The sequence below is a fragment of the Arachis duranensis genome, chromosome 3, assembly GCF_000817695.3.
Source record: "Arachis duranensis cultivar V14167 chromosome 3, aradu.V14167.gnm2.J7QH, whole genome shotgun sequence".
In the NCBI taxonomy this organism is placed as follows: domain Eukaryota; kingdom Viridiplantae; phylum Streptophyta; class Magnoliopsida; order Fabales; family Fabaceae; genus Arachis; species Arachis duranensis.
This window is the reverse complement of record NC_029774.3, coordinates 3,162,639-3,223,243: the sequence shown is the minus strand read 5'-3', so window position 1 is coordinate 3,223,243 and position 60,605 is coordinate 3,162,639. Positions and strand designations below refer to the sequence as shown.

At 32.8% G+C, this 60,605-nt stretch overlaps 6 protein-coding genes across 9 annotated transcripts; 1 reads left to right on the top strand and 5 right to left on the bottom strand.

Annotated features, from left to right (window-relative positions):
• Nucleotides 1–1,098: 1,098 nt before the first annotated feature.
• On the bottom strand, nucleotides 1,099–7,213 carry LOC107477138 (uncharacterized). 2 transcript variants are annotated; one of them, XM_021137326.2, is made up of 18 exons: nucleotides 7,089–7,213; nucleotides 6,906–7,011; nucleotides 6,758–6,811; nucleotides 6,623–6,672; nucleotides 6,303–6,336; nucleotides 5,856–5,943; nucleotides 5,536–5,627; nucleotides 5,152–5,226; nucleotides 4,913–5,001; nucleotides 4,155–4,284; nucleotides 3,746–3,835; nucleotides 3,347–3,412; nucleotides 2,698–2,789; nucleotides 2,513–2,578; nucleotides 2,332–2,389; nucleotides 2,166–2,254; nucleotides 1,344–1,473; nucleotides 1,099–1,251 (listed from the first exon to the last, which is right to left on the bottom strand). In XM_021137326.2, the coding sequence occupies exons 1-18, from the start codon at nucleotides 7,145–7,147 to the stop codon at nucleotides 1,195–1,197; spliced, it is 1,425 nt and encodes a 474-aa protein (XP_020992985.1). In that variant the 5' UTR covers nucleotides 7,148–7,213; the 3' UTR covers nucleotides 1,099–1,194. The 2 variants fall into 2 exon arrangements, with proteins under 2 accessions (XP_020992985.1, XP_015952585.1); XM_016097099.3 differs by having other exon boundaries at nucleotides 6,906–7,002.
• A 183-nt stretch (nucleotides 7,214–7,396) lies between these two features.
• On the top strand, nucleotides 7,397–13,508 carry LOC107476786 (mRNA cap guanine-N7 methyltransferase 1). The gene is made up of 14 exons (XM_016096686.3): nucleotides 7,397–7,559; nucleotides 8,126–8,609; nucleotides 9,071–9,210; nucleotides 9,303–9,371; nucleotides 9,460–9,531; nucleotides 9,964–10,065; nucleotides 10,374–10,430; nucleotides 11,773–11,911; nucleotides 12,184–12,248; nucleotides 12,354–12,404; nucleotides 12,582–12,644; nucleotides 12,799–12,922; nucleotides 13,002–13,063; nucleotides 13,192–13,508. The coding sequence occupies exons 2-14, from the start codon at nucleotides 8,537–8,539 to the stop codon at nucleotides 13,285–13,287; spliced, it is 1,113 nt and encodes a 370-aa protein (XP_015952172.1). The 5' UTR covers nucleotides 7,397–7,559; nucleotides 8,126–8,536; the 3' UTR covers nucleotides 13,288–13,508.
• Nucleotides 13,509–14,529: 1,021 nt separating this feature from the next.
• On the bottom strand, nucleotides 14,530–15,166 carry LOC107476787 (histone H3.2). The gene has a single exon (XM_016096687.3). It carries the CDS (start codon nucleotides 15,082–15,084, stop codon nucleotides 14,674–14,676), a length of 411 nt encoding a protein of 136 aa, XP_015952173.1. The 5' UTR covers nucleotides 15,085–15,166; the 3' UTR covers nucleotides 14,530–14,673.
• Nucleotides 15,167–17,330: 2,164 nt separating this feature from the next.
• Nucleotides 17,331–20,205, bottom strand: LOC107476788 (uncharacterized). Its single transcript, XM_016096688.3, has 4 exons — nucleotides 19,667–20,205; nucleotides 18,424–18,707; nucleotides 18,120–18,347; nucleotides 17,331–17,940 (listed from the first exon to the last, which is right to left on the bottom strand). Exons 1-4 carry the CDS (start codon nucleotides 20,196–20,198, stop codon nucleotides 17,497–17,499), a joined length of 1,488 nt encoding a protein of 495 aa, XP_015952174.1. The 5' UTR covers nucleotides 20,199–20,205; the 3' UTR covers nucleotides 17,331–17,496.
• A 13,439-nt stretch (nucleotides 20,206–33,644) lies between these two features.
• On the bottom strand, nucleotides 33,645–35,447 carry LOC107477070 (uncharacterized). Its single transcript, XM_016097035.1, has one exon. The coding sequence runs from the start codon at nucleotides 35,445–35,447 to the stop codon at nucleotides 33,645–33,647; it is 1,803 nt and encodes a 600-aa protein (XP_015952521.1).
• Nucleotides 35,448–40,813: 5,366 nt separating this feature from the next.
• LOC107476789 (transcription factor bHLH122) lies at nucleotides 40,814–44,929 on the bottom strand. Of its 3 annotated transcripts, XM_021137325.2 has the most exons (8): nucleotides 44,696–44,929; nucleotides 44,287–44,536; nucleotides 43,354–44,136; nucleotides 42,468–42,820; nucleotides 42,104–42,274; nucleotides 41,926–41,991; nucleotides 41,776–41,844; nucleotides 40,814–41,580 (listed from the first exon to the last, which is right to left on the bottom strand). In XM_021137325.2, exons 3-8 carry the CDS (start codon nucleotides 44,036–44,038, stop codon nucleotides 41,527–41,529), a joined length of 1,398 nt encoding a protein of 465 aa, XP_020992984.1. In that variant the 5' UTR covers nucleotides 44,039–44,136; nucleotides 44,287–44,536; nucleotides 44,696–44,929; the 3' UTR covers nucleotides 40,814–41,526. The 3 variants fall into 3 exon arrangements, with proteins under 3 accessions (XP_020992984.1, XP_015952175.1, XP_052115269.1); XM_016096689.3 differs by lacking the exon at nucleotides 44,287–44,536; XM_052259309.1 differs by lacking the exon at nucleotides 44,696–44,929 and having other exon boundaries at nucleotides 44,287–44,647.
• Between the last annotated feature and the right edge of the window lie 15,676 nt (nucleotides 44,930–60,605).

Here is a 60,605-nt window from a genome sequence, read left to right as displayed (position 1 = left end):
TATTATCAACTTTATATAAAAACAACGGCATTAAATAGTCAAACTGTTATTTTTCATTTTAAATTATACCATGTTCAATTAGTATAATGTTACACATCCAAATATTTATGTTAACTAAGTCTAACCAAGTTAGTCTAACATCAATAAAAATTAATTATAGATAACATTATTTCAAGTCTTATTGTTTAACTTAGTTGGACTTGGTTCATAAAATGATTTGGATGTGTAATATTACTCAGTTCAATTAACACTTTTAGATGTTCGTATAGTATTACTTTAGAAAAATACTTTGCATAAAAATCTAGCAAATTCATTTTTGTTGTTTTGCACACTCTTTTTGGAACAGAACATGGGGTGTACCTTGGTTGTAACATTGTGTATTCTCTATCATTTTCTCTCGAAATCACAGCTTAGCTTGAAAGAAGCAAGTGAAAAGAATTCGGTGTCTCTTTCTGGGTACCCTTAAGGAACAAAACCAAGTACAAGGAACATCACAGCAATAAGTGTGGTTCACTTCGTCTAGCATAAAATGACAAGACCAACATATCATCTTCGATGCATGGGATATAATATAATATACTGTACATTTCTTGGTTGTCTTTATCAATAATTTTGACTGTTATTTTTCATGCTCTCTTTCTTATAGATTGATTCTGTATTTCTGTCATTCGGGAGAAGTAATTAATTTTGTTTTTGGTGAATGATCTAATTTAATAAAATGGGATTAAGAAAAGGAAAATAAGCTTGGTTTGATTGATGCAAAGTTTACACTATTCCTTTTATGATTTTCCTCTTAATATTCATCAGGATTGGTTTTCTTTTTAGTGAAGTTAATCCCACATCCAAGAAAACAAAAAAGAATGAAGAGTTTATAAGATGAGAGACCCATTAACTTATTACCTTAAAGTTTTGAATTAGATATGGTGTCATCTCATAATGAAAATAAATGTAGATTTGTTTGATATTACAAATATTGTTTATTTTAATTAATTTTATATAATTTTAAAATAAAATCTTTGTATTTCATGAGTAAAAGTCTTATAAATTTAAGTTTAAAAAGAAAAACGAAATAAAAATCAAAGTCATACAACGGAAATCTGTCAATAATTAAATAAGAAATACTTTATTATATCTTAAATCAACAATCGTGATTCAATTTGTACAACTAACTTCCAACAATAAATCAAGTTTGGACTAATCTTCTTCACTGTTTGACCTTCGTCTTTGTGAAATCACGAGCAAAGATGTCTTCTGAAATCAAATATCAATCAATGATATCAGTAATAATGATCTTGTAAGTCTGATTCTAAAAACAAAAAGACAAAGAAATTTTACCCACAAACCTTTGTTCCTACTACGATGGCATTATATAAAGGATGTGCAGCACATGAAATAATTCCTTCAGATAAAGGAATAAATCTGTTTTGATGATTTTTACTCCTATTCATCTTGGAAACATTATCAGTATCCTCTCTACAATGAAAATTACTAAAACTTTAAGAAAAAATATTGATAGGTAAACTTAACCAAATGAATGTTTTGTTATATACATATGTTGTAAATTTAAGCACTAATATAAGGTCATCTCTACTTGTTAGCATTTAAATCAAACTTATCAAGTTTGAAGCCATCACCGGCTCTAAGCATTCGAGTTGATCAAGCCTCGGGCTCCTCATCCAAGTTGTCGCCAATGATAATCAAAAGTTGCTACTGGGAATTATCTTGAAGATTAAGATCTTCGACTAGTCATAGATATATCTTAGTTATTAAGACAAACCTACAAACTACTATTTGCTTCTCACGCCGCACATAAGTTTTCTTAGACATTAAGAAAACAGTTGTTTGTTAGTAATATCATCCTTAGTTATTAAGATACCTGGAAAAGCTTTGCCTGTAAAAGATATGAAGTATGAACCCATGTACGCTTGATATGTGTGTGCAATGAAAGAAAAAGTTCCTCTGTTCTTTTTATTGTCTCCAAGAGAGTATAAAAGAAAAGTCATGTTGGATCATGTTGAGTTGTTTACGTGAGTAAGTGATCTTTGGGCCAAATTATTTTTGGGTTTAAACTTACACCACTTATATGTGTACTCTTAACTAAGTGGTTTAGTGAAATAAAAACCAGGGAACTTTGGTGTCCATATGCATCAATGTTAGTGCCTTACTTGAAATGCACATGGCTCGGCGAGCTGGTACTAGGGTAGAAATCTAAGAGATGAATGCCACTATCAGATGATGAACCAACCAAATAGATCTGCACCAAGAGAAAAATGTTATTGCAAAGATAGAATTCCATTTATTACTTACACAATAGGGAAAACAAAATCTTACCGAACATGTAGATAACCATGAAGGTTTTCTTATATATGACAGATCATAGGAATCATTTCTAACAAATAACAGGAAAAAAATTGGTTAGATGTAGTTGTAAAGTTCATGACAAAAAAAAAATGTAGTTATAAAGTGATATTGTAAATAATCAACAAAGAAACTATAAGTTAAATGAACTTACAACCAAGCTGGGGGAGGGCAATGAATGTGTGTAACTTGTAAAGTATTAATATCTAAAACACCCGACCTACATAACATAATATTAGCTAGTCATGTGTTAAGTAACAATTACAAAGAGAGAGAATTTCAAAGGAGGAGTCACGGAAATGATGAAGTGGAAGAAGGCCTGTACACTTGGCAACCTACCAGCCATCATCAAGATGGAATGCTAGCTGATATGGGCAACATGGATTGATTTGAATAGAATGAATCTCTTTGCAAACAATATTAGCTTGTGCCTACATAGCAACAAGAATGAAGGAGCATAAACCACAAACTTATAAAATTTAATTGTCACGTGTTGCAATCTCATAATATGGCCTTTCACAAATATTCAATAAATCAATAATCTTACATGAACAAGAATGAGCGTTAAAACCATCCATAACTAAGATAGATTTCGCAATTATTGTTGAATAATTAATGATACATTACAGATGCAATGATTTGAAGGTTAATAGGTCATAGTAGAAATAGAAATAGAAATATAAACCAAAACGCTAGTACGATATCCTCGGTGGCAGATTGTATAATTCATGTCAAACTAGAAATTAAAATTTTATTAAGTTTCGTCAAAATAATTTAAGGAAAAGTCCATCTTAAACAAATTCTAAAATGTAATGACAGATTTTACTAAACCTATTTAAGTGAAGTCAACCTTTTTTTCAACAAATAACAATCATTTATATGCAGATCTTGACATTTAGTAGAAAGTATAGCCCTTGCATAAAAGAGGAAGTTTTACTCAATTGTATTTTGTACAACAAACCGATTGGAGGAGAAAAGATAACCACACCTTCAAAGATCCAATCTTCTCTAGTAATGTTGCCAACTTCAACGATGTTATAGGAGGATGACACATCTAGAAAGCAAATAAATTCCAAATTTTTAATAAGAAAGCTGAGAATTAAAAGATATATCTTGCTTTATTGAACAGGCCATGAAGTCATAGTTTATTAAACAAAAGTAGCTGCAACTGCGAGTTCTGTCAGTCCAGTTAGTGGAAGGCAGTAATGACAGTTGGGAGAAACAGTGACCAACACCAACAAAATAAACAGATTCATTGAAGAGAATCTGTCCATGAATGAAACCTTGATCCTTTTGTATTTTTAGATGTATTTTTCACAACATAATAGCAAGAAGAATTACCAAATCCATATAGTTATGAATTTACGAGAATCTAGAGAGATATTACCTCTTTGTGACTCTGAAAAGTAGTAGATGCTCTTCCGCCACGAATGTCCCACACATACACAAAGCCACTCTTCCCAGCACCAAAAATAATCTGGAATGGATAGAATACAAATTGTCTGTTACTTCTCAAAATATTGACTGAACACAATAACCAAGAGCTCCAGAACTCATTGAAACCAAAACTAATGCAAACACATTGTGAATTCACTGCTGTTTTACCGAGTTGCATGAACCATGAAAAAAAAGTGCCAAGTAACCTATTAAGTCAAATAGCATCATAACCCACGAACAAGATTTAAACATTTGGTAAGCAGAAATGGGTACTTCGAAAGCAATATATCATTAGTCACCTAAACTAAAATGGCTAAGTCAATGGTGCACATTGACAGAGCACATGCAAAACTTCTAACCTGATTTTCAACATTTATTTGGATGCTGTTTAGGGTACTAGATGAACCAGACGTAAGCTCAAGAGAAGGTAGAGCTTTCACTCTTCTATCCCAAACATTGATCCCACCATGTGTATCAGAAGCAAGTATCCTGTTTTAATTTACTGGAAAATTAAGAAGAGGATGATGATGGGAAATACATTCATAAAATGAGCATAGTTAACAAGTATAGGATGTTATTTAGGATTAGGTGTGTAATGCAACTATACTTAATGAAACTTAGACAACAGTATATGAACCGCATTTTATCATCCTCAACTGGGCAAAAAAGTGTATAGTTAGAATAGTACATTATTTTGCTGTGCCAAAAGTACAAGTTAGTAACTATTGGAATAACATATCATTACTTACTGCTATGTTTTACTTCTCTAAATTTTTCCATATATTTATCATGTCATGTTAGTTTCCTTTTCCCAGAAAAGAAGTATCTGTTCAGAACCATTATTGTAGAAAAGTCCAGTTTACATTCAATATGTAAGAATATATGTACATTAGGCATTCGCTAACTTGCTATTCAATATTAGGCAATCAACAAATTCCTGTTGCTTGAATTTTGAATCAAAATTTTATAAGCCACATTTCATACGCTTAGACAAGCACTGGCCCTTAGTAGAAAATGAGTACCATTTGTTAGGACTCATCACTCTCATCAGGGGAGGGAGGGGAGAAAAATAAAGGAGGGAGGGGGGAGCTTTATTGTTCAAGGCTCATCTACCAACCATGAGTCATTTGACGTAAAGGCAACATCAGAGAGACCTTTGTGTCCGTTGTACCCATGAACTGTTGCTGTATTTCGTGTCCTCAACACCTGCATTGCATAATCAAGGGGCAAAAGATTAGGATATACAAAATAACATCAGTACAAGGCTATATAACATAACATCATTGAAGAAATACAATGATAAATTATGAATATAGCAATATAGGATGATATAAGCAGATAAGAATGGAGAGTTACTTCAATTGGCTCTGATGATACATATCCAACATCAAATATAAGTACTTCACTACTTTTTACAGATGCACAGACAACCTGAAATAAATAAAGAAACAAATAAATCACGGGGAAGACAGAATATTGAATCTTGTTCAAACTGCAACAGCAAAGCAATTATTAATAAATTTTACGAAGCACTGGTTTTACATCAAATGCACACCACTTGTACAGGAAAAAAGCACCAAAAAATTTTAACACTGTCCTTGACATCTAACAACAGTTGCACTAGATAAAACTAGAAAGGAAAAACCAAACCATTTTACACAATACACGTGGTAGACAACATCAAACTCTAAATTTGAAACTACAATGGTGAATAGGAACACAATTATAGTCAGTGAAAACCTCATCCTGGTTAATAGGATTCCATCTAACAGTATCAAGTTGTCGTTTTAGTGAGAGATGCAGTAAATGCTTGCTTTCGTCTTCTTTCAAGCCTGGCATAAAATTAACAAAAACTAAGGTTAAACTCGGTATCACTTCTTTCGAAATACCCTCAAACCAAAGGAGATCATAAATAAGAATGCTTCCAAATAAAGTAACCAATAAATCAATAAGTGAACGAAGCCCAAACTAGAGCCTTATTAAACATGTTCAACAGCATAAAATCAGAAACCATTGTCACCTCGGTGTACCAAAATTTGTTAAGCATGCTAGTACCGTACAAGTTTGTTTATGTGTCTGACAGTAAAGAGCTTCAAAGTCATGAACTGTTAAGCATCCCAACTTTGTCACAGATGCCAAGTATATTCCCTAGAATATAATTGAAAATGGAGTTTAATGAAAAGAAATACAAAACAATTAATGAAACTATTTGAGTTTTCACATAAACGAAAAGATAATTGCATAAAATCATTCCAAGATAACACAAGAAGAGTAACTAATTATACAAATTAGAAAGCACAAATAACCAAACAGAGGGCAATAAAGTCCTTGAACATGCAAAATTTGTCTCACTAGTCACAACTATTAAGCCGTCACACAGAAGTTTCACCTGAAAGTATATCTATGTGTACACGCCAAATATTTACTTTAAAGGCACTTATAGTGGTATTAACTCAGAAAACTTCTCATTTGAAACATGCAATCTATCGCCATAAATATCTGTATACCTTGTTGTCAAAGTCCACTGCAGAGATGCCTTGCCTGTTAGCAAAGAAACATAAGCTTTTGTATAATAAAAATACTAATGAAATGAAATCAGATGTAAACCAAATGAAACATTTCACATCCGACAGCACATGCCATTGCTTCTTTTGATAAATCAATGGTAATATGGTTTGAACCAAAAGTTTTATGCAAACTACATAACCCTATCATCATTAGAAAACTTCTACTGGCAATATGGTTTGAACCAAAATAATAATTGCAAGATTTGCATTTTTAATATCAGTTCATTTGACCAAACACAGAAGTAAGTTGAAAGACTAACTTGGATGGAAGATTTCCATCACCATTTGCTCTGGTAATAGCTCGTTGGATCTGTACAGCAAGCAAGCACAAGTAACTAAAATCACAGACTTAGGAAACTCCAAACCCCAATTTTCACACACATGATTATACCTACATGCGATTCGCAAGGCGTCTCATCTGCATGATACAGATGCGGAAAAGCACCCACCTATGACAAGATATAAAGCAAATCATCAGAAGATGTAGATATCAGATGAACCATCATTGAAATAAGTTTAATCTTTCTGCACTTCTAAACACACCTCAGAGTAGGAACGACTTAGCAAATCCAGCATCTCATGGCAATAGTTAGGTTCAAATCTTCCATTCAGTTCAACATTGCTCCTTTTCCAACGGCACCTTGCAATTCTTACCAAAACTGATTTCAACACCCATAGTGAAAATATATAAATCCATTTTTTTCAAAAAATAAATAATAAATTTACCTATGAAGAGGATGAACCTTTTCCGCTGAGGGTTTCAACGGGACCAAGTATTTATCCATTTCACGCACTTCCCCTTCTCAGAATTTAAGCTGCTGAATTTCTAATTCTAATGTCTCAAACAAGAAGTGCAGAACACTGAGAACACGCCTTTCGCGCAACATTCACTCTTTTCTTTTCCCGCCAAAATGATAATGGGCCGCAAGAAAGGCAGATCGTGTTTTGGGCCAAATGAAAAGCCCAGCCCAGCCCAATCCAGAAGGACAACCATCTATTCATTCTCTCTCACTCACTCTCCTTGCGATGAATGTGGATCCGGAAAGAAATTGAGCAAATTACTTTACTTTAGATAGTTAATTAATTTAGTTTTAGTTTTAATTTTATAATTTATTTCATTCTTTTATCTCCCTAAAATATATTGACTGGTATCGCTGCTTGTTTAGAGGAGCTTCAAATTCTTCAGATGTTCTTCAGGTTGCGTTTTGCATCTTGCAATTTTTTTTCCCAATTTATATGAATTGAAGTTTGATGTTGGATTTTAGTGGCTGAATGATGATTATGAACATGCTAAGTTAGCAACTTGGGATGCTCCACTCTGAAATCTTTATAGTGGAAAACGCTATCTGTTGGTTTTGCTTAGAACTTGAATTTCTTTTGTACTTTTTTTTTTCTCTTCTAGTTTGTATGCTTTACCTTGGAACTTCTATTTGTGGTTTTGCTACAGCCTTGAATTCTCTTCTGCTATACATATTTTTCAGTCTAGATTATAGCTTTGCTTTATATATCTTTTGTTGATATTACTGATATACTTGTATACAATAGTGGATTAATGGAGTGTTGTGATTTAACTGAAATTTCAGCCCATAAAAAGTTTACATTTCAGGTCTAGAGAGTAAAGAAGAGTTAATATATGGTACTCAGATTGCAAAGTTGAAAAGATCATTAATATACTATGATTACAGAAGTAAAATATTATATGTGCATGTCTCTTAAGAACCCAAGTGTCTGAGTGAAGCATATTCTTATTGTTCGTTGTGCAGGCTGTTGAAGAACGCTGGTGCTTGAGCAATCTGTAATTAGTTTCAAACACATATTAGTCTTGGTTGTAAAGTTTTCTAGATTTAAAATAAGTTATTTGTTAACTATGGGGTGTTTGTTGTAATCTCATTTTTGTGGCGTTAGTCTGAATGCCAGATACTTGTTAGTTATTACTCTGTAAAAGATTAAAGGAAAAAAGAATACTAGAATAATAGTTGAAAGTGGAATCGAATGCAATTCTGTCACAAAACACTTGGAGGAATATATAGATTTGATTACAGTACAAGAAAACCCTAGGAAGCAGGCTTATCTATAACCTTCTACATACATCTTAGGAAAATAACCCTAAGCCACCTCTGTCCCGATCCTTTGAGGTACCTGAATACCCTTTGTGCCATCCATCACTGGTACTCATGAAACGAGGATATCCGGATTCTCCTTCATCCTCGTTTGGTCCACCACAATCTAAAAGACCGCATACTCAAGGTGACTTTTTGATGCTATTTTTCACCACCTCATTTGTTCCTTTACTTTGAGTTCACTGTTTTGAAGGGTGATATATATTGGTTTTTGATCTGCGTAGCTTGGTTTAGATGCTCTAGGCTTTTGTTTGGTTGTTCATGAATAGACCTTGTGGAAAGTTATAATGTGGAGGAATGTTTACAGAAAAGGAATAAGTTATGAGCTTATTGGAGTCCGAATTTAATTAACAAATAGAGTGTCGTTGAAGGTTCACCATAATTTTTGTGATGCCATGTTTTAGTTGGGAAATATAGGTAAAAAAGTTGGTGTTGACTGTGTAATGATACTAATCTAAGTTAATAGCATGTGTGTTTTCTTTCCTTTTATAGTGGAAACTTCAAGGGATTGTATAAAGATCATGTCTATTTTTCTAGCAGAAAGCTTGGTTCTTGTGCTCATGTTATTTTCATTTTTGCTATGTTTAGGTGATGCACAATTTCTGGAGGATGAAAGCACAAAGATTTTTGCTAGGAAAGTAGCTGATCATTACAGTGCAAGATCCAACCAGACTCTAGAGGAACGGGAGGCTAGTCCTATAATACATTTGAAGAAACTTAACAACTGGGTATATGGTGTATTTTGCAATAAATATTTTATTAATGTAAGAATATTATATGACTTTTTATTAATAGTTTGGTCAATTATTTTATGGAACAGATTAAGAGTGTCTTAATTCAGCTTTACACCCGTCGGGGAGATGCAGTCCTTGACCTCGCCTGTGGCAAGGTGTTAATGTTTTTTTGTGGTTTTTATAAAACTCATTTGTAGCTTTTGAGCTGAGCATTCTTTTATTTATTTCATATATGTTCATCAGGGTGGGGATCTTATCAAATGGGACAAGGCCAAAATTGGATATTATGTTGGTATTGACATTGCTGAAGGCTCAGTAAGTGTTTAAAATTTTCTAAAATTTGCTGCTTTGGTTATGCATATGCCTCTTAATGATAGTCTTCTTTTTTGCTTTTTAACAATATCCCAATATAGTTTCAATTTCTACCCAATTCCATTTGGAGAATTTTGATTTTGGGACGTTAGATGCAAACCTTTTGTAACAATTAGTCACTTCTTTGTTCTAGGTAGAATTCAATCTTCACTATTTAAATTTTATACTAGAAACTGATAGCATTTTCATGCCATTGCGAGTAGTAATGAACTTGTCATTGCACTCTTATACTTCCTGATTATGAGCTTATATTTAATAAGCTCAAGTCCCTGCTGTTCACTGAAACGTTATTTACCTTATTGTGTCAAACTATCTGCAACTGCATTGTATTTGTAGCCATTAGTGTCAGCTCACTGAATTCAACAATCTATATAGATCAAAGACTGTCGCACACGATATAATGGAGATGCTGACCATCATCAGCGACGTAAAAAGTTTTCATTTCCTGCTCGCCTGTTATGTGGAGATTGCTATGAGGTGATTAATATTTATGTCTAGTAATGTTTTGAAGTACACTTCACATTTCAACTATTGTCATTCTTGCAGACATCAAGAATTTACTCCTTTAAAATTATGTTTATAAAACTGCATGTTATTCTTGGCATCACTTGATTATAGTAGAGGAATGTCACAAAAATTGTGATCGTCTAAATTAAATGTTTAGAAGTTAATTATCTTTCATAGAAAGTAATCTGAACTTTATGAAATTCTCTGTGTTTTCTTTATTTTTTTTGGGTAAACAATATTTATTTAGGTTTCATTCTTCTTGTCATTAACATTTTCAGATTCGCTTGGACAAAGTTCTTGCAGATGATGCTCCATTTGATATTTGTAGCTGCCAGGTAAATATGCACCGTGAGTTAATAATAACCCTCCAAGTATATATAGAAAAAAATATCGTTTTTGTCCGTAACGTTTGGGGTAAGTTTCAAAATTGTCCTTAACGTTTAAATCGTGCTATTTAAGCTCCTAACGTTTCAAAATCATCTCAATGTTGTCCTGCCGTTAGTAATCTGTTAACAGAATTAACGGTGGGACAAAATTGAGATAATTTTGAAACGTTAGAGACTTAAATAGGACAGAAAAACGTTGGGGACAAAAATAATACATTACTCTTAGAAGAATTACCAAATCAAATAAAATGCCAGTGAATTTTAATGGAATGAATTGCATTACAAATTCAAGATTTTTATTCATACTTATAGAATGGTTAGTATATAAACTTTTAGGGAAAAAAGAGCATGATACATATATAATAAATTATAAATTATCCCTTTTACTCTTTAATATACCGAACGTCTTTAATGTTTAATTTAATTAAACTTTATTTTTAGCTTTTAAATAAATTTTAATTTTTTTACTATAGATAATTATTCAATTTTTTTTTTATTTTTCTCTTAATCAAAAGGTATAATTTGTACTTTATTATATATGTACTTTGCTGTTGTTCTCTTTTTTGGAAGTTTATGCACTAGTCATTCTATAAAAATTTTATGATGAGTAAAAATCTTTAAAAGTAAAATTAAAAAAAGATAACTTTACTTAGAATGAAAATAATGTGATTAAGAGTAATTTACTTATATGTGATTAAAAAATAATTGAATAATTATATACCGTAAAAAAATTGATATTATTGAATGATAAAATTAAATTTTCTTTCAAAAAGGTATAATTTATACTTTATTATATATATCATATTCTTTTTTTTTTTCGGAAGTTAACTACTAGTCATTCTACAAGTATTTTATGATAAGTAAAAATCTTGAATTCGTAATGTATTGTTTTTATTGTCAACATTTTCGTCCTATTTAAGTCCCTAACATTTTAAAATCACCTCAATTTTGTCTCATCGTCAATTCTGTCAACAAACTACTAACGGCAGGACAATATTGAGACGATTTTAAAACGTTAGGGACTTAAATAGGACGATTTAAACGTTAGGGACAACTTTAGGACTTACCCAAAACGTTGGGGACAAAAACATACTGTATTCTATATTTTAAGTGGCCTGTCATTGTAATTAGCATTGTTTCTTTTTGTTTCTGCCCTTTTTTTTGTCAATATATGAAACTAAATTATCATACTGCTTAACACTCCATTATGCCACTTTATAAATATTTATGGATTTATTTCCATATTAAAAGTGTATATCGGTGCCTAATCTAGACATTTTAAATACTTCAGTTTGCATTGCATTACTCCTGGTCTACAGAGGCTCGTGCCCGGCGAGCATTGGCTAATGTTTCAGCTTTACTTCGCCCAGGAGGCATTTTCATTGGAACTATGCCAGATGCCAATGTGATTATCAAAAAGCTTAGACAAGGTTGTTGGTGTCCTACAAATCTTTCTGCTATTACTGTTCTAAGTAAATTTAGTTGTTTATAGAGTCCTATGTATCAATTTATCCATGAAACCAACCTCTGATTGAAACAACACATTGTGGCAGCTTTTGTTTTAAAATGAATGAATCTGATGGAAATAATTATTACTTTGGTTAAGATTTCTGGTTCATAAATGTGCCTTTGGTTGGGTACAGCAGATCATTTTCTTTTCTAATTCTTGATTGGAGATGTGATTTTCACTGTGAATATGCAGCTGAAGGGCTGGCATTTGGTAATAGTGTCTACTGGATCCGTTTTGATGAAGAATTTTCTGACAAGGTAATTCATTTTATAGATTCTGCAACTGCTTTAATTTTATTTTACTTTTTTAAAAAGATTTTTGTGATTTTTACTTCTAACTTTGACTCTTCCTATTTGATTCAGAAATTCAAATCTTCCAGCCCCTTTGGAATAAAGTATACATTCCATTTAGAGGTATCATGCTTTACATGTCAAGTTAATGTTAGATGTATGACTTTGTGTATGCACATCTGCAGAACCTTTGCATAATCGGTGTTATCAGTATATGACATGTCTTATGTGTAAAGTCCTTCAACTCTTGGACACCGAGAATATGAATTGTTTTCTTTAAGATGTGGCCTATTGTTGCAGGACGCTGTTGATTGTCCTGAATGGATTGTCCCCTTTCAAGTATTCCAAAAATTAGCGGAAGAGGTATCACTGCCAGATGTTACATAGATCCTTGCATTTTTATTGCAGCCCCCACTTGTTACATTAAGATGAATCTTTATGTTATTTTACAGTAAGCATTGGATTAGAAAGCCTTGCACTACAAACTTTACTGATTTATATTTTCCATTTACATCAGTATGATTTTGAGCTCGTCTTTGCAAAGAACTCACACGAATTCGTGCACGAGTACATGAAAAAACCGGAATTTGTAGAGCTCATGCGAAGGCTTGGTGCATTGGGTGATGGCAACCAAGATCAGAGTAAGACATTGTGCCCATGCTATTTCCCATAGAGACTCATGAAAACGGAATTGTTCATATCTTTATGTTTCCCTATCAGGTACACTATCAGCTGATGAATGGGAAGCAGCTTATTTATACATGTCATTTGTATTGAGAAAGGTCAGTAACTTTTATTTTTTAGTGCTCATACTGATAATGGTTCCATTGTTGGTTTGTAGAAAATTGGCTGCAAGTCGCAACATAGTTTAAGTGTTTAACGGAGGTTTTTTTATTTGGCAAACTTACAGCGAGGTCAACCGGACAAAACCCAAACAAGTGATCGAAAAGAGCGAGGATCAATGCACATCGAAGAGCAAGACATAATGTATATTGGCAGTGATTAGTGCGAGTGACACAAACAATGGCCAGATTATAAAGAATGCAATGAGGACATGGAGGTGAAGCTGCCTGTGGTTGCCATTTCTCTAATGATGATTTGATTTAATAACAAGCTTGAGTTTTGGCAAATTTTCAATTTGTATACATTTGGGAGTGTTATAACTTAAATTTCAAATTCTTACATATTCAATATTTTAACAAGTGAAACCTCACCCATCCTTAATAATTTCACAAAATCCCTTTCTGCTCCTTAACAAAAGCATAATTTTATTGCAACTCCTAACAATTTACTTCGTGAGACGTTCTGCCCCTTGTCTACATGGACCATTATGTGAACAATTTAATCGGACAAATTGTCCCATCTTTTTTTCTTTTTTCCTCTCCTCCGCGAACCAGAACATCACCAGGCCAACTCTTTTCTCAATATTATTTTTGGCCACCTTCATCACCAACATTCATTACTAATTTACTATTCTCTGTTTTCCCTGCATCAACCCACTATCACCTTGCACCAACTCACTACCACCTTTCAATTGAATAATTTTATTTTGTTTAAATACTTGAATTTGGTTTGGAATATGATCTTAAGAGTTGTCCTTTTCTAAATTTTGATAACTGAATATAGAAATTTACTTAAAATATCAATTTTTATGCACCAGAGTGATTTGGTAATTATGGAGGCATTGGTGTTTTAATTTGTTTAATGTAAAATTCTCTACTTGGAGTAATTATGGAGGCATCAGTAGTTTAATTTGTTTAATGTTTAATGTAAAGTACTCTACTTGGAGTGCAAATTTGCGATTTAATGTGAAACCAAATAAAGACCAGAGCAAGCTAGTGAGAAAGGAATTGTGCAGATAAGAAAAAAATGGGAGAAATAGTAGCTGTGGCAACACTAGGATTGCCGATGCTAAACAAAGAAATAGGAGATATATAGCTTCTTGGTTTTGGTTCGGTAAAAAAGAAAAATGATGACAATAGAGTGGTGCAGCAAAAATAGAAAATGATGGTAAATGTTGATAATGATAATAGCCAAAGATAAAAAATAATAGACAGAAGAAAAAGAAAATGCAGAGACTGGTAGCAAATATTGGTAATGATTAACAGATTTTGCTCTCGTAAATTGGCGGAAAAGGATTTCATAAAATTGTCAAAGGCCAAGGTGAGATTTCACTCATATCTTAACATATTTCTCAAATTTTTCATTTAATTTAGCAAAATAAAATAGCTTCCGTTGACACCATACAAAGAAAAAACATGGTCATTCATTCATTAAGTTGAAGTTATGAGCAAATTCCATTCTTGTAGAAAACAACATGGATCTTCATAAGAGAAAACGTAGATTCAATTACAAAAGATGAGGAACTCTAAGAATTAGGCATATATAAACCCTAAGCCCTCTCACCCCTGATCCTGCGAGCAAGCTGAATATCCTTAGGCATAATAGTGACTCTCTTGGCATGAATGGCACAGAGATTGGTGTCTTCAAAGAGCCCAACGAGGTAGGCCTCAGCAGCTTCTTGGAGGGCAGAGACGGCGCTGCTCTGGAACCGGAGATCAGTCTTGAAGTCCTGTGCGATTTCCCTAACCAGCCTCTGGAACGGAAGCTTCCTTATCAGAAGCTCAGTGCTCTTCTGGTACTTCCTAATTTCTCTCAACGCCACCGTCCCTGGCCTGAACCTGTGCGGCTTCTTCACTCCACCGGTCGCCGGAGCAGATTTCCTTGCAGCTTTTGTCGCCAGCTGCTTCCTTGGCGCCTTTCCTCCCGTGGACTTTCTTGCAGTCTGCTTTGTGCGAGCCATTTGGGAGTATCAGAAAAAAAAAAGTGGAGATTTGTTTTCTTTTTTTTTTCCTAGTGAAAATGGAGGTTCTGAAAATAACTTGGAGATGATGCTGGTTTGGGAGGTGTATTTATGGGGTGTGCGGGCGGGAACTTCTTAAATGTTTTATGCGTTTGTGAAATTTTTGTGGCGCCATGGGGTTTTGACCGTTGATTTGTTTAGTGATCAACGGCTGATGTATTTCCTCAGCTGAAGCCACAGATTGTGATCCCCGTCACTATGAGAGAACCAATAGCATCATTCTAAGGCGCAATTCAACAGGCAAATGCTAATCTACCCCAAAGTTTTTAATTCGTTGAGACGGGAGATAGATATCATAAAAAAATAACAAAATAATTTGTGGTTAACCATCAAAAATGTCCCTCAATTATTCAAACGCCAATAAAAATACATTTAAATTTTACTATCGATAAAAATGTCTTTAAATAATTTAAAAATATAACAATAATATTCAATAATAAATATATATTTTCAAAAAATACTTCAGAAATTAAATTTTGATATAATTTTTTACAAGCAAAATCATAAAAATAATATATTATTATACATAAAAATTAGTAATTTTTTGTTAAGCATATAATTTTTTTATAATTATTTTTGTTAACAATCAATAATACTTTTAAAAAATCACAAAATAATATATACTTAACAAAAAATACCAAATTTTAAAAATAATAATATCTCATTTTTCTAATTATGCTTGCAAAAAATTGCATCAATATTCAATCTCTAATGTATTTTCTGAGAAATACATATTTAATGTTAGTTTTTTTACAAGATTATCTAATATTAAATATGTATTTCTCAAAAAATATACTATAAATTGAATTTTGATATAATTTTTTGCAAAAATGATTAAAAAAATAAATATTTTTATTATTAAAATTTGGTAATTTTTGCTAACTATATTTTTTTGTGATTTTTTAAAAGTATTATTGATTGTTGACAAAAAAATATATATTTAGTGAAAAATCACCACAGAAAAATATATATATATTTAGAAAAAAATTATCAAATTTTAAAAATAATAATATCTCATTTTTTTAATTATTCTTATAAAAAAATCACATCAAAATTCAATCTCTAAGATATTTTTTGAAAACATATATTTACTGTTGAATATTGTTGTTATATTTTTAAATTATTTAAAAGTATTTTGTCAATAATAAAATTCAGATGCATTTCTATTAACTTTTGAATAATTCGAGGACGTTTTAGGTCATTAACCGGTTAACCCAATAATTTGAATTTCAACTTTTAAATATGAATAATTTATGAGAAATTCTCCTACAAGCGTTTTTTTATACAAGTCTTTACAAGTGCACATTCTTCTTCTTCTTCTTGTGCACGTTCTTCTTCCTCTTCCTCTTCTTCTTCTTTTCTTTCGTTTCTTCCCTTCTCTTTATCATTTTTCAACCATTACTGCACGTTTTCACTGCACCTTCTTCTTCTTCTTGCTGCACATTCTTCTTCCTCTTCCTCTTCTTCTTTTCTTTCGTTTCTTACCTTCTCTTTCTCCTTCTTCAACCGTTACTCACTACACCTCCTTCTTCTTCTTGCTTCTTCTTCCTCTTCTTCTTTTTCTTATTTTCTTTCGTTTCTTGCCTTCTCTTTCTCCTTCTTCATTTACGTACTTTTCTCTCTGTTTTCTTTATTCGTTATTCTCGATTTCCATTATTTTTTGACATCAAACTCTAAAATCGTTTTTGAAGAAGAAGGAACATCAAAAGATGAAGAGGAGAAAGAGAAAGAGTTATGAATTATGCATAAGGTGTACTTCAACGAATTTTTGGTGTAGTTTTCCTTTGGGTGTATTTCTGTAATCGTTTGGATGTATTTCTAAAGTTATATTATTTTCAAATTTGGCAATAAACTCGTTTTCATTAAGGAAGAAGAAGAATAGTCTTTTTAATGCATGGTGAGTAGCGCGCTTTGGAAACAGGAAATGGTTGAATAACGTGCGTTTATTTTTTTAAAATGTGGGAGTATAATGCGTGTTTTTTTGTTGAGTTTGTACCAACTTGTAAGACTTGTATGCCAAAAAGACTTGTATGTGTAGCAGACCTCATCATTTATATTGAAAATGACTAAATGAGTGTTGAAACGCGACTAATTTTATCCTAAAATCTAATTATAATTTTCCATACTGTTTAAAATAATTAAAATAATATAAAATTTTAATTCAATCAATTAATTAAGTCCAAATATTAAACTTACAAAATTTAGTTTCGAATCACTGTTTATAATATACATTGACATGTCATTTTATAAAATTTAAGTAAAACAGAGTATTGAAAATACACTCATTTACAAATTGCTACCATTAAAATTAAAAAAAAAAAAGACAGCCGCCCTGAAATAGAAAGTAGAAAATCATACCCAATTGCTAGAGAAAGAAAAGTCTTGGAATCTAAAAGAGAGATCCCCAACGCTGTCCCTCTGGAGCTTCAATGGCTGATGAGAACCATCATCAGTTGCAACTGGCTTATTCTGATTTGAATGCACTACCTTGGGAGACATGTTTGCAGCACCAATGGAAGAGGCCAATACACGGTCCCAAAGGAAGACATGAAGGAGAATTGGAACTTTGGTGTGTCTATGCAATGAAAGTTTGTGGCTCAATGAAACAGTGTCATAACACCTTATTGCTCCTGTTGAAGACACCATCCATGGAAGCACTCTCTGATTCGAAACCCGAGAAACCACCAGCAACCTGCATGTATCTCTTGCTGCTCTGTATACATGGTTTAGCCCCGACCGTGTTGCTGGTGCGTTTTCTTCACTGTTATCAATCACCGATGAGATGAAAATGAAACCCTGTAGAAACCATACACCAAATTGTAAGTTAAAATTGTGACAAAATAAATCATAATCACACCGGTTGTATTAGTTCTAACAATAGAATAAAACAAGATAATAAGAATAAGATACAAATAATAAAAACATAAAAATTATTATAAAAGTATAATTTATTCTTTTTTTTTCATTCAAAAAACCTCTTCGGTGCGACTAATGGCAAAGCCAAGTTTTGTGTCATCATCTTTGAGTTTGATCTCTATTGAGAGCTCTCCCCCAATGGGAGCGTACCATAGCCTAACTGCTCTAACAACACCTATGTCTACTCCATGATAGTCCTCAAATCCATAAAGGCTTTCATTTGCAACGTTTGAAAAATCAGCTAATGACCCTGAATTCACCGTTGAAGATGCTGTCTCTCCAGATATCTGTCACACAAAAGGTAACTATTAAGAACCATTCATCGCAAATTGAGATAAATAATAATTAACAACATTGTTTAACCTTAGTGAGTAGTGACTCAGTTTGGATGTTCATAAAGACAAGAGGAACCCCTGAAGCTTGAGCTGCATTAAGCCATGCATTTGCCCTCGCTAGAGTGTCCTCCACGTCGTGGTAGCGAGACGCCACTCGGTCGGAAGCTTTGGGAAGAAATAACATGGAGATGAAGTTGCCAGAATTGGGAACTGAAAGCATCTCCTGCATCTTCTTCTCCCATGGATATGATACATATCCATCTTGTGCCTTACTTCTTGTTAGTGCACTTACCATCCTACTCGCCCTTGAACCTGCAAATTGAACAAAATGCACTCATTATTCTCTATTTTTTAATTGATAATTGAAAATCGTTAAATAATTTTACAGAAAAACAACTCCATACGAATTTTCATTTAATTATTAATCCACGTTATTGTCATAATTAAGCAATTATAATCATAGCACTTTTCCTTAAATTAGTTGAGCCAAATGTCTTCGTCAGTTAGAAAAGGAAGTCATGTGTATCACGCATCAACTTTGTGCTTCAATGTAGCAAAAAGGTTTGCCGCTTTCGTATGACAATTTAATCAAACCCTTGGCTAGTTGGCTCAAATAATGTCAAAAAACATTTTAGGTAGGAAAATGTGAGAAGCTGAGCAAATAAATAAGATACTTTTTATTTTCTATATGATTGGGTGACTTGCGGACAAATAATAGTGTTTGGGTAGATGCAATTCTTCATAGGTGAAGACCATTACCCTTGTTTGTAAACGTATTCCTAATTCCTAATAATATAAAGAATTTTTAAAAAATAAATGAATTCTGAAACATATAATTTTAAAAACTAAATTTATCACTTCCTGGATTTTTCTGTAATTACAAATGGCCCACGCAAATTCTTTTAGGCCCCCGATTGCAGAAAATCACCTAAATAGTTAAAATTTCCTACCATATCTAAAAGTTTTTTTTAGCAAGAAGAAGATGATATTAATAAAAGAACTAGTGGTACCTTATCTAGCAGTTATTACATGGTAACCTCAAATGATCATAATATAATATAGTAAGTAAACCTGAATTTTAACACGATCGTGCGTCTATTCATTCGTTGTATGTATAATAGAATTAAAATTAACTAAAAGAGAGTTATAATTCAAATGACATAATCTTTAAACTCACTTAGAGATCGCCAATTCTAGGCTCATTCTTAACTTTGGAACAAAAAAGTAACTATAAAATAAAATTGAGCAGAAAATAAGAGAGAGTAAAAGACCTTGTAAGCGGTAGCATTCACTTTCGGTTGTGTCCAAGAAGCCAACGACGTAATTGGCATCGGCGATGGACCTCAAGAAGTAGTTCTTCTTGCCGGAGGAGGAGTCTCCGGGGACGACGCAGGCCTGCAGCTCAACGAACTCATGAGGTCCACGTCGGACTCTTACAAGGACGGACGTCTCCTTCTTCTTGTATGCATCATGAAGGATCTTGTTGAGTCCGGTCCGACCGTTCTTGAAGGGTTGCCTGAACCGGACCAAGGAACCGGCCGATGAGCCAATCCGGATCTCCTCTACTATATCGCCGCTTTGAAGCACGTCGGCGGCGCTCCATTCATCGGATTTTGAAGTTGCTCGTAAACACTCTATGGAGATAACTTTCAACTCCCTTGTTGGTGACTCTGAACTGCTCTCTGAGCCTCGATCCATGGTCATGTTTTTCTTCTCTTTCTCTCTCTCTTTCATATCATTTTCATATAAGGGTATAATGACTGAATTTTTTATCACAGTGTTTCTTCTTACACTGTTCAACATCTGAAGTGAAAACTATCTGCAATTGTCTATATAATTGATAATTAAATAACCTTAAAAGAGAAGTTAATTAAATTTATCACGGGTGAGTCTTTTCATTATAATATATCATATTAACTTTATCCTTATATTATATGGTATTTACAACAAGTTGATTTGAGAGAAATTAAAGTTGGTTGGCTTTTGGCTTTTGCATTGAAGAAGCTGTTTTGTTTTGTGTACGTGTTTTATACGGAAAAGTTTATGAATTAACTCCAATAAGAACTAACTCAATTAATATTTTTTATTTTTTATTTTAAAAATTTAAAAAATTAGCATAGTGAGTTTTTTATATAATAGATCTAATTTTTAACTAATTAACTTCAATTAACTAGTCAATAAATTATAACTCAAATGATATAATCTCTCTATATTCACCTAAGAAATTATGGGTTCGAATTTTTCTATTTTTAGTAACAAAAAAACTCCAATTAACTATATTTTTAGTTAATTCCTTAACAGAATCGGCTTTGTATAGGCTGCTTCAAACGTGATAAGTACGTCTAAGAAAAATAAATCGCCAAGATTTGGAAAATTCTGTTACGAATTATTATCTGCGGTAATGTGCGAAAGGTGTATTGTGGTGAATGGATCTCTCTGTGGAAGAATAAATTGAATAATGGTAAATAATATTCTACTATTTGTGTGTTTTGACAAGCTAAAGAAAAGGAAGTCAAATGAATAACCACGTAATGTGAACCCAACTTTCCGTGATTTTATACTTTATTTTTTGTTTTCATTTGATGTTGAATAAGTATATGTGTATGTATATAAACTGATGAATTAAAATAATTTAATTTGTTATTATCTATTGAGTTGAAACCATTCTGCTATTGCTATGAATGGAATAATATTATATAAATAATATTATATAAACAAAATAAGGCACGAAACACACTAGATATTGTTATTTTATTTACAGTATAAACAAGATATGTATACTTTTATTTTGTTTACACTTATAAATGAGAAACATGAAGAATTATGACAGTATAAACGAGATACATTACGAAAAATTTTCATCAGTTATAAAAGAATGTATAATCCTTTGTATTTTTTATAAATATCTCACTTTTTTTTTCTTTTGGTTTTCTTTCGAAAAATAAGCCAAAGTGTCTAGTGGTAGTGAATATGTGATTGTAAGTAGGAAGGAGTGAGGTATAGATTGCTAACACCGATGGAAAATGAAATTTTTCAGTTTCATCTATTTTGGCTCCATTGTGACAAGCATGTGCGGCTCGTGTTTGATATATATGGGAGAATCATGCCAGAATAAGTTAAGGAACTTTTTACGGAGGTCGGAGATGTTGGTGGCAGTAGATCTGACAACTCATAATTCGTGCAGAAACGACCTACTTTTCGCACCACGACTGATACATGTTACAAATCCGGTGGAAGACATGGATGTGGATAGTGAAGAATCCGATGAGGAGTATGTTGCGGATAGCAACGAGAGTGGTTCTTCAGAAGATGATGATGAGGATAAAGAGTTCGTATCCGAGACACCGGTTGAGGTATCACTTTGGTATCTTCTTCCTGCCTGTAACTAATTCTAACCTTATCAACTGTACCCAGTCACTATCAGATGCTGGATCTGGACACGATGCACAAAAAAATTTCATTTTTCAACACGGGTGAAGAGGATTACAACTTAGACAGTGGTGTGGAGTTTCGGGTTAGCCACATATTCAAGAGTAGAGATGCAGTGATACAGGGTATGAAGAATTACAGCATCCGCAGAAGTGTTAAGTACCAAGTAGTAGAGTCGGACCGATTAAAGTATCATGTTCATTATTTGCAATATGTAGCTGGATACTCGTGGAGTCTCCGTGGTGTCCTCCGACAAAATCTCGAATATTGGTAAGGCCTCGTTTAACTGTAGTGTAATTAAATTTTTTTATCATTGTTATATTTTGTGTAAATGTCAACCATGTATGTGTTATTTCGTTAGGGATGTGCATAGGGTTAGAGGAGCGCACACGCGTTTAGTAACAACCATGTCTCAAGACCAACGACAGTTGGACAACAGCCTTATCTGCCGTGTCATCCTGCCATTGATACAGTCTAACTCATATGTCAACATCCCTGTAATACAACATCCTCGCCACATCCTATGGTAGTGAGAAATCTGTCAACGTTAACCGGGTCCCCTGGCATTGGCTGCTCACCATTAAATTGGTGCTTTACCCGATTGACATAGAAAAATTCCACTATGTTGAAGCAAACGAAAGGAACAACAGAAATCCATGTTTCCCACTCCGTCTCTTCCTTTAGTCATAGCAGGCAGATGTCCTACAATGCAGGGTAATCGTAGGGCATCCACAGAAACTATAATGTTCGTTGTGAAATAAACATCATTGACAGGTGCTAAAACGGTATGAGTAATTAATGCAACTATGACCAAATAAAAAGGTAACTCGCTTATCTCATCCAATTTTAATTGATCCAAAGCCCGATGTCATTGCAGGACTCTCTGCTCGTGCTGGTTCCTACTCTGCTATGTCATATATATCTATCTATGAAAAATTTGCAACAGTAACCACGATTCAATTAATTACAAATCATATTGAATTACGTAAACAAAGAATAATAAAACCGTAATGAACAATTACCTCGCAGTCATGGATACATGTAAACTTGTCGCTTAGGTGGACACCACTAGAGAAATTTCTAGTATATCCAAGATATTAGTAGAGGAGTATATCATGCGATGTCTGTAGTGAAACGTTGTGCTGCAGAGTATAAAAAATGGTACGTCCATGCTAGTACCACAGATCCCCAAGACACATAACGGCACCTATGAAAGTCATATAGTAGTGAGAGCCACTAGAGATGGACCTGATTATTTGACTTATAAGTCATTTGGTAACCCTCAATCATCAACAGTATGTAGCACCTCGCGTCCCGTCAGAGGGTGGCTGGATCATCAGTACCGGGCATCTGTCGGAGTCGCTCCTGAAGCCATGTCAGCTTGAGGGAGAAAAACTCCTTCATCTGCTAATCCTTCTGCTAGACTACAAGAGGCCTTACATTGAGTAACCGCTCCACCAACTCCCAAGTCTCGGTCTCCTATCATGTATGAAAATCACGGAAACACCCACCGACAGGCACTCCATGTGCGTATAGCTCGAGGTGGTACGCGACGTCATACATGATGGTGGTGCACTCACCCCACGGCAGGTGGAAAATGTGGGTCTCAAGACGCCAACACGCAACAAATACCGATATCAAGGAGTTGTCAGACACAAAATCCTTGAATAGCATTGTGTCATCGAAACTAACCTTCCTCAAGTAGGGGACAATGGCGTCCGATGATGAGAGTATGTGACTCACTCTCCTAAGAAGAAGTAGGCGAGGCCTTTAGTAAACAACGAAAAATACGAATAAGAAATGTGTAAACATACAAAGCTATAAAACCCTCATAACAAAAAATTCTATTATATAAACATTTACATAGCAAATTAATTTATATTATAAATAAACTATTTTAACAAAATAACTACAAACATTTACCGTATAAATTTAATTTAAATAAAATATTTAGTTAAATAATTAATGATAACTTTTATTTTCTATTTTTTTTCATAACTTACATTAAGTAAAAATATTTACTTAAATAACTAACAACAAGTAAAATATCAACTTAATAACTTAATTTAATCAATAACAAAATTAAAAAAATTCATTTACTTAGATATTTAATAACTAGAAACATAAATATCTTATTACTTAATTAAGTTAACTAAAAAATTTAGTTAAATAATTAATAACTAAATTAATTAAAGAAAAATAAACCTAAATAAATATTTAACTGATAAATCCATGTCAAAGTATGCCTAAAATTATACCCTGTTAGTTAAACCATTACTAATAATATATTCATTCGTCTAATATATACTGCATATTACTATAATAGTACCTTAAGTTTGGGTACACATGTATGCTTTAATATAAATATAAAACAAAAAATAATACCAACTTTAAAGTCGGCTGCCTCATTAATGTTTCATATCGGCATCGGTTGATATCCGCATCATGTGCATTGGTGCGCGTCATAATTTCGTAGTAATTCAAAAATTTGATTAGAAAATAATAGAAATGGGAGAAAATTTGAAGAAATGAATGAGATAATGACTAAGATGGACTATATGGACGAAATACATATATATAAGACTCTACAATTCTCAATGAAATAAGAGTGCATGTATCTCATTTACATAAATGTAAACGAGATAAAACCCTTATATACTACGTGTCTAAATGTGATATAGTCACGTCAACTCGTGTCTTATCTCATTTACAATGTAAATAAAATACGTATATTTTTTATTTTGTTTACATTATAAATGAGATAAGAGATAAAATATATTTTAATAAAAATATAAATTACACATTTTAATAAATAAAATATTTATTTTATTTATTTAAAATAATTCCTAATTTTTCTCTCTCTCCGGCAGATTGTATACTTGGATTTGAAATTTCCACTCTTTTTTGTTTGTTTGTGTGATATGAAATAATTTCCACTCTCTTTTTGTTTGTTTCATGTGATATGAATTTCTATATGCAAATTTGATTATATTATTATAGTAGTAAAATATTAGAAAAGATATATGTGGTTTAATTTGACATAACTAATAAGTAATAATAAGAAAAAACGTCTATCGTAAGTGTGTATGATATATAGAGGATAAACTATTATTTTAGTCTTTAATATTTGAATTAAATTTTAATTTAATTTTTAATATTTTAATATTTTATTTTTGTTTTAAAAAATTTTAAATAGATTAATATTGTCCTACAATCAAATTTGATATTAATAATTTGCAGAATAAGTGATATAGATATTAATAATATTACTAGTTAAGTTATATTTTTTTGTGTTAAAAAAATATAATTAAAATTTTTCTGTAACACTTTATTTTCTTAATTTTTTTGGTATAAAATTTTAAATTCTAATAACTAATTATCAACGCTTTAAAATTAAATGAATTTTTTAATTAATAATCATTAATAAATTAATTTTATTTATTTATATACTAAAATTAAATATTATTGACTATTTAATATGTTAATTATTTTTGTTAAATTTAATAAACTACTATCTGAGGAGGAGAGAGTGTCAAAGCTATGATGAGATTTGATAAACATTTTGCATAGCAAAACGACTACTTAAAATATGCACTTTAACTACCAAAGAAATGTTTATAATATGAGATGAGGTAATAAAGCTCTGCATAATACCTACTGAAAATTTTGGGTTAAAAACAAGTTGGATCCTAAAAATAACTAAAATTAGAATTTCAAACAATAATTTTCAACGTTTGTGTGAATGTATGAAGGGGTCCAATAATATCGTGTCACATTAATTTCTCTCACATGCATTACTTAAATTTCTCAAATTATGCTATTACTATACTCTATATATATATATACAGTAAGAGAGACGTCACAATATGCTTTAGTCACGCTAATGCGGTTGGCATTATGTTATTTATTATCTTCAAACTCGCACCAACTAAATGTTTCGTTGTCGGCTTAATTAGATTTCAATAAATATTTTGTGTATGTATAATAAATTCAATGATAATCAAGTAAACCAAGAATGTTATGGAATTTGAGTTGAATGTTTTCACTTGAAATATGAATATTACTCCAAGTTTCAGTCGTCTAAAGTCGTAGCACACAGGTTTCACAACATATCAATAAGTCAATACCATCATCACAGATTCCACTGACAAAACTGGAATATAATGTTTATGTCCAAAAAGTTTGCCAAGCGATTATTTGTCTTGTATCGACTAGGAGCATACATTATCCGACCTAAATCCAGAATTTCATCTTAGCTTAAACATTTTGAGATATAATTTGATGTGATTTTATTGGATTTAGAATCAAGATAAATATCTTATAAATAGACCCAATTATTATTTAGAGTTGAATTTAGATTGTGGTAAATTCGACTTTATTCAATTTATGTGTATCTTAAAAAAATAAAGGAATTAAAAAATATATATTTTAAATTAATTTTAATATTATGTTATATTAATTATAAATTTATTATTTTGTTTTAAATTCTACTTGTTGAATTAGAAAATATATCAAAGAAGTATAAATTTAGAATTTATGAATAAATTCAAGTTTAAATATGGATATCAATCTCTCACTAACAAGTATATTTTTTTTTCCTTTATAAATAAGTGCATCATAATTTTTTGACATAAAGTTTATCAAGATCCCGAATTTTACTGATTTTAGACTCAATTTTAGTGTGACTCGAAAATAGTAAGATTTTATCGAATCTAAAATTGGATAAGAGTCTAAAAAATAGATCTAATCATTATTTAAGATCGAATACAAGACAACACAAACTTAATTTTACTCGACTCATATACATCTTAAACTAATTAAAATAACACTAGTTATATAATTGATTTGTCACAAAAAAAAAAAGATAACTCAAAAACAACCTTCCTAACTCGTGGCTAACAAGTAACAATTTAATTGTGAAAAAGCTACATTATAAATGTTGGCCATAAGTGTTTTGTTCAAATCCAACTAAACGAGATTAATTAAACATAATCTTTTTAACATTATAATGTGTTCGGACCTGGTTCACAAGTAAATTGGGTTTGGATGTTCTCTGTAAACTGATTCGACGGTTTCCTAACCCGTCAGCTCATCTCATTCTCTTACCTCATCAAAATTTTTGGACAGCTGAAAAAGAAGCTTCTAGAAAAGAAGTTTGCATATGAGATCCATCTTAGTACAGACTATAAAAGAGAAGGGTTCTACCCCTCTCCCTAAGTACGTCACTCACTTTATCCTAATTACTGTCTCTTGTATGGACACTAACTTGAACGTTGGAGTCTTTGCAAGTGACACCTCCTCCTCACTCACTTATCCTTCGAAATTCTCCCAGATCAGGCATCTAATAACCCACCAACCCTCGAACTCTATAGTATCATATCCACTTCGGACCGAGCAACCGAACACAATATTTTTAATATCGATATATATTTTGAATATCCTTTATCCTTTTTTTTTTGTCATTAATCTCCCTTGTCCTTTCATCAAGACTTAACCAATAAGAATGCCATAATGAAGATGATGGATATTTTTTTTTTGGTCAACGATCAGAGATAGATGATAAATTGATGATAGATAATGAGAAATATAAGGGAACGAATAAAGGAAGAAGTCTCAGAGAGGATTTTGCAGGTTTTGTTTTTGGACATAGTTTAGGGCTGGCAATTCATACCCTACCCGCAAGTACCCAACTCGGTCCAACCCGTTCGGGTAGGGGTAGGCTACCCTACCCGCTGCGGATAGGATAGGGTACGGTCCGGGTATGCCTGCAGGTATGGTAGGGTACGGGTTTAGGGTATACCCTACCCTACCCTACCCGCACCTCATATTAATTTATTTATATTTTCCTCCATCATACAATAAAAAATAAAATTAAAATTAAAATAATAAAAAAATATAATTATAAAAAATTAATAAAAATAAAAAGTTATATTTTTATTAATATTTTTATATCTTTACTATAAAAATACAAAATACACTAATATAATAACATAAAATACAATTTTTTTATATTTATATCTATATCAAACATAATGTTATATCTTCATCTTCTTCTCTTAATATCAAACATAGTTTAGGGTTGGCAATTCATCTCCCAACCCGGTCCAATCCGTTCGGATAGGGTAGGCTACCCTACCCGCTGCGGGTAGGGTAGGATACGGTCTGGGTATGCCTGCGGGTAGGGTAGGGTACGGGTTTAGGGTATACCCTATCCTACCCTACCCGCACCTCATATATAACACATATTTTATAAAAATCTCTCTATATAGTGAAGGAAGTGAAAGTTGAACCCACAACCTCTCTTATGTAATGACTTATAATAAGTGAACAACCACAAAACTAGTTAGTTAATTAAGTAATTTAGAGCATTAGTTTTTTATTTTTTATGTTATTAATACGTATAAAATTCGAAATAATTGAATTTTATATTTACTTTGAAAAAATTTGATATTTCTGCAGGTAGGGTAGGATAGGGTAGGGTTTAGAATTTTAGGGTGTAGGTAGGGTTAGGGTTGAAAGATTCTCAACCCGCGGATAGGATAAGGTAGAATTTTAATGAAATTTTCAACCCGCAGGTAGGATTAGAGTAGGGTCCAAACCCTACCCTAGTCTACCCATTGCCAGCCCTAACATAGTTGCTATATTTTTTGTGTGGAGGGTTTTGCTAATCAAGGCTAATTTGATTGGGTCGTAGGCCCAATCAATAATGGGTAACCCATCTCAACATATTGCAGAAAATTTGAGTTAAATCGCAAAGCCCAACAATACCAAAAGTCCATGAAATGAAAGGTCACTGAAAAGTACCAAAAACACGTATCTTCACTCGTAAATAAATTACTTATTGGCATCTCGAGTTGGATTGTTGGAAGATAGTCATCGGCAAAAACAAACAAACACTAAATTGATTCTTAACAAACTTTTTATTGAATATTTTAATTCTAAAATTTTTTTATTATTCCAGATGTTTACGAAAATATCTCTCGTTATATAGATTGGTTTCTCTATTACTTTTAATAAATTTTTAATTTTCGTATTGAACAAAAAAATTTAATAAATTCTATTATAATAATACAATTATATCCTAAAAAATTAAATAAAAATGAAGTAACCTCCTTAAAAAAGGATCAATTCGTTTCAGAAATTTTTAAAATAATTATTCTAAAAAAACAAATCATCTAATTTAAAATTTATTTGAAATTAGTGTAAGAAAAATTCTATATAATACTGATAGTGAAAGTAAACATAGCATGCTAAACATGCGTGTTAAAAGAGGAGAGTGACACATGAAAATTTTAGTTTCTTTTTACAAATGCTGTTTCATTCCATTTTTTTTTATTACAAAGCTAAGTATTAATAATTAATGTTTTTTTTGTCGATATTTTTTTTTTTTGGTATTATACGGGGCTGACGCCCAAGAAAAGAGAAGCCTACATACAAACTAAACGGGGTAAGGTAGCCCCTTTTTCATCATCTCTGAGAATACTTAAAATCTCAGGAGGAGGTAAGTCCCAAAAAACATAGTCAGTTTCTGAGTTCATACTCAATCTAGCCAGGTAATCAGCACTTCTATTTCCTTCTCTATAAATCTGTACAAAAACTATATTCCACTCTCTTCTCCTCAGTTCATTCACTTTTCTGATTATGTGGTTAGGGTGTCTCCCCAACTCCTTCCTCCCATTCAAGAGACTCACCACTGCCGCAGAATCAATCTCAGCAATAATTCTACGAAAACCCATAGTCCAAGCCAAACTCAATCCCTTGTATACACCCCAAAACTCTGCATCAAACGCTGATCCTCCCCCAATTTTGTAAGTGAAACCCGCAATCCATCTTCCTTCTTCCGTCCGCAGGAGGCCGCCACACCCACTTGCTGGAGGAGTTCTCACCGCCGACCCGTCTGTGTTCAACTTGACCCACCCATGGGGGGTGGGTTCCAGCAGATGTTCCTCTTCATTTTTGCTCCTTGCTTTCCCACTTGGTAAGCTCTTTCCAAAGCCTCATGTATTTCCTTAACTTGTTTGATGATCTCATTGTGTGGTTGAGGTGGTCTTTGATATTGATGATTGTTTAATTCCTTATTCCTCCAGTGCCATAATCTCCAGCATGTAGTAATGAAAATATCTTTCCAGTTCAAACCAGTGTCCGCACTCCATTGCTTCTTGAGGTTAGTTTCTATCCATTGCTCCCAATTAAGTTGAAAGAATTGAGGAATAAATTCAGTATTGATAAGTTTACACCAAATAGTTGAGGCTTTAGGGCAATTTCTAAGCACATGTAATGCATCTTCAGTGTCCCCATTGCAAAGTTGACAGTTTTCATTACCCCCGAAAATTCTAGCTTTCCTCTGGTTGGTCATGATTCTTCTGTGCATGGCTGTCCATAGAAAAACTTTTGCTCTTTGTGGTCCCTTCCAACTCCAAAGGTTTATCCAAGTCGAATTTTTCCATTCCGGCCAATTTGATAGAGCTTTGTATGTTGCACTAATAGAGAAGTCTCCATCTTCGGAGTGTCTCCACCCTCTTCTATCGTCCTCATTCTCAGCTCTGGGAGGGTTAATTTTAAGAATCTTCTCCGCTATATCTTGGGGTAAATTGTTCGTAAGTTTTTTCGTGTCCCACATTCCTTCTCCATTGGTCCATTCCCACACCAAACTTTCAGTGTCTACATTAGCTGGGTCACAAACTGCTTCCATGAGAGGAGCTTCTCCTTCAATCCATTGATGTTTCCAGAATAGAGTAGACAACCCATTTCCTACATATTGGATGGTGCCATCATTGAACTTGGGCCAAAGCTTTGTGATTTCTTTCCAGAATTGAGAATCTGTAGTTTTTGAAGAGTTATTACTATTTAAATTCCTCCCTTTACAATACTTGTAGGATAGAACCCGAACCCACAGTGTATTTGGATTTTCCAAAGCCTGCCACATATTCTTCAAAAGGAACGCATCATTCATGGTGGTTAGATTTCTGAACCCCATCCCTCCTGCATGTTTTGGTTGACATAGAGTTTTCCAACCCACTAAGTGCATTTTCTTTTGATTCTGGTCATCACCCCAAATAAAACTCCTTTGGAGCTTTTCCACCTCTTGGCAAATCCCTCTCGGAACTCTATCATGTTGCATATTACAATTAAGGATGGGATTCAGCACAGAGTGGGCTAGAGTAAGCCTTCCAGCCAAGGAGAGGCATTTAGATTTCCAGCCCTTAAGCTTGTTTTGAACCCTTTCCAAGATATCTTTGAAATTCTCTTTTCCAGCCCTTTTATTAGTTACCATTGCTCCTAAATATTTTCCCAGTTCTTTTTGCTCTCTAAAACCAGCCTTGCAAAGAATTTCTCTTTTGACTGCTACATCCATTCCTTTAGAGAAGATTATAGAGGTTTTGTCATTGTTGATTTTGAGCCCCGATGCTTTACAGAACCTCTCCATAACTTCCATGACATTTGTAATCTGTTCCATCGTTGCTTCCGCAAAAAGTAGTAAGTCATCCGCGAACATTAGGTGTGAAATCTCAGGTCCATCCCTTCCCACTCTGATCGGCTTCCAACGTTCCTTTTGCACTTGTTCTTCAATCAAATAGGACAGCTTATCCATGCATACGACAAAAAGGTAGGGAGACATTGGATCTCCCTGCCTCAAGCCCCTGATAGGATCAAAACTGTCTGTTCTGCTATCTGAACCTCCCTGCCCGGGAGGCTCCCATCTTCGATTCTTCCATCGTTCGTTAGCTACATTTATTCGTTCCTGTGCCAAGCCTAAGAGGCTTAGACCGCTACCTCCCTTCGACTATCATTATTCCGCATATCACCTGGATGGGGTTCCCATTCGCCTATCGTCTTCTTGTTTAAGATGTAATGGTTTTGTTTGAGACTCGGATGAAAGGTTCTCGCAAGGGCTCCATTCCAGATTATATTATAGCTGACCGAACTGATGCAATTCATGATTAGCAAAATCAATTGTTCTGGAATTTTAAACTCCTGTAATCTTTGTTGCACAAAACTCCAGCTCAACCTGTCATAGGCCTTTTCAAAATCTATTTTGATGGCCATGAACTGTTTCTTCCCCTTCATCCTCTTCATGATATGCATCATTTCCTTAGCTATAATTATGTTGTCCTGTATTCTTCTGCCTGGAATAAAACTGGACTGATGAATAGAAATCCTATCATTCAGATGGGGTTTGATTCTTTCCACCACTATCTTTGTAACCACTTTATAGCAAACGTTACACAAGGCGATTGGTCTAAATTGTTTTATGAATTCTGGGTTATTCGTCTTAGGCACCAGAGCCAGGAGGGTTGCATTGCATTCTTTGATCAAATTCGGGTCCTTCCAGCACTTCCAAATAAAACGACAAAGCTTCTTTCCCATGATCTCCCAATTATTTTTGTAGATGAGGGATGGAAAACCATCACTCCCTGGAGCCTTCAGAGATCCAATGGTGAACACAGCTCTTTTAATCTCTGCTTCTGTTGGCATGGCAATAAAGTTCCTGCAATCAACGGAGTTGAAATTAGAATAATTTAAATGCAAATTCTCTATAGGGACAGTGCTTACCTGTTCTTGATAGATGCTTCGAAAGTGGTTGATGACATGAGTCTTCAGTTCATCCTCTTCTTCTATCCAGTTTCCATCCATATCCCTAAGCTTGTGAATCTTATTCTTCCCTCTCCTTATCACTGTCTTAGTATGGTAATATTTTGTATTTCTATCTCCTTCTACAATCCATTTCTGCCTTGATTTTTGCATCCAAAAAGCTTCTTCTTTGTCCAAAATATCAGTGAGCTCCTTGTTGAGATTATGTTCAAGCTTTTCTAAAAACAGATTATTGCCATAGGAATGACTTCTTTGAATTCCAGCAAGCCTATTTAAAATTCTTCTTTTATCTTTAAAGATATTGCCAAAAGTGTCTTTATTCCACCTTAACAGATCTTCCTTCAAAGTATTAAGAGCTGGCATCAACTCATAGTTCTTATCCCAACTCGACTTCAAACACTCTTGAAAATTTGGGTGAAGAGCCCACATGGCTTCAAAACGGAAAGGCTTGTCGCTTCTCTCCCTTCTAGTTCCGGCATTTCTGATAAGTAGGGGGTGATGGTCAGAATTAGTTCTTGCCAGCACTTCAACAGTAGCCCCATGGAATCTAGTTCTCCATCCACAGTTGGAGAGGGCTCTATCGAGTCTTTTAAAGACCCTGTCATGCCCTTCCCAGTGCGGACCCCTCCAGGTAAATCTAGATCCTATAAAACCCAAATCTACTAGCCCACAGTCATTTATCCATTTGGCAAAAGCCCTGCAAGCTCTGCTGTCCACCTCGGCTCCCCCTTTCTTCTCAGCACCCTCTTTAATCTCATTAAAATCACCTGCTATGAGCCAATCCCCCACTAAATGTTTAGAAATATTAAGAATTTTCTGCCAAAGTATTCTTCTTTTTTGACTTTGAGGACTAGCATAGACAGCGGTCATGTACCACTCTTTTTCTTCTTGTTGCTGGATTTTCATATGGATATATTGCATATGAGTTTCAAGGCAAGTGATGGTTATATCAGATCTATTCCAACAAACCCAGATGCCTCCCACAAAACCTTGAGCTTCCTCTACAATGCAATGAGAGAAGCCCAATTGGTGAATGACTCTTCTAGCAGTGTCATCACTACACTTAGGTTCTAATAAGACAACAATATCTGGTTTTCTTTGTTTCATGATCTCTTTTAAGGTGCGTCTAAAAGCTCCGCTAGCCGCACCCCTAGTATTCCAAATCAGGCTAATCATGGGAAACAAAAAATAGGTAAACAACAAAAAATAAACCACAACAAAGTCACATCAGTTGATTTGCATTTCAGTGTCTCGAAGGGCACTGGATTCAGGCGTAGTAAAGTCTACTCCCGCAAGCAGAGATAGGTTAGGGTCCTTCTCCAAGTTCTCCAATTCCATATTATCACCTCTATCTTCCACAATAGACATAGGATCTGGTGGTCTCCCTTCATTAGGTGGATTTTGCATGGTAGTTTCTATTTCCTCTTCCGCAATAATTTGGGATGAAACGATATTTTCCACCCAATTTTCTTGGTGGTGAACAATGGCCATTTCTGTATCTGTCTCTGTAGTCATTTTCTGTATTCCTCCCTCTCTTTTCTTCTCTATTTTTTCGGTATTTGGTTGATCTATAGCTGTGTTTCCTGTATTATTTTTATCTTTGCTGTTGCTGTGTTCTGCTGTATGTATTTCTTTCCTGCTGCTCTGACTGTTTGTTCCTTCTTTCTTCTTTTCAGGTTGTGTGCTACGCTTGTTCCTCATCTGGATGCTCTCTTTTCCATTTTCCTGGTCTCTTGGTTCTTCTGGTGTCTCTTTTACCCTTTCTTCTTGTCCCTTTGCTGTTTCTTCCTCTTGTAGCACCTTAAACCTGGATTGGTTGTATTTGCTTTGATTGTCACCATTAGTTTTGCTTGTTTCCCCATTTATCTTAGAGCTCTCTCTTCTATTTCCCCTCTCATTTCTTCTTGGTCTTTGCACCACCATCCAGCCACCATAAATATCATTAGTGTCTTGCACCACTTGTTTCCCTTTATCTAACTTGTTATTACTCTCTATTTTGTCAGTGTTCACTTGCAGATTTTCTTGTTGGTTCTTCTCCATATTGGTTTGTTGTTTATCTTGATCCCCCTTTGAGACTTCCACTCTATCTTTCTTAGTAGGACAGTTGGCTTGTTCATGATCTATCTTCCCACAATTGAAACAAATTTGATGAATACCCTCATATTCCACATGATAAACCTCCCCATTTATCATATATTTTCCCATCAAAGGTTTTGTTACATCTACCTCAACACATACTCGTGCGAACTTGCCTCTACTCCTTTCAGCTGTAGTATTGTCTACTTTCACTGTTCTTCCAACCAGGTTACCTATCTTTCTTAAGATGGTTCTGTCATACATCTCTATAGGTAAACCTGGTAATCTTATCCATGCTGTTACCTTGTCTATGGATGCCTTTAATGGATTGAAATTAGGCTCCCAAAACCTCACTGTAAGGTAGTGGTCATACACCTTCCATGGTCCTTCTAGTAAAGCAAAATCAAAATCCTCATTAGCATAGAATTTAACTAGGTAGTAGTCATTAGTTAGATCTATGACATCTATGGTTCCTTTCTTGCCCCACATATTCACTAGCCTCCTCTTCATTGCTGCATATCCCAGTCTTCTTCCTAGGAGTTTCACTATCAAAGTGTCCCACCAAGGTTTCCAAAGTTTTCTCTCGGTGTTTTCACTAATAATGATATTAAATAATCCACCTTCCACTTCTTCTACTCTGATTCCCTCTTCTTCGAGCATACTTTCAGTGCTTGGAAGGTTTTCATCCTCTCCTACCTTTTCTCGTTCCTTCTGATTTTTCATTGGGCTTCCCTTTACCATTTGGGCAAAAGTGCGTTCCGTCCCATGCGGCTTATCGGCAGCATCCTCTTCTTCATACATCCAGTCTTCAACTCTTGGGACAAGGATTTGGGTTCCCGAAAATCCCTCTCCATCCTTTCTCACTTTCTTCTTACTCCTCTTGAGCTGGTCCTGTTCTTCTGGTGATGGAAGATGGTCTTGTGGACCCCCACCCGGGTCTCCAGCACCGAGCATTTGGAGGAGAAGCTTCTTCTATTCAAAAATGTACGGAGAGATAATGTTTTGAGTAACTCTTTGGCAATGACTGTTTTTAGTATTGGGTTAAAAATTTATTTTTGAATGACTAATAGGGGGCTAGATGACAATAGTTGATACTGCAGAAAAAGATAGTTGATAATTTATTGACCCTTTTTTTAAGTCTGGTTAAAAATGTCTTTTTGTTTTTTCCCTCCATACACCAAAAATCTATGTAATATTATTTATTTCATTTATAGTGAAAAAAATTATAAATGCATGTATCTCAAAATTATATTTTTTTTACCCTAAACAAGATACATGTTATTATTATTATTATTATTGATTTGCCGTATACCTATTCTGTTGCCATTGTAAAGGAGATCAAACTAAAAAACAACAAAAAAGGATGTTTGTAGTATATTTTTAGTCTATTTAAAAGATAATTAATATATTTTCCTGAAAATAATAAATATTTAATGAATTTTAATTATAAAACTATTAAAACCTAAAATTTGGATGAGTTATATAAATCGATATGATCTAAATCGTAATAAAATTATGTTAATTTAAATTTAAATAAATATGTAATATAATGTAAAAATATATTGGTTTAATTTTTTTAAATTTAAATTAAATTTTTTCAGTTAATAAAATTTTAAATTTGAATTAAATTCATCCAATCAATAACTATTCATAGAAATTAATAAAATTTTAAAACAAAATAAATTACGAACTGAAAAGTAAATTCTCTCAAAATAAATAGACATTTACATGCACACATTACCATTTTTTTAAAATTTAAAATAAATAAAAACTATTAAATTCAGTAAACATTCTTAGTTTCTAATCACGGTGAGAGAGAGTGGTGTTTGGAGAGAAAAAAAAAATATATATTTTCAACTAGATTTGAAAAAAGGATCAATAAATCATTAACTATTGTTATCCGGTCCTTATTAGTCATTTAGAAAAATTCTCAGTCCAATAGTAAAAATAGTTATTGCTCAAGAGTAAAGTTACTCAAAACATTAATTAATAATTAGCTTTGTAACGAAGAGAACGGAACGAAACGGCGTTTGTAGCAATGCTTTGATAAGAAAAAACTAAAAACCCCACGTGTCATTCTTCTCTTTAAACATGTATATTTGGGAGCGAATCTTTTTAAGTAAAAAAAAATTAAATAAATGGGTCAATTGTTTAATCTAATTTTTTATTATTCTCTCATATTTAATGTTGATTTCACTTATAAATTTTTTCCCACGTATTCAGCATGCTATGTTTACTTTAGTAATTAGTACCATAGAATTTTCCTTTAATTTAAATGTTCTCTCTAAATGTTATAATGCCCATCTATCGTTGTCCATCATGTATGTATATAGCTTGAGTGTGACCCACTACAAAAAAAGGAAAATGAAAAAAAAGAGAGATTATGAATTTTATCATGTTTGGGCCAATTACTTAAACTAAATGTAGTTGCAAAATATATTTTAATTTGTGGAAATGATGTTTATGATGGGTACTTTTTTCATACTGAGGGTTTAGCATGACCCTTGGATATCGCTAAGGGTTATATAGGGATATATATGTCCATGTATATTATATTTATAAAGCCTGGGACTCAGGTTTATGGGAGGAATCTTAGCAACTTTCCATCTCCATTATTTAGCTCCTATGGAGCTTTTCATATCCAATTGCTTTTAGGCTTTTCTACTCTAAATTGCTTTTAGTTATTGCGCAACACATATGATTAGTACCTTCTAATCAACTTATTTGATTTAGAAAATCTGTCCTGTATTTAGATTTATTAATAAACTTTGTATTATTAGACCCAATATCCTTGGAACTTTATTTTCTTTTAATCCCCATCAATATTATAGGCATAGCATGTAGCCGCCACCATAAATATTACTTTGATAGTACATCTTATAATATTAATGTAGACGCCTTTTTGCTTGGGTACTTTGGGTTGAAATAATTGTTAATTCTCACTGTTGATTTACATTTAGTTCCTGTAGAGACCGAAAAAGTAGACTAAATGCATAACCTTATTAATTGATTTTGATACTCGAACAACCTTATTGATAACTCTAAGGATCTATTTATATAATTTAAACTATAGTACTATTTCAAGAGTTTTATAAATACAAACATTAAATTAGATAATAATGTAACATTTATCTAAACAATGAATGCAAAATGCATCAGAATCCTGAGCATAGAAAAAGACAGAATAGTAACATAGGTTATAGCTATTTAGGAAGGTCCCCACTGAATGAACCCCGTGAGGTTCACTAACTTTCATTGTTTTGTTGTAATTTCTTTACTTTACTAATTATTTTACGATGAAGTGTTTGTGTAAAAAAAAAAAAAAGTAGAATAGTATGTATAATTTATTTTAAAAAATTAATAAAAATAAAATGACATACTTTTTTTTAAAGTTATCTAACTATTTATAAAAATGATATTTATCTCTTTACTATTTTTTATTTTTTCTATAGTATGCACCTTCTATTAATGATGTAGTGATTTTGGTATAATAGCATCATAGGTATGTGAATGCATGTGATAGTGGCTGGTGTGAATTGAAGTGTCAATCATATTTTATGGGATGAATTTTATGATATCTATGAATTAATATTTAATTTATTTTTTATAATAAATTTTAATTTTTTTTAAAAATGATCTATTTTTATATTTTTTAAATTAAATATTAATTTTTAATTCTTCTTAGTCATTTAGACATTATTTTTTAGGCATTCTAGCCATCACCATTTTATTGATGCAATAGTGAGTAGTGACATTATTTTTCCAACTAAGGCCATGCCTTTAATTTGTACCTTCACAACGTAATCCATAGTGAGTTACTTAGCGTTTAGGGAAAACTTTGTCCCTTTTTGTTTATTTTTTATGTCTTGGGTTGATAAGAATAAGATAGCAAGGACTTTGCCATTGTGACATCATATGTGACATGGCCTTCACTTAAATGGATTTGGACCCACCATATTTGGCCCATTAGCCATTAGGAATAGTCACTCATTCATTACCCTCCAACTCTATTATCCATAATTCCATACCACCTTTCCTATGTTCAAAAGTAGATTAACTTCGCAGCTCAGGGTTTCTTTAGATCAGTATTTTTTTGTGTGACTATTTTAGATCAGTATTTAATTAATAGTAATTTGTATTTATATTTAAAAATATTTGTATACAAAAAATATATAATTTATATTTATATTTATTAAAATTTATACATATAAATTAATATAATTTGTACTAGGATTGCACATGAACCGGATAATATCTGCATATCCACGATAATTATCTGCATCCGATATGAATTTTAAGGATATTATCCGATCTGCATTATGATAGACTAGGATCGGATTGCAGATTTGGCATGATATTCGCAAATCCGCATATCCGCATATCTCATGTAAATAGCATAGTTTAAAAAAGTAAACCTTAATGTGATATGAATTTTTGTGTGTTGTTTTATAAATTTTATAATATCTTGGTTTTAATTTTTTATGTTGTACTTTAACTTAGAATAATTAAACTTAGATCTTGTGTTATTTTTTTTTTTTGTTATTTAAGAGAACTTTTATTGATAATATTTTAGGAGTAAATATGCTTAAACAGGTGCAAAAATATATTTTTTAGAGCAAAATAGAGCTTTAAAATATATTTTTTTTAAATTATGCGGATATATCCGATATCCGATCCGATCCACAAGTATGTGGATCGAATCCAACTTGAAAAAATGCGGATATCGTATCCAATACGATCGGATAAAATTATATGCTATATCCGATCCGATCCGTGTACAACTCTTATTTGTACTAATATTTTTTAAAATTTACACATATAAATTAATAAAATTTATTTGTTGAAGACAATTTTATACTATTCAAATAATCACAAAAATTATTAAAAATTGTTAATCTCTTAAATTTTTAAACTGAAAAATATATTGTATTTGGGTTCAAATCTCACCAAAATCCGTGAATGAATCCTTAAACAGAGAATGTGTGTGAGGGTGAATATGTGTGTAAATTGTATGCAAAAAAGATTAACTTCCAAAAGTCGAAAAAACTCATTCACTTTTATATCTAATTTTCGTGGAATAATATTTAAAAAAAAATGAATTTTAAACGATTGAAGACAAGTACCTCTCATTCACTACTTATATTAAAGAGGTGTATGTACACCTAGATTGTATTTAAGGATACGGTAATACTATACATGTAAATGTTTTTATAGGCTAAGTTTAACTAAATTGGCATAAATTTAACAAAATAAATGTGTCTATGCGTTATCATTGTTTTCCTTGTGTTTTTTTAGCGCACAAATTTTTATTAGATAGTACAGAAATATATTGATAGAGTATAAAAAATTTTATATATATTACATAAATTTTTGCTACGAATATATTTTATTAGTTAGATAAGTTAATTGTAGTCATTTAAAAATTTGTTGTGCTGCACATCACATTTTTTATGTTGTGTATCAGAATTTATGTTGTGCATATTTTGTTAGTTGAGTATTAATGTAAGTATGTAGTTCTTTAAAAATTCGTGTTGTGTATCAAAATTTTTATACTCTAATTTTTTGAACATATATAAAAGATGAAAAAGATGAAGAAGACATCGATGATGATAAATTGATGATGATAATAGTAAAAGAGGATGAGAAAGAAAAAAAAAGGAGAAAACAAAAATCAAACAAGAGAAGATGTTAAAGAAGCAACAATAACTTGAAGTTGTTGAAAACAATACCATTGTTAAAGAAGAAGAAGACAACGACGATAGCCACTTAAAAAAAACACGCGTATCTGACTTTGTTAGGACTTGGTTATTGAAATTACTTGGTTGTATAGCTATATATTGTGAAAAATATATAAAATATATATTTATATTTTAAGATGTATTGTTTTATATTATCCAGCTCAGATTTTTTTTATCGACCTTTAAATTGATCATATTTTAACTCTTTAAAATTTCTCCTAAGATAAAAATGTCTGAGTTAATATGATGCCTTCAACACAACTAGAATTTATTTATTTATTTATTTATTTATTTATCTATCTATCTATTTTCTTACTTTCTCATAAAATTGCATGCATGCATGATCTTATTTATTTATTTTTTAACTCTCTAAAAGTGCATGCATAATCTTATTATATCATGGCAACGGTAGAAAACTCAATTTCTAGAGAGATTATTTTTTGACTTCTTAGATTAGAAGATTCAATAAAAAGACCAAACATAATGAAAAGAAAAAAAATGCTTTGATATTGGCTTACAGGTGACCAACTTCTTACCAATCCATTGAATTGGAAAAGACAAGATATAATTAAGCTTTAATCCTCACGTAATTTAAAATTTGAATTTAATAACCTTTTTAATTCCTTCACTTCTACAACACTTGATGTATTTTACACTCTCCTAGGGTTAACATCTTGGAACATACATAACATAACATAAATCTATCAAACATGTCGAAACAGACTAAACCATATTTATTACATTAAACTAAGTTATAATAATCTAAAATATGTCAACCTAAATATTCAAACATATTAATATGTTGACGATAGAAAAGGGAGGGCAATCTATATAATTTTTTCTCCTTAGAAAAGAAAAACAAATAAGAAAATAAAAAACCCCTCTCATTACAAGTAAGTGTATGATGGAAACCATGTCATGTGATGCGAAGTTGGTCCCCCTCCCCATGCATGCATGCATGCTTCTTGCCATGCCCATGCCAATGAACACCCGATCTTGACGTTCCTGCATTCATTGGTCCCACGATAATGAAGATGCATCATCATGCATGTAATCTCAATCCCCCAAAACACAAATTTCCCTTTGGATTTTGCTTATGTGGCATTATCATCATCATCATCATAAAATTTGGAGCCTCAAATGTGAACTCTTAGTTGTAATAAGAGAGAAAGGTGCTCTCTTATCATCATGTTGTTTAGGCCAAATTATTACAAATCTGTACAGAGATTGTGTCTCACATATCTCATATCTCACTATCCCTTCCCTCTTCTCTTCTCTTCTCTTCTCTCTTCTCGTTATTGCTGCTTCTTGTGTGCACAGGTACACTTGGCTTGACTTTCCGAAAGAGTCTATATACACACACATGAAAACAATTAGTGTAAGATGACAATTATTAACTATAAAATGTGCAATGTTTCTCTATTAATCACACAATTTCACTAGTAATACAAGAGATTTAAGTTAATGAGTTCATAATTATAGTCCATAAACATAAACATAGTGTAACGTAAAGGGATAATTGATTTGTTTGTGGGAGTTAGTACCTCAACTTGGTTTTGAAGTTCTTTGATGTAATCAACAGCCAAGTCCAACATGTCTGCCGTGTTTGTTTGCTGAATCGAGAAAAGAGAACAGAACATTCATCAGTTATGGCCTCCACAATGCACGTGCGTTCAATAAGTCAAATATCTTACCTTGTCCATGTTAGGGACCAGATCCTGTAGTTTCCTCATTCTCTCACTAATTTTAGTTCTTCTAACCTGAGAATGGTAAAGAAATTGAACAAAATTGAAGTATCTATGCATAGAACTATCCAATTTGGCATCTAGAACTTTTAAAAAATGAGTTCAAATAGTGGGATGTGAGTTCTACCCTCTCTGCAATGCTTCTTGGATGAGTAGCACAGCCCCGCTTGGCACGAATCTTGCACACGACAGAATCCGAGCACTGGAGAAACTTCTCAATGGCTGCTATTTCCGACGATGTGTTTGGCATACTCAACTGGTGAGCCAATGGAGTACCAGGAGCCTGGCCTGCTTCGGTCTGATCGATACAACGAAAGAATTTTACAACAAATCATCATGTGTCCTTGAATTTGCATTGCCACAATGTAAAACTATTTTACAAGTCATCAAGTGAAAATTACATATTAAAATTGTTTCATTATGTAAGCTAACTTGAGAGCCAAGTTTGTAACTTATATACCAACATTAACATAGCTATAAAAGTACTGTACCTTAACCTGAGTGTCGGCCGCATTCACCCCGGCAAATGGTTTCACATCTTCGTCTCTGAACCTTTTCCGACCAGCAATGTTGTCGGACATCATCGAAGAAGAAGAATCGTCCCAAGAACCAACGGGTAAACCCGACATAAAATCGCTGCTCTGGCTTTCTGCAAAGGCTTCAGCACTCTCTGGATTGTTTAGTGTATTGGATGTGCTCCTGATTTCAGCTATTGGAGTCATTAGTCCTGAGGATGAAAAGGTTGGTGGATTCTTCAACCTTGCCACCGGAGAAAAATTTGCATCCTCACTAGTGTTGCTAGCAGCAGCTCCCATAGTTCCCATGCCTCTTAAAGCAGCATAGCCTGAAAAAAAGATAAAAACAAATTAGGATTGATCAGTGTCATTATCATTGGATATTTTTAAGTGACAAAGTAAAAGATTATGCAAAAAAGATCAAGTCTAAAACCAGCACAAAACAAAGATACACAAAAGTCTAAGAAGACAATAATTATGTTTTTCACTTGCTCTAACAACAAAAATGTGTCTATAACAGAATTTCACTTTTGGGTAGTTCTACTTTGACCCGTATTAATCCAATCTGATTTGATTTAGACTAATTCTCTCCAATTAGGATTATTTAGAAAGACAATTCAACTTCACAAGATTTTTTTTAATTATTAGAGATAATTCTATCCGAGTAATTTCATAATCTTTTTTCCCTTTATGGGAAATTAGAAAGGATAAACAAACAGAGAAGAAAATTTTGGTCTCCAAAAAAGATGGGAGGGGAAAAAAATTAGACATAGCAAAACCCCACATACTATACCCAAAAAGGAAAGTTTTATTTTTTATTAATGAAAAATAAGAAAAAAGCTAAAATTGTTGCAGAACATACCTTCAAGGTTCAGGTTTGAAAAGAGTCCAGCAGGTGAACTACCATGCCTAATAAGATTCGAAGCATTTCCACGACCAGTTTTCATCTGATTCGGCAAAGGTGGTCTTCCTGAACTTTGATAAAAACTCTGAGTTGGAGGATTATTACCACTCAAAGATCCATAATTATTGTTACTCATACTATTCATCTGCTGCTGTGGTTGCTGCACCAATGATTCATTATTCATTGAAGAAGGCAAAGGCTGAGGCTGAAGGGTATTATTGGTATTAATGGTATTAATACTAATCTCTTCTTCCTTCACTTGAGAGATTTGCTGAACTACTTGTTGTGGCGGTTGTGGTGACGGTGACAGATTTTTATTATTATTAGTAGTAGGAGAAGTAGCAGCTGCTACTCCAAGTAATGAATCATCTTCAGGTTCATCATTTGCAAGGCTATTCATGAAGCGTGCGAGGATTTTCTCAGTTTCTGGGCTTGAAGGTTTGTTGAAGATGCTTTCGTAGAATTCCTTGTCAATGATGCTGGAAAAATACGAACTTGGTGCCGATCGGAACCTCGTTAGACCCGAAGAATTGTTGTTATTGTTGGTGGTGGTGGTGTTCATCTGCTGGTGATGGTGGTGGTGGTGGTGGTGGTGGTGGTGATCCAGGAACATGGGAGGGTGCCGGTGAAGATCTGACTCCATTTTTCAGCTTCAAAGCTTGAATCTTTTGATGATTTTCTTCACACCCAACTCCTCAGATCACACAAAACTTCTCACAATTCTCGCTTTCAGCCCAATTCCTGTTCATCAGAGCAACAAATAAATAAAACAAGGCCAAAATAAAATAAATAAAATAAAACATTTCTTTCTCTTATAAGAAGAAAGAGAATTCTAGAGATCCAAGGGGTAATAAAGGAAACTAAAAATATCTTATATAGATAGATACTAACTTGAGAGTTACTTAGAAGTTAGAACTATGAACTGTGAAGTATGGTGCCTCAAAATCAGCAAGAGATCAAGAAAGGGAACATGGAGAAACCAAAAAAACAAAAAAGGAACAGTAAAATTTAATATAAAAAAAAAAACAAAAGAGGGGTGTGAAGGAATGGAAGTAATGAAAAGATAAGTTGTGTGGTTTGAATCACATAAGCATCAAAAAGTCATGGAAACTAACGGCAACCGGTTCCTATGTTCCTGTTCCTGAAAGTGAATCAATCCACTTAGTTTCACCGAGACAAGACCAATTGCAAAGTTGCAACAAAAGCAACATCTGAACATAAACTAATGAACATAGAAACAGTAAATGCTTTTTTTTTTTTTTACCCAAGTATATAAGTATATAACAATAGAAAAACCTACCTCAATAGCTTCACTTTTTTCTAATTATAAATAATAAAAAGAGAGGAATTTGATGTTATTGGGTTTATCCTTGGAAGTGGGTTTGGTGGTGAATGGTGATGGTGGGGATAGAGAGATAGATAGATGAGATGGGTGTTGGGAAGAAGGTTCAAGAGAAAGGGGTGCAAAAGGATTATATAATAAAATGGCATTCCATTTTGCTGCTCCCAATCAGAAGTGAACACAGCCATAAATCCCAGCTATCAGATTTGGTAATATGTTTTTTCTTATTTTATTTCGCTCATGTGGTTTTACCATAACACCCCTCCAATTTTGGGAAAGAACAAACAAGGATAAAGAAATAAAAAAAAACAGAGCTAATCCTAAATTTAGAAGCAAAGGTGAATAGACCCAAATGGGAATGAATACGAGGTGAAATGACTTTATTGCCTGCCCCTAATACCACTCTAATAATACTGCGCCATCACCACCAACTGCACCATGACACTTTGAATTCACACACAAATTGCAATGCCGGATTTGGATGACATTATTACACTCACCTGCAGCAGTTTTGGCCTCATACACTCTTCCAAGAGCTATACTTAAATGTCACTGCATTCATTCATTCACCAATGCTTTAAGCCTTTAAGGTTACCCTATATGTGCCATTAATTAACTCGTATGTCCCTCACCTCTTATAATTTATATTACAGGAAATTTTGTTGGTGTTTTAAGAATATTCGTATTTAAGTAATTTTATTTATTGCGTATATTTTATAATAAAGATTAATAGTTAAAAATATCAAAAATTATTTTTTTTATATGGAGAAAGCAACTGTATTTTCTTTAAATATTGGGTTGGGATGATTTTTAGAATTGCGGAACCGTCAAAAATATTGGCCGGTACGTAGATCCCGTGTTGTTCACCACACAGCTTGCGTGCTAAAGTATTGTCTATGCAAGGGGGCAAGAGACAAGAGACAAGAGGACCATACATACTTAGCTCATCCTTGCTCTATGCAAGAGACAACCATAATTACTCAACTCATCAAACAAAGGTGTTTTCATCCAAGGATCACGTAGGCCAACCAAACAGCACAGAGGATGTGAGTTGAGGATGCTACGACACGTGCATGCCACCAAGACAGCACGCAGGCTGTGTGTTGATGTCGCTGCGCTACTTGTCTGGCATGCAGCAGCATGCGGGATGCGTGTTGTCCCGTGTCGGCATGCAGGAGGCAAGCCCCCTTCCGGAAACAAGCGTCATTAATGGTGGGAGGAGAGGTTGGTAGTGCGCGCGTCTATATTAAGAGGGTGGTGGGGCTCATTGCTCATGTATTATTGGGAGGTGGTGGGGTTGGAAATTTAGGGTGCGTTTGTTTGAGGTGAAAATAGGATGAAGGAAAAGGGAGGGAAAGAAATAGGAAATAAAATAGTTATTTTTCCTTGTTTGGTTGAGGAGAGAAATGGAAAAGGAAAGAAAATAGATGGAAAAATATTTGTGGGACTCACCAATTTTTTTCTCTCCGATAATGAGAGAGGAAGGAAAATGGATGAAAAAATATTTGAGTGAATTTTTATTTTTCTCGATGTGTTTGAATGAAAAGAAAATAAAAAAAGAAATGTTATAAAAAGACAATTTTACTCTTGTATTATAAAATATATTAAAAAAAAGTGAAAGGATAATATTAAAAGTGGTAAAAAAAATAAGTTTTTCCTCCCTTTTCTTTTTAACATTGGAGAGAAAAAAATTGGTGGATCCCACCATTTTTTTTTCATTCATTTTCTTTCCTTTCCAATTTCTCTTCACAACCAAACAATGAAAAATAATCATTTTTCTTCTTCTTCTTTTTTTTTCCTCTCTTTTCTTTCCTTATATTTTCTCTTCAAACAAACATAGAATTTTTTTCCTTTCCTTTCTATTTCCTTCCTCTCTATTTCTTTCCTTCCATTGTTGAGAGAGATGAGGGTGAGGTTTTCCTTATCTGAGACTTAGGATTTTGAGTTAGTTTTAAGGTTGAGAGTGAGATTAGAATATTCAAAATGGTACGTAATTATATGTTTCCTGAAAATTAATTGATCAATTATTTGGAACATCTTAATTATATAAGTTTGTTATTTTTGTTTAACTTATTAACGGTTACTTAGTTAACATTAATTTAGTAGTTTATTATTATTTATTTGGATGTTATTATTTAAGTGTAAGGTTAAATATGAATATAAATTACAATTAATGTTAATTTTTTTCGAAATTAATATATATTTTTTTAATTTATTAGAATATGGTATTTTATATTTTGTAAACATATATTTTGCTAACCAATAATATATAGCTATATGTTATAGATAGTAAAACTAACAAAGAATATAGATATGAGTAATAAGAAGTTATCAATCTATTCGTATTACTATTTATTAAATTAATTCTTTTTGTAGTTGAACTTTATCAGGCTAATAAGAATCTTTTGTCTTGTAAGTTTAACTAACCAGAGAAGTGGCATTCGGATGCTGAGCAAGTCTTACGGACCACTGAATTTTACCAGTTCTCGAGAGTTGGAGTAATCAGAACATTCCGCGATGCTAGTTGCTGTGGTGAAAAAGTGGCGGCCGGAGACACACATACGTTTGTAATGCCAATGGGGTGAGGTTACAGTGACACTGGAGGACGTGTTATACATATTCGGCCTACCGATCGATGAGGAGGTTGTGACTGGTTTGACCGATAGTAGTCACGGCTTCTTGATCACGCAGAGCCTTGCGATATTCGGCAGCGAACCCAATTGAGCAGTTCCTCCAAGAATTAGATAAATATTTCATGGGTTCGCCATATTAAAGACACACGGCCTTTGGACACATGGGAGTCTGTTATGCATTATGTTAGGTGTCACATTTTCTGTCTGTTGGGTACCACACTCTTTGTGAATAAGTCGACGGTATATGCCCACGCAAAGTAATGTGATTCTAATCATTTTACAAATATTTCATGATGATTAAAAATCTTTAAAAGTAAAATTATAAAAAAATAAATTTATTTAGAATCAAAGTAATGTGATTAAGTGTAATTTACTTATATGTGATTAAAAAATAATTGAATAACTATGTACCATAAAAGATTGATATTAGTGAAGGATGAAATTAAAATTTATTTATATGTATCGTTTTTGTCCCCAATATTTTCGTCCTATTTAAGTTTCTAACGTTTTAAAATCATCTCAATTTTATTCTACCGTCAATTCTGTTAACAGATCACTAACGATAGGACAACATTGAGTCAATTTTAAAATGTTAGAGACTTAAATAAGACGATTTAAACGTTATGAACAACTTTATTAAAATTTATCTCAAATATTAGGAACAAAAATAATACTTTATTCTTTATTTTTTTTATGTCTGATGATATTATTTAGATTTATTATTTGAATATATATTATATATGATGTTTAAATATGTAAATATGTTGATTTTAGTACCGATAAGTGATGATAGATTTTTTTCCTTAGTTCAATTCCGGATTTAGCCCAAACCCGGTAAAAAGAAGTGACTAAGAGTATAAAAACTTTGTCGAATTTAAGATTAGATATGAGTTATCCAATTATAATTTAGAATGGAATATGAACCGAATCAAATCCTAATTCACTCGACCATAAACACCACTAAAAGATTACTGCAATTTGAAAAGTGATGATATACCCACCAAATGAAATGACATAGAGGTACATATATAAGATGCACGATCTATATGACAAAATCTCAAATGATTAAAAAAATAGATAGCTGCTACATGTCCTTTGAATTTTGGTGTGTGGGTATAACTGGAATAAAAAGAAGGGAAATATTTTCTATGTTGTGCATTGGGACCACCGGTGCCACGTGGACGGTAGTGCAGTGAGATGTGTTAGAAAATTATTAGCGTGGACCCATAATTGATATTTTTTAAGAGATTAAGATATTGATGAAGTTGACACACGTTCAGATTAGGACATAAATTAAATTTTACCATACCATTTTCTAACACTCTTAATTATACTTTTAGATATTTTAATATTTATTAGAATCAATTCGCCAAAACAGTAACACGTAGTCAATATAGCTGTTAGTTGAATTGTAAAATACAGAAAGATAGTAATTTACTTCTTCTCTTAGCCATGCGAGTTAGAGTATGAAGTCGAAAGTATATATATAAGTTTCAATAAAAAAATTTATCTTAATTAGTTAACATATTGTACTCTTGAGAGTATGTAAAATTAATTATTATATTGCGCATACCTAACCAAAGTTATGTATCTATAACTATAAGTACCAGTTATTAACATAACTTTTATTTATTAATTATTAGCCTTTAATGATACTTGAAATTTTGCTAAAAACAGTGTGTTGAATTGTTAATGCATGCACGTGGGTTCCCATTAAATTGTGCCGAAGTTGCGGCCAAAATAGCAAATATTAAAAGTTAAAACATGAGTCTCATTTAGGGATGACAAAACTTCCCGAGACGCGAGGATCCCTGCGGGGACTGCCTCGAATGAGGATCCGACTATGAAATTTTTTTTTTGTAGAAATAGAAATGAGGGACAAAATTTTCTCGAGGCATGTGCGGGGATTCGAGCCCCATCTCTGCTAATCCCCGAAGTTTATAAATTTACTGAATTGTCTTTAATAGTTTATTTCTCTTATATGTTTTTTAGTCATTTCACACACACACATATATATAAAGAAGCCCAAAACTCCTAATTCTCATTTGCATAACTCTTCTTCAATTCAGAAATTTCTAACGATGTTCATACTCCATCCAACCTATCTGCAGCCACGCTCTCACCACTCTCCTTTCTCACCGCATCGTCACACCTCATCGTGCCATGATCCTCACTGCGTCGTGCTCTCTATTTGCGGCGTTCCTTTCTATAACTTTGTTGTCGTGTCCATTCTCCTCTCTGTTGCCGCGTCTCCCACCTTGTCCACTTCTCTATCCTCTGGCTCGCCGCTGCGTTCTCCTAATGCGTCATTTCGAAAGAAGTCACCATCTTGTCGTTTAGATTTTTTGTATAAAATATTGTTATTTTTTTATAGAATAGATACTTACATCTCTATTCATATGGAAATTAATAATTAGTTAGAACTATCGGATAGATGTGGAATGGAGTCCCCGCGGAGAATGGGGCCCTGTAGAGAATGGAGATGTGGAGCAATATTCTCCCATGACATTAAAAAAATTTAAAATTTAATATAAAACTAATTGCTCTAATACTTTATTTTATTTTAATTTAACAACGTTATATAATAAGATTACAATGTTTATTAAGATATACAAATAAATGTAAATGATATTATTTTATTATTTTTTTAATAATACTATATTTTTTATTATTTCAAAAAGTATATTTAATAAAAATCTAAAATTAATACCCAAAAAAATATCTAATTAAAATTGCTGTTAAACATATTTGGTAATTAGAGATTAAAATTAAAATTTAGTTTTTTCCGTACTTTTAAAAAATAAGAATACAAATGGCTGAAATTTTCAAAAACAAAAATTGAAACTTTTATAATATTTTTTAAAAAAATGATCTCATTTAATTTTTCAAAATTTAAATTTATCTATCAATTCATATTTATCTTAAACCAAACATGATATTCAAACATAATTTAATCCAATATTTTTATATTAAACATAACAATTATTCTCCACATACAAGTCATTTTTTTATACAAGTCTATACAAGTCATTTATATTCACGTGCATACGTTTTTATTCGTGTTGTTACTGCACGTTCTTCTTCTTTTTCATCTTCTTGCTGTCTCCTCCTTCTCCTCCTCCTTCTCCTTCTCCTCCATCATCAGGTATCTCGTTATTGAAAATTGATTATTTCTAATTAATTTTTTCGTTAGTAGTTTTTTATTCTTGAGGTAAATAATGTTTTATCGTTGATTGTTTGAATTGAATGTAATGTAAAAGTTATGCATTAAAAAAATATTTTTCTGTATTTACAACAAATTTGGGTGTAACACGAAGATATTTGAGTGTATTGTTTAAGAATTTTCGGTATATGTATGCTGATAAATTCTGCATAATTTAAAACTCTTTCTTTCCCTCCTCCTCATCTTCTGCTGCTTCTTATTCTATTTCATCATCATCATCATCTTTTTTTTTTAATCTATTTTTTGTTATTTTATCTTCTCAAGTTTCTTCTTGTTTTACTCTTTTAACAAGAATAAAAATAAAAAAATCAAACAAAAAAGAAGAAGAAACACATAATACTGTAAAATTATTTGAAAGAGGATGAACTTACATTCATTCAAAAGAAAAAAAATAAAGAAAAAAAGAAGAAAAAATGCAGCATTAAAGGAAACATTTTTTTGTATTTGTAGCAAATTTGAGTATAACACGAAGATGTTTGGGTATAACACGAAGATATTCAAGTGTATTATTTAAGAATTTTCGGTGTATGTGTGCTGATAAGTTCTGCATAATTCAAAACTCTTCATCTTTCTCCTCCTCGTTTTCTGCTACTTCTTTTTATTTTTTTCATCATCATCACCATCTTCTTCTTCTTTGTTTCTTATTCATCTTTTTCTTTTTGTTTTACATTTCTTAAGTTTTTTCTTGTTTTACTTTCTTAACAAGAATAAAAACAAAAAAATTAAACAAAGAAGAAGAAGAAACATATAATGCTCCAAAATTACTTGGAAGATGATGAACTTACATTCATTCAACAAAAAGAAAGAAAAAATAAGAAAAAAATACAGCATTTGAGAAAATATTTTTCTATATTTGCAGCAAATTTGGGTGTAACACAAAGATATTCGAGTGTATTGTTTAAGAATTTTCGATGTATGTGTGCTGATAAGTTCTGCATAATTCAAAACTCTTCCTCTTCCTCCTCCTCATCTTCTGCTCCTTCTTCTTCTTTTTTCACCATCATCACCATCTTTTTTTTTTCTTACTCATCTTTTTCTTTTTGTTTTACCTTATCAAGTTTCTTCTTATTTTAGTCTCTTAATAAGAATAAAAACAAAAAAATCAAACAAAGAAAAAGAAGAAACACATAATGCAGCAAAATTACTTGAAAGATGATGAACTTATATTCATTCAACTAAAAAAAAGAAAGAAATAAGGAAAAAATAAGAGGGAAAAAAATACAGCATTAGAGAAAATATTTTTCTATATTTGCAGCAAATTTGGGTGTAACACGAAGATATTTGAGTGTATGTGTGCTGATAAGTTCTGCATAATTCAAAACTCTTCCTCTTCCTCCTCCTCTCTTTTGCTGCTTCTTCTTCTTCATCTTCTTATTTCATATTCTCCTAATTTTTTTGGGAGAAAAAAATCAAACAAAGAAAAAAAATACATAATGTTGTAAAATCAATGAAAGAGAATGATGGAAAAAATGCAGCAACAACAACAGTAATAAAAAAATAACGATGAAGATGAAACACGCGAAAAAAAGAAGAGAAAACACAAAGCGAAAAAAAAGAAGAGAAACACAAAAGAAGAAGGAGAATAAGAAGGAAGAGGAGAAAGAGGAGGAGAAACGCGGGATTCGAAGAGGAACAACATGATTTTCACGTGCACGTTATGCAATTAAATTTGTTGAGTTAGGATTAACTTGTATGACTTATATACCAAAAAGATTTATATATGTAACAGTACTTTAAACATAATATAAAAATTTAATTTAATTTCTATCTTTCAATCCCAATCTCCTTTTTAAATAAAACCATAACGTATAGTTTGTTACATAAAATATACTTTTAGTATATGTCTATGAAACAATGAAAAATCAATTTAAATATTTTAAAATTGTCCTATTTAACTTTTGTATCACTATTGTATCACTAGAATAAATATATAATTTTAGATGTAATAAATATATAATTACAAATATTATATGTATGAAATTATAGATATTATATTATATAATATGACTTTTTGTACGTTTTATCCCAATTATTTTATTTAACGAGTCGTCTTTTTTGATGGTATTTAATTGTTATCTAAATAATAAAAATTTAGATATACATAGATACAAATATTTACAAAGAAAAATATTAGTTTTTATATTATTTTTGTTTTGATTTATTTTTTAAAATTATCACAAACTATCATACTACTATCATTTTTAAATCATATACAGAAGGAATAAAATTCAAATTCAATATATATACGTCAAATTAATAAGAATTTTTAACCTCATTCAAATTAAACAAGACACCCCGCTTCAAAATATTTTTATATAAAAAAAATTCAAAAAGATCCAATGTAACAATCGCCTCTCCCCCAATTTGAATTTAAAAACTAGTTAGAATATAGAATTAGAATTTAAACTTTATGGATAAGAGTTTAACTACCACGCTAACTTTTTTTTTTTTAAATTTAAAATATTCCAGAAATATATAAATAGGAATAGATTGACAAGTGGAAGATCACCTTTTCTAAATACTCTTTTTTTTTTTTCTTATGTTTTTTGTGTGCAAACACAAGAATCAACTCTATAATCAATCAAGAAATATTAAAAAAATAGAAAATTATGTTTTTATCACTTTATATATGCTTGACATACGTTATATTTATCTTATTATTGTCATCTATGTTATTGATGTATGATGCACTTTATAAATTCTATTCGATTATTTAATATATTTCTTTATCATTATATTCTTTAAAAAAATGTGATACTAAGCGATTTTTTTATTTATGTCATTTATGTTATTATTTTTATATTTTTAATTAAAGAGTACATGCCTATTTATATCATATATCTATAATATTATAAAAAAGTCTAAGGGGTCAACAATTTTATTAAATTATGGCCAGTATGTAATTAGTAAAAGAAAAATAAGTAATATCACACCATTAAAAATATTATTGATGGCTACTTAATAACTACAAATCACAAAAATTACTGGTCCTAGCACTCTTCTAATATTATTGTTAATATGATATCATTATTTTTTCATGGCCTCTTTCTCATCAGCATATATACTAATATATATCTCTTTTGTTTTTTTGTGTGTGCCTAACTAACCTTACTTGTAAATTGAATTAAAGGAATGATTAGAGAAGGTAACCGATAAACTTTTGGGATAAGAACCTTCGGTAAGAAAAGGGAACTCCCATCAATTTTATATAAAAATATCTCTTAGTTGACATATTTTTCTTTTTGTGTATATTTAAATAACTTTGATTGGAAATTAAATTGAGAGAATGATTCTTCAATAAAGGAAGGTGATCCTAAAGACAAGATATCAATATGATCATTTGGTAAGAGAAGATGATCCCTAAAACGTTTGGGATAAGAATCTTGAAAGGGGACTCTCACCTTTTATATCGGTTTAAACTTAATACCTTCCATAAAAGTGAGGAAAGAAAACGAAAAAGAAAAGTATGATTGTGTTATTATTTCCAAAGTTCTTTCTGCTTTAAGTTATGATTATGTTGACTTTCCATAAGTTATTATCCTCACTGCTTAGATTATCTATGGCAACATTACATGCTTTTCTTTTGTCCATTTATATTTTACGGTTCACATGAAAGGTTTATGTTGAGTTTGGAAAACTTATATTCAAATTAAAATGATGAATAAATATTATTAAGGTATTGTTAAAGTATTTGTTAAAATCATTACCAATTATTTGTTTGATGAATTTGGTTTATTATGCAGAAAAAAAAATTAATTTTCTTCTTAGTCCAGTTATTGCAAGTCCAATTTAACCACTAAACAAATTTAGCCTAATACAAATTTATTTCAAATCATGTGACTGAATTTTAAAAGGATAGAAAAATAAATTGGCCCAAAGTATTGAGAAGTCCATAGGACGATCACAAAAGGCATTCACTTTACAATTTCTCTCATTCATTGGCAACTGAAACATGAAATTCAATTCACTTAAATTTGATCAAAACTTTCACTAAAAGCTATTCTCCCTTCTTTTTTCTCTCTCTTACTTCGGTCACATCACTTCATATTCCAATAAAAAAAGAAAGAAAAGGAAAAGCACAAAAATTATAAAATTTTGAAAGGCAAAAAGATTGTTACCATATCAAAGCACATCAAAAGTTTGTTTCCTCTTTTGTGCTTCACCGAGGAACCAAGAAAAAAGTTTCAATGCTTCAAGTATGAAAGAAGCAACAATGAAGAACGTGAAGCCATTTTGGGTAAGAAGCACATCAATGGTCAGAATCAAAACTTGAGGCCAAAGTCAAAATCAATGGTCAAAATTAAAAAAGTTTGAAGAAAAGGATGAGAGAGAAGAGATGAGCATGCATCCTCTTCTTCCTCTCTGTTGAAGCCGCTGCTACTCTGATGTTGGAGAAAAAAAAGTGTGAGGGTTGAACTTATTTCAACCTTGGAAGCTTCACCCTTCTATGTTAAGGGTGAACGGCAAAAGGGTTGAAATCAAGGGAGAGTAAGTGAAAAGCACAGAGTTCACTTTCATAGCTACCCAAGTTGTTTGAATTCTTCTCCTTCATGTAGTTTATTTTGTATTTTCTTTTTCTCAGTCTTGATCTGTCTGAGTCTCATTGTAAAAGGCAATCATGGTGAGGTATGTAAGAAAAAGTCAATAAGAGGTAAAATGCAGTGAGTTAAACAGTGAGAAAAAATCATAAGATGTTTCAGAGATTTTGTGTATATCTTTTTGTTTTGTTTCATGATCCTGTAGGAAATTCCTTACAAGTTGGATTAGCACTTTACTGTTGAAAGTTAGATTGAGGTCTAGTCAAATTTGGATTGGGTTTAGAATCTGGATTTGTCCTAGATAGGACTGGGTAGATCCTAGGGAAGTATTGGTATTTGTAATCTTGAAAAAGAGATAGTGAAATTCCATCATTGTTGTGATGGGGACTGGATGTAGGCTACATTACACCTTATAGCTGAACCAGGATACATCTGGTGTTATTTCTTCTTCTCTACTTCAATTCTGTTTCTGTTACTTAGGAGACAAAATAAAAATGTCTCTAAACTTGGTACGAGACAAAAGTAAAATTATCTCCTAAGTTTATATGAAAAAGTAAAAGTACTATATAACAGAAAAAAGAAGTTAAGATTCAACCCCCATTCTCTTAGCCACTGATAACCATCAGTTTATAATACATGTCATGTCATATTTTTTTAAATCCCATAAATGGACTAGGAATAGATATGGAGGGATCACATAGCATTTCTACAGAGACCTTTTTAAGTTTTCACCCCTTTTTCTTTTCTTCAAAGCACGCATGGGTAGTTACGATCACTACTACCGTGTTCCATACTATCTACTTAGGTCGAAACTCTGTGGAGGAAACTCCCAAAGCTCAAACGTCCAAGAAATGGTCACCCAAAGTGGTCTACCTTAATTCAGATTCAGAAATAGGGGAGGATGAATCCAAAAGCCCTAGTCAAGAGGAGGATCCAATGGAGGAGGACCGAAGGAGAAACTAATCTTTCGTGAAAAGTTCAAAAGGTGGAATACATGTCCTACTCTTCCATTTCAGCACCAGGTTAGATTCTAGTTCATTCCACGCAGCAGATAGGATCTTCACCCCGTGAAAAAGTGTTGGAAAATGATTGTTGGTGTCCCGATTCGTGGAAGACTGAAGGATTCAGATGAAGGATGAAATATGAAACAAGGATGGGCTTTTGTTTGACGAACTATTAGGATGCGTTGAGTTTTCTTTATAGTTATTTCTCGTTAAGCATCTCTTTTTTACTAAAAACAGTACTAATGGAAACTTTTTTTGTTTTGTCCTTTTTTTCTTTTGTTTGAACCGCTTATATGTGTTCATTTTCTCTTTTTAATAGTCATATATTTTACTCAAGTTTTCTTGCATATTTATTCTCTTGCTTGGCTGACGTTTGGACATAATGTTTCTGTCAATGTTTTATTTTCCAAACATAATTTTATATTTCTATCTTAATGTCTCATACTTATAAACAAATGCAACTTAAATGATTTTTTTTGGTGTCTAAACAAGGAAAGAAACAAAGCAAAAACTATCCTAAATCCGAGCGGATGATTTGTTGTAGATCAACACAAGGCTCAGACCAAATAACATGATTAGAGTTACTCTTGGCACCATATTTAGCCATCTAATCCGTAGCTTTATTTGCTTCTCGGGACGCCCATTCAACGTGAACAAGCGAATGACGAGATAAAAGCTCCTGAATCTTGTGAACCAAATTTGTTACTTCAGATGAATACCCACTTGTAAGCTCATGCATGGTGGGCAGAATGTCAAGGCAATCCGTTTCACATATAATATCCCTCAAACCACAATCCCAAGCTAAAACCAGCCCCTTCCAAGTAGCAAATAATTCACATCTGATTATAAAACAAGAGGGAATGCTTCCAGAGCAGCCCGAGATCCAATCTCCCTTAGAATCTCTAATAATACACCCAAATCCCGCTAAATTTGAATCCATATACAAGCTTGCATCACAATTAACTTTAAAACTATTGCCTACCGGTGGTTCCCAACACAGGAAATTTCGGAGAGACCTAAAGGCATTGTTTCGATTCCTGTAAATCTGTAAGTCCTTGGCGGTAATTCTGGCCAAGGCAACAACCTTGTGGTCTGTCCAAGGATTGTCAGTATTGAATATGTCATTGCACCTATGTCTCCATACCCACTAAAGCCCTGCACCAAAGGACGCCTCATTGTTAGCCAAGGTCTTCCGAAACTACTCTTCAAAAACAGTACCAGCCGTCAAGTCCAGGATACTAGGATCCAACATATACCAAATTGCCTTTGATCGTTCACAGTCTCTAAGGCAATGCTCCATAGTCTCCTGCGCCTTGTTACATCTCTTACACATATCTGAAGAAGCTAAATGCCGCTTGAATCGAAATGTCTCAGTTGGTAGAGCATCATGTAAGCCAAGCCCTATAGTAAATTTGAATTTCTCTGGAATGTTTGTGTTCCACAATCAGTTCCAATTACTATTGGCATTCCAATTTAATATTTTCTTTAATAACCATATGTAACCCTCCCTTGCACTATACTTTTTTGTTGCTGCAGGCCACCACTCTCACTGTGACTCCAACTCAATCGAACTAGGATATCTCAGACCACAAATAAACTGCTTAATCTCATGCGGAATAGGCATGGTAAGACTATCAACTTCCCAAGACACCCCTTTCCACAAGTCAGCCACCATGAAATCTGATTCAGAAATATGTACATAAGGAACAAGGTTGCAAAGTTTACCAAAAGGAGTCCACTCATCATACCAAACTGATTTGTGGACATCTCCAATATTCCAATGAAGCCCTTCCTTGAGATGCTCATAGGCACTAACAATGTTCTTCCAGGTAGCCGATGAAGAATTTCTACTGTTTCCGTTCATACCAGATTGATTCCTGAGATATTTATGCTTCAGAACCTGCACCCATAACTTCTCACTATTATTTAGACAATCCCATACCAACTTTCCCAGAAGTGCCATGTTAGCACAGGAAGTATCTCTAATACCCAATCCTCCTGCCTTTTTAGGAGTTATGGCGACCTCCCACCTGACCAGAGGCAGGCCTTTTCCAGTCGCTTGGCCTTTCCACAAGAACTGTCTCATCAAGGAATCAATTTTATTACATGCATACTTCGGGAGAAGAGAAATTTGTATTTCATAAACTGGAATAGAGGCCATAACCGATTTAACAAGACAAAGCCTCTCTGCCTTATTTAGTAGGCGTCCTTTCCATCTGGAGAGCTTTCTCGAAATTTTTTCAATAATCTCCTGAGTCGTCTTCCTGGAAGCTCTGGCATGATCGATGTTAATTCCCAGGTATTCACCGAAATCATTACATAACCGGATGTTAGAGACCCCTGAGAGAACCTCTTTTCTCCTCTCCAACACTCTCTTGGAACACTGGGCCTTTGACTTATGAAGATTTACCTTTAAACCTGACGCTCTAGAAAACAAGTCCAAACAATGCATGACCTCTATTACTTGAGCTTTTGATGCCTTACAGAAAAGCAAAAGATCATCTGCAAACATCAAATGAGAGAGTCGTGGTCCGTTCCTAGAAACCGCAACTGGGTTCCACAAGCCTTGGGAAACTCTATGAGAGATAAAGCAAGCAAGCATTTCCATACAAAGTACAAATAGATAAGGAGACATAGGATCTCCTTGCCTCAACCCTCTCTTCGGATTGAAATTTTGGAGCATGTTCCCATTTCACAAAACTGCCAACGAAGAGGAAGTCACACAATTCAATATAAGATTAATGGTAGCCTTTGGAAACCCAAACCGGACCAAAGTAGCTTCCAAAAAATGCCAGTCTACCCTGTCATAAGCTTTTTCCAAATCAATCTTGAATGCCATGGTCCCTTTTCGAGACTTGGTGTTCCTCATGAAGTGCATAATCTCCTGAGCAATGATAATATTCTTTGTGGTTCCTCTTTCTGGAATGAACCCTCCTTGCAAATGACCAATGATCTCTGACAGGAAAGGTCTGAACCTGTTAAGTAGAACCTTTGTGACAATTTTATAAATTACATTACATAAGCTAATAGGCCGAAACTCTCGTAAGGAAGAGGGAACTTCTACTTTAGGAATTAGAACAATGAGAGTATCGAAAATAGCCGCATTCATTGGCTCACCCTCAAAGGCTCGCTTGACCAGTCCACACACATCGTTGTAAGAGAATCCCAGAACTCTTTGTAGAAAATTGCTTGAAATCCATCTGGCCCTGGGACTTTAAACGAACTCATGGTCATCACAGCTCTTTTAACCTCTTCAGACGTCACCGGTTCCACTAACTTCTGACAAGCCTCAGTACTAAGAGACGGGCAAGGAAAAGTTCCCATGGCGTCCAGGTCAATATCTTCCCTTGTAGAAAAGAGTTTTTAAAAGAAAGAATTTGCCGCCATTTATAGAGTCGTAGTCTCCGTGGCCCAAGACTCATCCTCCAAAAATAACCCATGAATTTTGTTCCTCTTTCTCTTGATAACTGTCTGCAGATAAATTTTTTTTGTATTTTTGTCTCCACATCTCACCCATTGTTCTCTAGATTTTTGATACCACAACAGCTCTTATTGAAAAAATAACCCATGCAACTTAAATGATTATATTGTCCTTTATAAATTTATCTCTCAATAAATAAATAAATATTTAATTTTATTACACTGTCAGTATAAAATAATTTTATACATGTATTTAATCATATAATACTACGTCAACAAAAATAGCTTATTTTTATAGTAAACCTATGAATAATCATTCATAGGAACGAATATGATTAAATAATTATGTAAACATTTTTACACTATTAAAAATTAGAATAGCTTACCTATCTCTTTAATCTGAGTTTTATTTTTACTTCTTTTCTCATTAGTGATGAGTGGGCTAAAAATGTTAGACTTTTGATGATGTATTAAAAAATTCTAAACTAGATGGAATATTTTTAGTACAATTTTTTTATATATAAAGTNAAATAATATTTTTAATAAAATATTTTGTGTACACAATAACTCTATTTATCCCCATACCCCCACCGCTTCAGTGTGGTTCTAATAACGACCCCAAAAAAATTCCTCATAATGTTATGGAGGGAAAAATGATCCCAAAAATGGCTGCATGATACCTAGATCTTCTAGCACGTTACCAGCACTGTTGCTAAAAGACAAAACATGTTTCGGCCTTTTCAGTTTTAGGGGGGGAAAAAATTCCCTAACATTTTTTGTGTATAGGGGGGAAGAACTTTCCTCTCGGATTCCGAGATAAAGAATCTTGTTTACATAATCACACGCACGCACAAAAAAAAAATCATAATAAATAAATAAATAAATAAATAAAAGATAAAAATAAAAATAATTCCCAATATAGTTTATGTCTTCCCTATATAAACTAATGTTTAATGTTTAATTACCTCTTCATGGGCCATAATCATATGCATATGCCACTGTCATAATGTAAAGTCAGAACATAAACTAATAATTTCCTTTCTTACCAAT

Excerpts from the sequence above, each read along its gene's own strand:
- LOC107476786 (XM_016096686.3), top strand. The coding sequence starts at position 8,537 with ATGAAACGAGGATATCCGGATTCTCCTTCATCCTCGTTTGGTCCACCA. Across the intron at positions 8,610-9,070 it reads TAAAAGACCGCATACTCAAG|GTGATGCACAATTTCTGGAG; the intron begins GTGACTTTTTGA and ends TGCTATGTTTAG. Across the intron at positions 12,645-12,798 it reads TCCAAAAATTAGCGGAAGAG|TATGATTTTGAGCTCGTCTT; the intron begins GTATCACTGCCA and ends CATTTACATCAG.
- LOC107476789 (XM_021137325.2), bottom strand. The coding sequence starts at position 44,038 with ATGGAGTCAGATCTTCACCGGCACCCTCCCATGTTCCTGGATCACCAC. Across the intron at positions 42,821-43,353 it reads TTCAAACCTGAACCTTGAAG|GCTATGCTGCTTTAAGAGGC; the intron begins GTATGTTCTGCA and ends TCTTTTTTTCAG. Across the intron at positions 41,992-42,103 it reads CAAGAAGCATTGCAGAGAGG|GTTAGAAGAACTAAAATTAG; the intron begins GTAGAACTCACA and ends TACCATTCTCAG.
- LOC107477070 (XM_016097035.1), bottom strand. The coding sequence starts at position 35,447 with ATGCTCGGTGCTGGAGACCCGGGTGGGGGTCCACAAGACCATCTTCCA.
- LOC107476788 (XM_016096688.3), bottom strand. The coding sequence starts at position 20,198 with ATGTTGAACAGTGTAAGAAGAAACACTGTGATAAAAAATTCAGTCATT. Across the intron at positions 18,708-19,666 it reads TGAATGCTACCGCTTACAAG|GTTCAAGGGCGAGTAGGATG; the intron begins GTCTTTTACTCT and ends TTCAATTTGCAG. Across the intron at positions 18,348-18,423 it reads CTGAGTCACTACTCACTAAG|ATATCTGGAGAGACAGCATC; the intron begins GTTAAACAATGT and ends TTTGTGTGACAG.
- LOC107477138 (XM_021137326.2), bottom strand. The coding sequence starts at position 7,147 with ATGGATAAATACTTGGTCCCGTTGAAACCCTCAGCGGAAAAGGTTCAT. Across the intron at positions 6,812-6,905 it reads TAAGTCGTTCCTACTCTGAG|GTGGGTGCTTTTCCGCATCT; the intron begins GTGTGTTTAGAA and ends ATCTTGTCATAG. Across the intron at positions 5,227-5,535 it reads ATCCTATTAACCAGGATGAG|GTTGTCTGTGCATCTGTAAA; the intron begins GTTTTCACTGAC and ends TATTTATTTCAG.
- LOC107476787 (XM_016096687.3), bottom strand. The coding sequence starts at position 15,084 with ATGGCTCGCACAAAGCAGACTGCAAGAAAGTCCACGGGAGGAAAGGCG.